The sequence below is a fragment of the Festucalex cinctus genome, chromosome 11 (assembly GCF_051991245.1).
Source record: "Festucalex cinctus isolate MCC-2025b chromosome 11, RoL_Fcin_1.0, whole genome shotgun sequence".
NCBI lineage: Eukaryota > Metazoa > Chordata > Actinopteri > Syngnathiformes > Syngnathidae > Festucalex > Festucalex cinctus.
Window position 1 is genome coordinate 5,762,369 of NC_135421.1, and position 72,089 is coordinate 5,834,457.

Here is a 72,089-nt window from a genome sequence, read left to right on the forward strand (position 1 = left end):
GTAGAAGTTCACCAAAAAAGGCAGAGAGTAAACTGCCTAGTGCTGAGCAAGTCTTCTCTCACGTAGGCATTGTAAAAGTTGCTAAAAGTGGGCAAAAATAAGAAACAAAAGTAATACTAGAGTGTAGTCTGCACCATCTTGGTATATTGTTATAACGTTATAAGTGCATGTCACAGCTGTTTTAGCTTAGTGGACATTCGTTGCTTAGCTCAGCTCCTTGTGCCATGTCTTGTCACTCAACAAGTCATTGGGTCAGACTCCTTCTCTCTTTCTCATTAATGAACCACCAGATAATGGCCTATGGGAGCTAGGGAAAGACATGTCACAAATTGCTATGTCCTCTGACTGGGATTAAAGGTAATTACTGTTCGCCGTGGCAAATCAATGGGATAGGAGTGCAAGACACAGAGGCCACACACTAGCTTCATACCAAGACTCAAAAGGAAGTATGATCTGATCTAATGGGGCAAAGTTCAAGCGTAACGCCAAATGTAATGGTGTTATGATGCTGGATGGACTTCCCTCATTTTAATGACTGGTGGTCAGCTATCAGTCAATCAGTTTATTTTGTGTGCAAAAACTTGAAACACTTGAAAATGAAATAAAATTCAAGGAAAAAAGAATAGAACACTTCATAATAATAATAATAATAATAATAATAATAATAATAATAATAATAATAATAATAATAATAATAATAATCTTCTCCGGGTACTCCAGTCTTCTCCCCCATTCCAAAGACATGCATGGCAGGTTAATTGGGTGCTGCGAATTGTCCCTAGGTGTGCTTGTGTGTGAGAGATTGGTTGTTTGTCTGTGTGCCCTGCGATTGGCTGGCAACCAGTCCGGGGTGTACCCCGCCTACTGCCCGAAGCTCCAACACCCCCGCAACCCTCGTGAGGAGCAAGCGGTTAAGAAAATCAATCGATAATAATAACAATAATAATAATAACTAGAGCTGCGAGCAACTATAAAGGGCCCTCGCAGCCCGGGCCACGTTGGGGTACTTGCACGTTGGGGTACTGGCACATTGGAAGCAGAATTTCTTTGAAAATGGCATGATAAACTTTTACATCTGGATATTTTTTATTTTTTTTGCCAAGTGTGATGAGTGTATAAAGCTCAACGGGTTTTATTGTAACGGTCTTCTGACTGGACTCTCTCAAAAGAACATGAGACAATTGCAGCTCATTCAGAACGCTGCAGCGCGAGTTCTGACCAAAACAAAGAGATCAGAACATATTACTCCAGTACTTAAGGATTTACACTGGCTCCCAGTCAGCTGTAGAATCGATTTTAAAGTTCTGCCACTCGTCTATAAATCACTAAATGGTTTGGGTCCTGAATATATCCAAGAAATGCTGATTGAGTACAAACCCAGCAGGGCTCTGAGATCTACAGACTTGGGCCAACTAGTGGAATCCAGAGTTCGAAGCAAACATGGTGAGACTGCATTTAGCTATTATGCTGTACGCAGATGGAATAGGCTGCCAACAGAAGTGAAGTCAGCCCCCAGTGTAAATGCTTTTAAATCCAGGTTAAAAACTTTGCTTTTTTCATACTTTTAATTAAGGACTTTTAAACAGCTTTAATTATTTTTTTTGTTTGTTTTGTTTCCTTTTTAATTATTATTTGTATTATTTTTTAAACTTCCTTATGCTAAATGTTTTAAAGTTTGTTGAATAATGTTTTAAGATTGTTATTGTATGTTCTTTTTAGTAAATTTTGTAACCTATTTTTATCTATTTTTCTTCCTCTGAATGTTAACTACTGTTTGTTGATGCTTATGTGTTGTCTTTCCTTGTGTAAAGCACATTGAGTTGCCTTGTGTATGAAATGTGCTATACAAATAAACTTACATTGCCTTGCCTTGCCTGACAACATTTCTTTGGGCAAATATGTGGTAGGTTTGCAATTATGCCCTGCTCTTTGCATTTTAATATCTTTAAGTCGAGTCATCTTTATGTTGAATTGAACAGTGAGTAAAGAGAACTGAATCATTTTGAGTTGCCTTGTGTATGAAATGTGCTATACAAATAAACTTGCCTTGCCTATCCTTTTTTCATTGCGAAACGTGTTTACAATTTTTGTTAAAAAAAAAACAAAAAACACACCATAAGTGGGGTATTTTTTTTTTTTTTTTTTTTTTTATGCCTCAAGGGCTAGGTGGCGCTGCATATATAATTGAATGTTGTCATTGAGATACCTTCAGGCCTTGATTATAAACATACGTGTCAAGTTTGGGATTTTTTGGAGCATGTACCAGGGAGTTATTAAGCATATCCTTTTTCATTGCGAAACACAAAATTTGATGCCCCGCCCTCATCATATAGTATTTCTAATAGTCAAGATTTTCCCCCCTGTCGTTGTCTCAGGTCTTGAGATGGTCCAGTAGTATAAATGTAAATGTGCAAAAATCGTCAAAAATGGGACATTCAAAAATTCGTATCTCACTTCCTGTTCATTTTAGCATATGGACCAAAGAGACTTTTTTGTATGTCTTGGGCTCCCTCATACACCTAAAATTCTCCGAAGATCTTGCCTAAACGTACAACCGGGGCTGCTTTGTTAAAAAAATTCTAGGGGGCGCTATTGAGTCATTTTTTTTGTAAAAATAGCACCATGCACGATAAAATATTGCTCATTTTACCAGGCTAGATGTGTGTGCCAAGTTTCATGAGTTTCTGTGCATGTTTAGACCCTCAAAATTGGCGATGTTTTCTTGGCGAACAGTGCTTAGCCACGCCAACAGCGATTCGCGAAAATTCACAAACTTCATGTTGTGACATCATGAAGGCCGAAACCCTCATCTGAGCAAATATGAGGTGGGTCAAGTTAACGTGGTTGGAGAAAAACTTTGAAGAAAAATCGTAAGAAAAAAAAATTGCCACTAGGTGACGCTACAGTGAGATGAAATATAAGTTCGTAGATGTCTTAAGGGCTGGACTCTCATTAAATTTGTGAACATTTGAGAAGATAGGATCATCTGGGTCAAATTAAAGCAGTTTTTATTGTCACGAAAAATCATCAGATTTTGCGGCACTGTAATGGCCGACCCCTTGGTGAAAAGTTACAATATTTGGTGTGGGGCATGATCAACATCTTAAGGCTTTTATGACCAATTTTCAACTGGATCCCTTCAACGAACTTGGCACCGTAGCTAAAAACGTAAAGTATGACATTTATTGTTCCCACTAGGTGGCGCTCTTTGTATAACCAAATTTTGTCATATAAATGTTTTCAGGCCGTGACTATTAAGTTGCATGAGAAGTTTGAGATTTTTTGGAGCTTGAACATGTGAGTTATTAAGCATTTGCTCTTTCTGGACAAATGAAATTTTAAAGGCAATATTTGAAGCCCCACCCCCATCATATAGTATTTCGAAACGTCAAGATTTTTTGCCCAGTTGTTATCTCAGGTCTTGAGATGATACATGCCAAGTTTGAAGTCAATTGGATGAAAAATTTTTGCAAAGGCGCAAAAAGCATGACCACAGTGAATGTGCCAAAATGGGCCAAAATTGGACATTCAAAAATTTATAGCTCACTTCCCGTACATTTTAGCACATGGTCCCAATAGACTTTTTTTGTGCGTCTCCGGGTGGTACACGTGCCTGCCATTTTTCGTAGCTCTAGCTCAAACGTGCCGGGATTGGGTTTTATTTTTCTACGCTAGGGGGCGCTATAGAGTCACGTTGTTATGACAACATTGGTTAGAGTTAATAATAATAATAATAATAATAATAATAATAATAACAATAATAATAATAATAAATAATAAATAAAAATAAAATAACATAAATAAATATCAATAAATAAAAAATAAAAATACAAATAAAAAATATATAATTCATAATATTCTAATAAAAATATAGTTAAATATAAATATAATATGAATATGTAATATATAAATATTTATAATATATATAAAGAATAAATAATAATGATGATGATAATATAAATAAATACAATAATGAAATAAATATGAATAAATAATGCAAAATAAAAAATGCTAATAAATATATATATATAATTCATGTTACAATAAAAATAATATTAAATATAAATATAATATAATACATAATATATAAATGTATATAATATATAAAAATAATAATATATATAAATAAATATGAATAAAGAATGCAAAATAAATAATAAAAATAAAAATAAAATAAAATTAATAGTTATAATAAAATAATGTAATTAAATATACATGTAATATAAATATATAATTTTTATGTATATACATAATAAATAAATAATAAAAATAATAATAAAACTAAGCTCATGAGTCTTCTTTGCCACTCTTATGAAGTGCTCCCCCTAGTGGCCCGCCAAGTAATTGCTCAATAAGTCATGAACAATCGAGCCGTTATAGTGGCTGTATAGTACTACAAATATTGCGATACTTGCGTAGACGTATCGATAATTATATCGGAAGACAAAGTATCACGATTTATCAGGATATCGATATATCGTCACACTCCTAATATAATCAGGATTGGATTGAACTGAAGTGAATCGGAAAAAATGGAACTGAACTCTTGTGAATCGAAATGGAATCGATTGAGAACATTTGTATCGATAACCCAGGCCTAAGAGGCATTCGTAATTATTGGTACATATCACGATAACTATGCCTGCACCAATAAATACAGCGGAAGAAAAATTGGACAAGAAAACAATTTTGCGTTTGAATCCCAAGCAAAAGCGGATGATGACATCATCACAACTGTGAGCCGATGACGACGCGCTGTGTGACAAACAAGTTGAAGGAGACGATGTCGTCACATCCTCCCCTCCAGGCGGCTTCATCGGCCAGCGCCTGCCGTGGCGAGCGAGTGAGTGACTGAAAAATGGAAGCGAGCGACACTTGCGTGGAGTCACTGAAGCCGCTGCTGACGCAGAGCTTGCGCCTGGACGAAGAGAAGTGGCGCGAGTTTGTCACGGCCAAGAAGCACCTGGCTTACCTGAACAGCTTCTTCAACACGCGCGACACACTAAACCTGTACGTGTGGCTCAACGCCGACGGCAGCGCCGGCAGCAGCCTGGACTTCCTGGACGCATGCCGCAAGGTGGTGTGCTTGGCCAAGACGCACCACGACGTGCTCAGTGCCGACAACATGGCATCCATGCTGCTCGTGGAGGAGGTTCACGCCGACGAGCTGTTCACCTTCATCTCGGCGCTCACGCAGGAGGTTGGCTAGCTAGCCGCTAACGCTATAATGCTTGCTAACGTCGTCATCGGTGTCAGATGTGATCGGGCTGGTCGCCTGCAGATGACGTCACGCTACAGGATTGTCTGTTTACAATTGTACAAGAGAACAAACAATATGTATGGACTAAAATTGTAAAAATGTAACTAAACCTAAAAATATAAAAGCATGATACTTTAAGAGCGGAAAAAAAATAGATTGAAGCGCCTTGGCGCTTGAAAAACAGTCTTAATGGTAATAAGAACATATTAACATCTTGGCGCTCACGCAGGAGGTCGGCTAGCTAGCCGCTAACGCTATAATGCTTGCTAATGCCGTTGTCGGCGACAGATGTGATCAGGCTGGTCGCCTGCAGATGACGTCACACTACAGGATTGTCCGGAAATTGTCCGTTTACAATAGTTCAAAATAAATTTATGGACTAAAATTGTAAAACAAAACAAAACAAAAAACCGTAACTAAATCTAAAATTATAATAGCATGATACTTGTATTACCTGTATACCTGTATTTATCATTTATTCAGTCTATTTTATTATTTATTTCATTTTATCTACGTTTTTACAATTTCAGTCCATACATTTTGTTATTTCAATGACATCTTGAATATTTTCGACGTCAACTGGATCATTTCCAGCCCATCCCTGTAGCGGGACGTGTTTGTTAGGCGACCCCGATGCCATGTGGCAGCCCGATCACATCTGACACCGTTCTCGTCCACACAGGTGATCTGCCCGTTGCTAAGCAACCCGGCCAACGAGGGCGGCTGGGCCCCGGGCGCCGCCGAGGAGACGCTCAACTTGATGGAGAGGCTGAAGAACCAAGCTCTCACCATGAAGGCCCTGAAGGAAGGCTGGACCTTTCTGCCGCTCCCCAAATGGCTCCACGACGACCAGGACAGGTTAGCGCGGCACTTTGAATCCTTGAAATATCAACTTTATAATGTAATATAACTTGAAAGGACAATGACAAAATAAAAAACAATAACAAAGTGAAATAAGATTCGAATAAACTAAAATAAGGTGGTTAGCACGCCCACCTCCAAGTTCTGCGGACTCGGGTTCGAGTCCATACATCGGCCTTCCTGGGTGGAGTTTGCATGTTCTCCCCGTGCTTGCGTGGGTCTTCTCCGGGTACTGCGGTCTCCTCCCACGTTCCAAAGACATGAATGGCAGATTAATTGGGCAATCCGAATTGTCCCTAGGTGTGCTTGTGAGTGTGGATGGTTGTTCTTCTCTGTGTGCCCTGCGATTGGCTGGCAACCAGTCCAGGGTGTACCCGGCCTACTGCCCAGAGCCAGCTGAGATAGGGTCCAGCACCCCCCGCGACCCTTGTGAGGAATAAGCGGTCAAGAAAATGGATGGAAGGGTGGATGGATGGATAAACTAAAATAATAGCAACTGAAGATAGGGTCAAGCACCTCCCGCGACCCTTGTGAGAAATAAGCGGTCAAGAAAATGGATGGAAGGATGGATGGATGGATAAACTAAAATAATAGCAACTGAAAAATAAGCAGTAAGAACAAATTCTGACTGTACCTGTGCGTTTTGGCCTCTTGGGGGCAGTGTGGTGCCGTGCATCCATGGCATTCACACTTAGTGAGTACAGAAGAAAGTTGCGATTGAATTATATTTAAAAAAAAAAGTCGTTTTTCACACATTGGGAAGAATTTGTACCTTTGTGTAGCGTTATCTCATCAGTGGGTATGTGTTCTCACAACATTTGTGTACGGATATTCGTTATTTGAAGGAAAAACACTCCCCAAGTCGATGCGAACTTCCTGTTAGCATTAGGCTAGTGATGTTTTAGAAAAGAAGCATGTTTTGTATTTAAATATACAATGGATGTCATTCTTAACGTTGTGTTTAGTGGGGATGTAACCATATCCAAACATCATGATATGCTATTATCACAATATGAAGCTCATAATACGATAATTATCACGATATTGTGGCGAGGTTGGCGATATAAAGCCCAATTCACACTGGCTGCGGAACGGACGCATTGCGTTTTTCATACGGCGGCCGTACGGAGCCGCAAGGATGTCTACGTGTCAATTGACACCAGCTGCGGTGTGGAACGACTGCAGCGATGCGGAAGGTTTCCGCAAGTGTTCTTTTATTTTTTTCTGAACGCGGCATGCGGAATTTCATGAAGCTGAAGAAATGACACGAGCCGGACAGGAAGTCGGGCGTCTCGCATCAAGGTAAACCCGGTTTGATTCAAAATAAAACCGTATGCGAGCTCATTTTTTGGGAGGGAAGCTAGCTAGCTACATAGCATGACATGAGTTGGACATTTAAGACAAAAAAAATGAGCTCAGAATAAATGAAACATGACAAAATAACACTATTTCAACACAAAACATACTTACCCATGGTAGAAGTCCCAGAAATAATGTCCAAAAAGCATATCCTAAGGTGAGGACCAAGACACACGGTGAAGCTGCCTTTAGCCACTATGGTCCTCACCTATGGAGTAGCCTGCCGGAGGGCATCAAGAGAATATTGATGTTTTTAGTCTGGCATTTGATTGATCTTTTTTTTTCCCTCTCTTTTTATCCCCTTTTATTTATTTAACTGTTTTAATCTATATTGTTTTGTAGCTTTGTTTTTATTTATTAATTTTTTCCATAGTGTTTAACTGTTTTCTTTTAGTGTTTAAATGTTTTTATTTGGTAGTTATTAAATTTTTTGCTCCAGTGTTTCCTCATGGGGGAGCCTCCACAGTGAGAAGGATGGCTCGTCTTCATCCATCTCACTGGGTGAACTCCTCCTGGGTGCCTTTCCTTACAGGGTACTTCTGTGCACCGCCATGTTGTGGTTGTGGTTTTCGTGTGTCTGTTGTGTTTTGGGTGTGTCTGTCGGGAGCAGATTTCCGGACACGTAACGTACGTGGTGTGAATTGCAGTCCTTGCGGACGCCGTGCGGATTCTGTACGGAAAACCACCTCGTCCTTTCCGCAACCAGTGTGAAGTGGGCTTAAATAAAGTTCACATTGTTGTAAAAAAAACAAAAATGAGCTCATACTAAAAACAAAACAAAAAACCACAATATTGTGCTTTTGTACATAAGCAATGCATATAAACCACCTACTTCTTCTTTGGGCTTTTCCCTTCAGGGGTGGCCACAGCGAATGAGTTGCCTCCCTCCAACCCTTTCCTCCGCATCCTCTACTCTCACACCAACTACCTTCATGTTCTCTTGAACTCCATCCATAAACCTCCTCTTTGGTCTTCCTCTCGATCTTCAGCCTGGCATTTGCAAACTCAGCATCCTTCTGCCAATATACTCACTATCTCTCTTGACATGTCGAAACCATCTCAGTCTGGCCTCTCTGACTTTATCTCTTAAACCTCTTCTAACATGGGCTGTCCCTCTGATGTACTCATTCCTGATCCTATCCATCCTGGTCACTCCCAAAGAGAACATCAGCATCTTCATCTCTGCCACTTCCAGCTCTGCCTCCTGTCTTTTCCTCAGTGGCACTGTCTCCAGACCAAACAACATCGATGGTCTCACCACAGTTTTACAAACCTTTCCTTTCATGTTAGCTGAAACTCTTCTATCACACATCACATCTGACACTTTTCTCCACCCGTTCCAGCCTGCCTGAACACGCTTCATCACTTCTTTTCCACACTCTCCATTGCGCTGGACTGTTGACCCTAAATACTTAAACTCCTCCCCCTTTCTTGGTCTCTTCTTCCTGTAACCTCACTCTTCCACTTGGGTCCCTCTCATTCACACACAGTACTCCGTCTTGCTACGGCTAACCTTCATTCCCCTCCTTTCCAGGGCAAACCTCCACGCCTCTAGCTTCCTCTCCACCTGTTCCCTGCTTTGTTACAGATCACCATGTCATCTGCAAACATCATAGTCCATGGGAATTCCTATCTAACCTCATCTGTCATCCTGTCCATTATCATAGCAAACAAGAAGGGGCTCAGCGCTGATCCCTGATGTAGTCCCACCTAGAGCACACCTCACCACTGTCTTACAGTCCTCATACCTGTCCTGCACCACTTGAACATACTTCTCTGCCACTCCAGACTTCCTCATACAAAACTACAGCTCCTCTCTGGGCATCCTGTCATAAGCTTTCTCCAGGTCTACAAAGGCACAATGCAGCTCCTTCTGACTTTCTCTGTACTTCACAATCAACATCCTCAAAGCAAAAAAGCAAATACTGCATCGGTCATACTTTTTTGTTGTTGTTGTTGTTGTCATTAAACCATACTGCTGCTCACAAATGTTCACCTCTGCCCTCAGTCTATCTTCCACTACTCTTTCCCATAGCTTCATTGTGTGGCTCATCAGCTTTATTCCTCTGTAGTTGCCAAAATTCCAAGGTCTCCTCCCTTGGCTGCCACCCAGCCCACTCTGCGCCCCGACCCCTTTGGCCCCTCCCACCGGTGGTGATCCATGGGAAGGGGCACCCACGTTGTCTCTTTGGGCTATGCCTGGCCGGGCCACATGGGTGCAGGCCCGGCCACCAGGTGCTCACCCACCAGGAGCCCCACCTCCAAGCCTGGCTCCAGAGGGGGGCCCCGGTGACCCGTGTCCGAGCAAGGGAAACATGTTTCCATTTTTGTTTTTCGTCATTAGGGTGTAGTGTGAGCCGTGCTTACTCTGGCCCCTTGCCTAGGACCTGTTTGACATGGGTGGCCCTGCCAGGGGCATAAAGCCACAGACAACATAGCTCCTAGGATCATTGGGACACACAAACCCCTCCACCACGGTAAGGTGCTGGCTCACGGAGGGGCTCCTCCGCGTTGAGAGGGTTCTCCCTTAGAGATAGGGTGAGAAGCTCGGTCATCCAGGAGGGACTCAGAGTCGAGCCACTGCTCCTCCGCGTTGAGAGGAGCCAGTTGAGGTGGCTCGGGCATCTGGTTCGGATGCCTCCTGGACGCCTCCCAGGAGAGGTGTTCCAGGCATGTCCCACCGGCAGGAGGCCCCGGGGACAACCCAGTACATGCTGGAGAGACTGTCTCTCGGCTGGCCTGGGAACGCCTTGGGATCCCGCCAGTGGAGCTGGTTGAAGTGGCTGGGGAGAGGGAAGTCTGGGCTTTCCTCCTAAAGCTGCTGCCCCCACGACCCGACCTCGGATAAGCGGCAGAAGATGGATGGATGGATGGATGGATGGATGGATGGATGGAGTTGCCACAATTCTGCACATCTCCCTTGTTCTTAAAAATGGGCACCAATGCACTTCTCCATTCCTCAGGCATTTTCTCACTATCTAAGATTCTGTTGAACAACCCAGTCAGAAATTCTACTGCTACCTCTCCGAGACACTTCCATACCGTCACAGGTATATCATCAGGACATGGTGCCTTTCCACTCTTCATCCTCTTCAATGCTGTTCTCACTTCGTCCTTACTAATCTACTTCCTGGTCCTCAACAGTCACCCCTTCTACTCTTCCTTCTGTCTCAAAGTCCTCATTCATCAACTCTTCAAAGTACCCTTTCCATCTTCCCTTCGCAAACGCTGGCATCTGTCAACACTCTTCCATCCCTATCCTTTATTACCCTAACCTGCTGCACATCCTTCCCATCTCTGTCTCTTTGCCTTGCCAACCTGTATAGATCAGTCTCTCCCTCCTTACTGTCCAATCTCGCATATAATTCTTCGTAGGCCACTTGTTTGGCCTTTGCCACTTCTACTTTCACCTTACGACGTATTTCCCTGTACTCCTGTCTACGTTCTTCAGTCCTCTCAGTATCCCACTTCTTCTTAGCGAACCTCTTTCTCAGCATCCACTTCTGCACCTCCTCATTGTCTCTACCTATTCCTGTCATACCTCCAACATTCAAAGTCCCTACTCTAAGTCCTAGACTCGTGGTGTTTCTCTTCTCTTTTCTTCCTACGAACACACCTTCCTCCTCTCCTTCTTCGACCAACAGTAGTCCAGTTTCCACCAGCACCCTGTAGTTCAACTGCACCGAAGGAGGGCATTGTGAAGCCGGGCCTCTACCAATTCGGTATGGAAGTCATATATTTGATTCGCATGTTTGGCCAAAGTTTTACGTCGGATACCCTTCCTGACACAACCCTCTGGGGTAGATTGACTAAGAATGCGCTGCGCGCCGCTAACAGCGTGAAATATTGCACCAAAATTGCACCAGCAGTCTGCTCCCAGTTAACCACCTATTCACTAAGGATATTGCTCTCATCATATACCGGCGCAAACATGCCCACAAATTCTGACAGCTGGGAGAAAATTTGTCCCTGATTTACCACACATGGCAATGGATTTGCGCGAGAACATTGGAGTATAGTAACAGTTGCGAGAAAGATGACATTATCAGAAAGTGAGGTTGGACCCAGAGGTGCAGAAGCGTTTTCCTCATCTAGCGCCATTAAGCTGTACAGAGCAAAGGACAACAACAACGTAATTAATTCATAAAGTACGAATTATTGGTGCAATAATAAAAAAAAAAAAAAGATTTTCAGAGGTTGAGGTAGGCGTACAGTATGCATCTGGCATGTAAAAATGACCGCCCCAACCCCACCGCCATTCCCAATCAGCCCGGCTTACATCATGTGTTGTAAACCAACATAGAAAAATGTCCTCTCTCTCTCTCTCTCTCTCTCTCTCTCTCTCTCTCTCTCTCTCTCTCTCTCTCTCTCTCTCTCTCTCTCTCGCTTTCTCTCTCTCTCCCCCCTCTCTGCGTGATCAGCCAGATAGGGATGTGCACCATGCATCTCCATGACACCATGCACTGCCGTCATGATGCCGGGATTAAGGAAGCGCCAAGTTTACACCAGCCTTCCATAAACGTTATTTGCGTCACACAAACTCCGTGTGGCTATTTGTCTGGCGTTAGTAAATTAGACCCTGTATATCAATGAGTCTCATTTGCATTGGGGTGGACATATTTTGCGCCAAATGTATACAAATGACCTAATTCACATACGCGCAAATACCGCCAGAGCACCGGGGCGCAATCTGGTTGGCAGCGCATTTAGTGATGGATTTCCCCATCTGCGCGTGTTTAGTGAATTAGGCACTCCCGGTTTGCTCCATTTTTACCGGTTAGCACCGTGCAAAGGCTATGCAAACCTTTAGTCAATCTACCCCTCTGTATTTATCCGGACTTGGGACCAGCACAAGAAGACACTGGCTTTACATTAAAACAATTCATGAAGTATACAAGGTTATTGGATAGATTTATGTGTCAATAATAAAATCATTCTTACTTGTTTACAACTGCTGTAAAGCATGAACCTTTTCTTTTATATTTATAAATGAAGTTGAGTTGAGTTGAAAACCTGATGCAGAACCCCCTCCCCTTCTCTGCTCTGAGCAATCAAACAAACAAACCCGAAACGTGCGCGATATTTCACGTTCAGGCTAAGCTAGCGTTAGCGCCGGTCATCAACGAAACGTGTCTTCACCCGGGTCGTGACAGTGACAAACGAAAGCCCGTTTCGCTTGGCGCTTAGTCCGTCAGTTTTTTCCAAGTTCCCCGTCATTCGCCGTTCGCCGGCAAGACGCGGGTCCGTCAGCGACGGACTGGGAACCTCCGCCTCTGACAGAATGTCCAAACGAGGACCATGTTTTGCCCTAAAAAGCCGACTCGACTCGAACCGATTCGTTTGTTGTTTGCGGGACAGGAAGACGTACGACGTGAAGCTGCTGCACGCCTGCGAGGCGGTCATCATCGAGTGGGCGGAGCTGGTGTCGGAATTCCTGCAGCAAAACCCGGCCCAGCCACTCCTAGAAGGACTCAAGCCACCGCCTTCTGAAGAGTTTGACTTCTGGAGCAACAGACTGCGCAACCTGCAGCTCGTCCTGGAGCAGGTAAGACCCTCCCACTGCTGACACCCGCGTGACACATCGCACCGCTAACGCCATCTAATGTACACATATATATATATATATATATATATGTATATATATATATATATATATACACACATATGATTGGCTATCCGATAGCCCATACACACCAGTGCAAGGCATTAAAGTCACAGGGCGGCCATCTTGCACCTCGTCAGCACACTTGGGGTACATTCCACGGAAGAGGACTGGTTTTTGCACAACAGTATGTTTCCGGTTCGGTTTGCAACGTGTGGGCTGCGTCAAAAATACTTGTGCTTCCGACTTTGTGCCACTGGGTTGCGCGTTCGCAACCCGGAACGGAAATAAACTGTGCAAAATCACGTCCCGCTTCTTCCGTGGCATATACTGTACCCCATTGCATCAACTATATGCTATACGTACATATGAGACAAATACAGCTTGTAGGCAGTTAGCATCAGGATGGGTGGTCAATAATAATAATAATAATAACAATTATGCTTTGAAGAGCCCCTTCACCATAAGTAAAGTCATCTTTATTTACGCTTTCAAACAGCCTTAGCTGTCACAAAGCGCTTTGCAGAAAGACAACAAACAAATATAACAAAACATTAACAGCTACACAACCACAACAAATCAACATTCTTCCATTCCTACATAGCAAGAAAGAAGGTTGAAATGTGAAAAACAGAGTGCGGATGTGGCGCTAACATGACGCTTCAAATTACGCTAACGTGATGCTAACGTGACTCTAACATGATGCTTCAGATGACGCTAACGTGATGCTAACGTGCCGCTTTCAGATGACGAGCGACAGCACCCAACAAGTGTCCTCGCTGCTGGAGTCGGCCCAGGGGGCGTACCGCGCCACCTTGATAGACATCCACGCCCACGCCCAAAAAGGTAAGAAAGCTGCACCGCGGCCGGCCCAGGAGAAGGCGTTGAGCCAGCTAACCTTTGACCTCTCAGGACTGGCGGAGGCCCAGGACGCCAACGACAACCTGGCGCCTCTGCAGCGCGAAGTGGAGGAACTGGAGCGGCTGGATTACCCGCAGGTAAGGCGGTCCACGATGATGATGACGATGAAGACGATGATGATGATGTTGCTGGACAGCTGCGGGACAACATGGCCGCTGTGATGGAGAAGGTGCATCAGGTGTGGATCGGCTCGCACTTTCACTGCAAGCCGTGCTGGATCGTCGTCCTCCTGCAGGAGATCTGCAACCTCTTCATCGAACGGGTACGCACGCACACACTCACACATGCAAATCAAGATCCAAAACAGATCTCAGCAGCTCCCATCATGCATTGCGCTGACAGAATTAAAAAAAAAAAAAAAAAAAAAAAAAAAAACGTTACTTTTCCCACGCAAGGAATCAGACCACTGACCTGTATATTTGATTGGATCGCCGATAGCCCATTCACCCATTCCCGTTGAAGTCACAGGGCGGCCATCTTGCTACTCCCATCTCACGAGCACACTACTGTATAAATGATACGGTATATGTACAGATGAGACATATACCGTGTAAGCTCTACTTACGAACGTCCCTTCATACGAAGGTTTCAAGTTACGAAACTCCTCAACAGGAAAATATTGCCTCTAGTTACGAAATAAGTTTCAGGATACGAAGGTAAAACTACAGTATGGGCCGCTACTCGCAGCTCCCAGAGTTTCCTGAACGCAACATACTTACAGCTGCTCTGCCACTGGCTATTACTGGCATATTCCTGGCATCCCATTGGCTAAGAGGAAGCATACATAATAGAATGTGTCTACCTGGCATCCCATTGGCTAAGAGTATTTGGCCATAGATATAAAATAGAATGTGTCTATGTAGAGAATTTGGCTGATTCTCAATAGCATTCTTGTCCTTACTTACGTCCTCGTGATGTCTTGAAACGTCATCAGTACTCAAGTATTCAGTACCCAAGTACTGTTCCAATTGCAAGTACGCAAAAAGCAAAAGTATTGAATGGACAGATACTCGGATGTTGTTCTTACTGCGAGCTTCCTGCTTGTGACGCATTGCCGTAACTGTACCACGTGACTAGATGTTATATACTTATGAGTAATATTTTTAAATATTATTTGGAATTAAATTATACATGGGATTTATCCAACGTATGATAATTTTGAGGTGGGGGTCTGGAAAAATACCGGTGAGAGTTGCAGGTTTTGTTCTGAATTAGGGCAGCACAATATATCGAAAAAATATCGATATCGCGATATTGGCACTTGCAATATGCATATCGCAAAGGCATGCAATAAGTTTTATATGGAATTTTATGCTTTTTATATGAATTTGACCAGTCAGATGCTAACTAAAATGTGCATCGCCATTCAATAGTTGAAATCTATCAAGACATAATTACAATTAATTAACTAAGATTACATTAAGGTTGCTTATTTTGCCACATGAAAAATGTTTTTCTTTTATTAGGTTATAAAAATGTAATTTCTTTAGGTACATGTTAAATATCGCAATAATATCGCATATCGCATGTTTTTCCAATATCGTGCAGCCCTATTCTGAATCTTCTGAAATTGTGATGATACATTTTGTTCAAGTGTCCACATCCCAAAAACATGGGAAAGAAATCAAGTTTGACGAAATTTATTCCAAAACACAGCTGCAAAATCACAAGGATGTAAGTAAAGTTTTTAACCCATGTATGTTGTACAAACACATTTTGAAACATCCAAATAGTAGTACAAATCCATTGAAAGCAAGTCACATGATCTAACTGCGATGAGTTACGGAAATACGCCAGCGAGATATGCGTGCTTGGGAAGTACGTTCTTGAGACCGGGCTTACCAAGACGCTGCTCGTTGCGTCACAAGAACGTACTCCGTGTTATAAGCGAAGTGCGCATCTCGAATTCAAGGTGCATTATGGGTAGCGGTGTGGTGCATTGTGGGTAGGAGAAACTACCAAACGGTCATTGAAAATGAATTGGATCCTAGGGAATCGGCTCTGATAGAAGCGTTTCAACCGCTGGGAAGTTGCTGTTTTTATTAACATGCATAGCATGTGGTTTATTGACACCAGGGAAGTTGACTTGCAAGCTGGACAGTTATGCAAAGATTGTCACCACTCTAATCTCTGCCATTCAAATTGATAGGGTAGTTGGTAACCTCGTTTTTTCCCTCGCGCATGCGTAAACTTAATGCGCACTTTGCTTATTGAGAAACGGCCTGTGTTTATGTAGCGTCCTCGTCATAGTTTTACGTAAATATTAACAGCCGCCCAATTTGTGCAAAAATTCAAACATTTGGTGATTGATGAAGGCTACGTTGCACAGTAAGTTTTTAATTGCGACAAGACGTGCCTTTTTTGGAAGCAGATGACTCGCCATCGTATCTGAAGTTTCCATCAAGCTTCAGAATTTATTGAAAAAGTATCACCCAGAAGAAGTGTTCACCATTCGGACGATCGCTGACTATGATGATGTTTGCATTGGACATTTTCGAAGGATTGTAAAAAACAAAAAAAAACAAAAAAAAAAACAAGGGCTCCAGGTGGTGGAGTGGAACCGTCACTTGCCTTCGGTGCCGGATGGCGTGGGTTCACTTATCCGCCTGGGAGATCATGTGCGGCTTACATGATGTAAGCATGAGTGAGAGAGTGAGAGATAAAAAAAATATAAAATGAATAAAAAAAATAAGATTGTAAAAAAAACAAAAAAAAAAACATCCTTGGATCAGTTCTTTACAAATCACCAGGCAAAAACACTTTTGAGAGAGAACATGAACCAAAAAGAGGGCAAAAAACGATAAGGACAGCAGTTAAAAAGGTAAATGACCATCATTTTTATTCTTTACTCTATTCTTTGTTTTTTTTTACATTATGCACAACTCCCATTTATTGTGCAATAATCTAATTATAACACGTATTTGTTACATGTTTTGATGTATTTTTATGCTTTATAAAACATTTATGTCTGAATTTTGGGAGGCTTGGAATGGGTTAGGGCATTTACATGGAAAATTCGTCTTCCAGTACCAATTAATTTCGTAAGTAGAGGCGGATCCGTCACCATGGGCGGGCCTTGGGGGTCTGTGCCCGCCCTGTCAGTCAGCCGTGCCCGCCCTAGCAAGATGACTCACCAACTATTCGTCCTATCAGTCACGTAAACTTGCGCCTTCTGTTTTAAGTAAAGCATGGCGTGCCAGCCAACCACATACCTCCTTTCAAGTTTGGCTGTGATTGACAACTAAGCGAGCCAATGACAATCAGGATCAGGAGGGATGGGGTGGGGTGGGGGGAGACGCGCGCTCTGCAGACGTGCCTTAGCCAAATGTACTTCCGGGTAGATAGTGCGCATTTGCCGGTGTCGGTACCATATGTGTTCGGCCTGCCAGATCCATTCGGGGGCCTTCGCGTCTGGTCGGCGCTTGCTGATGACGTCAGTACAGCAAGCGAGCAGTGTCAAATGTGTTCACGTTGGTTTGGTTTCCGAATTTTGCGGTTCACGTATCACAATACATCACAAAAACAGTCGTAATGATTATAGGAACACATTAGCACGTCAACTGACAATATTTCGTCCCATCGCAGTTTTACTTTTTTGCATTTATGTGCTATTTTACCTCCATTTTTTATATTTATTTTATCTAATGTATTTTTTCAATCTATTTCATTATTTAGTCAATCTTAAAGTATCCTGCTTTTATACTTACGTTTATTTACGTTTTGCAATCTCAGCCCATACATTTTGTTATTTAAATGAGTTGCGGAGGGTCGTGCGTATTGCAGAAAATAATTACCATGATGATGATAATAAAATGATGGAATTATTGCCTGAGATGTGACATTTCCTCACCAATATGTTCTGTACTCAGCCTCAGGTTATTAGGTAACTACGAATTTATTTGTAACCTTCATGTGTGTGCATGTGTGTCTCATGGACTATTGATATAAATATTAATCAAAGGTCATGGCCTACTACCGTAAAGTCAAAACTCATAAGTTAACTTCATCAACTACAGTAGCACATTTTACTTTTTCTTTAAAGATGTCAAATGCATTAACAAATCAATGAATGACACATGAATGAATGAATGAATGAATGCACAACTTTTCTTTATATGTTCAGTATTTTTTTCCTTCCACAAAACAACAACAACAAACAAGTCTGAAAGGGTTTCACGGCAAACCTTTAATCCTAGACAAGGGAAGAGGAGAGATCAATACATTAGAATAGCCACGGTGAGATGTAATTGATTGATGATGATTGATGAATGATTTTGACGCGTTACGAATCCTTGCCTTTTGGATCGCCGAACAGTTTGATCCAGTAGTGCGGCTGTGATAAGTCCCATTAGATAAATAATAATAAATTTCTTCGTAAAAAGCGTCAATGTTTTCCCTCCAACGACTGGAAAGTTGCCTCACCAATCACAATCGTCGACATCTCAGCCAATCCTGTAGCGTAAAACGTCTCAGCCAATCCTGTAGCGTAACGTCATCTGTAGGCGAAGGACCCCGAATGGATCTGGCAGGCCGAACACATATGGTACCGACACCGGCTGGCGCTGGGACAAAGACTGAGCAGTGCGCACGTCGTGCCGCTTTAATGGAAGCCACCAAATGCCAAACCTCGATCCAGGATGACACAGTTGACATAAATGGGAATTCTGAGTCCACTGGTTACGTTTACAAGTGAGTGTCAAACTTTTATTTAAATTAGTCAAGCCACACAGCACGGATGAATTGTAGCAATACACAGTATGCTGTTAACAGACCCAAGCAGTCACACATACACAACAACAACTAAGGAGCATAAAATTATTTATCACTAAAGCAGTTGCAGTACAATGTGAGTTGAATTCTCTTTTTTTATTGCCAAGTTTGTTCATGTTGATGACTGTCACTAAGTTCTAATAAAAAAAAACAGCACTTTACACATCCTTTTGGATTGATATTCTGCTTAGTTTTTCACTGAACCCATATGTTGTTTCTGTATATCATCGACATAACTCAACCTTATTTCTAAATCACTTTAAAACATCCATTGCTGCATACAAAGTGCTGTGCATGGAATAGAAATTAGTCTTTTAGTAGACATAAGTGAAATAAAATTACACAAAATAAAATTAATTCGAGTAAATATAAGTAGATAAGTATACACGCAAATAAAATACTAAAAAAAAAAAAATCGGTATAAGTATAGAAATAAAATAACACAAAATACAGAAGGCACCATAAAAAAAGTAAAATGATGTGAAGTCTCATGCTGAGTCAAAGATCAAAGAATAGAGATGTCTGGCAAAAATGAAAGGAAATTTTGTCCATATCGTACAGCCCTAATCCAACACGCAAATGAAGGCAACTGCTAGCCAATTCCAGATAGAAGGGGCTGGGTCACAGTCATTCATTCGGACATAGTTGTTTACAGAAGTGAAGAGTGGATTTGTTTCAAATGAACTTGTGGGTTGAATAAATGCAAAATGAACTACACATTTTTTTTTTCAGTTTGTCTTTTAGATTTCAGAACGAACTGCCGCTTTTAAGTGACAGAAAATATTTCTGAACACTTTTGCAGTTGTCACAATGCCGCTGTTCAACCTGATGAACATTAGATTTAGGTTGATAAAGTGTGCCCCCCCCCAAAAAATGTAATGCCCCCCCTACAATTTCTTTCTGGTGACGGGTCTGAGTAGAGGTACCACTGTACAGCTGATAGGCAGTTAGTATAAGGCTGGGTGGTCACTTATTATCCATCCATTCATCCATCAATTTTCTTGACCGCTTATTCCTCACAAGGGTCGCGGGGGGAGCTGGCGCCTATCCCAGCTGGCTCTGGGCAGTAGGCGGGGTACATTCTGGACTAGTTGCCAGCCCAATCGCAGGGCACACAGAGACGAACAACCATCCACACTCACACGCACACCTAGGGACAATTAAATTAACTTGCCATGCATGTCTTTGGAATGTGGGAGGAGACCGGAGTACCCGGAGAAGACCCACGCGGGCACGGGGAGAACATCCGAACTCCACCCAGGAAGGCCGGAGTCTGGTCTGGACGCTTTTTTTTTTTTTTTTTTTTTTTTTTTTAATTCGTCTTCTTCTTCTTCTTCTTCTTCTTCTTCTTCTTCTTCTTCTTCTTATTATTATTATTATTATTATTATTATTATTATTATTATTATTATTATTATTATTATTATTATTATTATTATCATCATTGTTATTATTATTATTATTTTGATTTTTTTTTCTTTTTACTTAAACAAGGAAACGTATCGGATGGTATTGCAAAAAATCTTTCTTGGGAGGAGCAATATGGCCGCCTCGCGACCTTAAAAGGCTTGGCCTATTGGCTATCCAGTTGTATATTCAGATCAGGGTTACTCTTCAAAAAGTGATTTTGAGAGAGCGACCTTTGACACGGTTACAAGCACTTTTGGTTGGTTGAGCATCTGGATTGACCAGATGGACGATTCGGCTCGAAATATGGACGACTTGATAATGACGGAGACTCAAAATTCAATGACACGCCCAATGGGGCTCAGCAATTAATTCAAAATAACAATTTCAATTATTACACTGACTCCACAATTACAAAAATCGGCATAAATGTAAACAAATAAAAGATTATTAATTGTACTTTTGAGTTGTTTAAAATTATGTATTTGCTCCCTTATTATTTTTAAAATGACTCATTTCACGAATCTTGTTTTGGTCCAAAAGCAACTGATAGTGTTTCAAAGAAATTAATTTGTCTTCATATATTTTTTTTTTTACAAAATTTTCTTGTTTAGCAAAAAACAACAACAAATTGTACTCATTGTGATTGCAATTATTACCATATTAATTTTGATGAATATTTTTCTTCATAATCTAATGTGACGCTTCAGATGACGCTACCATGACGTTAATGTGATACTAACATGACAGATGATGCTAACGTGACGCTTCAGATGACGCTAACGTGACGCTTCAGATGACGCTAACGTGACGCTTCAGATGACGCTAACGTGATGCCTCAGATGACGCTAGCGCGACAATAACGTTACGCTAGCGTGACGCTTCAGATGACGCTAATGTGACGCTTCAGATGACGCAAACGTGACGCTTCAGATGACACTAACGTGACGCTAACGTGATGCTTCAGATGACGCTAACGTACGCTTCAGATGATGCTAAAGTGACGCTTCAGATGACACTAACATGATGCTAACGTGACGCTTCAGATGATGCTAATGTGACGCTTCAGATGACGCTAACGTGACGCTTCAGATGACGCTAGCGCGACAATAACGTTACGCTAATGTGACGCTTCAGATGACGCTAATGTGACGCTTCAGATGATGCCAACGTGACGCTTCAGATGACACTAACATGACGCTAACGTGATGCTTCAGATGACGCTAACGTACGCTTCAGATGATGCTAAAGTGACGCTTCAGATGACACTAACATGATGCTAACGTTACGCTAACGTGACGTTTCAGATGACGCTAACGTTACGCTAATGTGACGCTTCAGATGACGCTAACGTTACGCTTCAGATGACGCTAATGTGATGCTTCAGATGACGCTAACATGACACTAATATGATGCTAAGGTGACGCTTCAGATGACGCTAACATGATACTAATGTGAAGCTAACATAACACTAACATGACGCTTCAGATGACGCTTGCGTGACGATAACGTTATGCTAAGGTGACGCTTCAGATAATGCTAACGTACGCTTCAGATGATGCTAAAGTGACGCTTCAGATGACACTAACATGATGCTAACGTTACGCTAACGTGACGTTTCAGATGACACTAACGTTACGCTAATGTGACGCTTCAGATGACGCTAACGTTACGCTTCAGATGACGCTAATGTGATGCTTCAGATGACGCTAACATGACACTAATATGATGCTAAGGTGACGCTTCAGATGACGCTAACATGATACTAATGTGAAGCTAACATAACACTAACATGACGCTTCAGATGACGCTTGCGTGACGATAACGTTATGCTAAGGTGACGCTTCAGATAATACTAATGTGATGCTTCAGATGACGCTAACATGACGCTTCAGATGACGCTTGCGTGACGATAACGTTACGCTAAGGCAGTGCTTCTCAATTATTTTCTGTCATGCCCATTCTAGGAAGAAGAAAACATCTCGCCCCCCATATGCTTCGTCATATTTCCTCGACTTTCGTTTCTCTCTTTATCTCCGTCTCTCTCCGCCTGTCTTCCCATCCCTGTTCAATATTTTTTCACGGTGTCACTTGAGGGTCTGCTACACTTCGTGCCTACACTTCATACTCATACTCTGTGCTGTGTGCAAAGCGCGCATGCTCAGTGCAAACAAAACCCCTACATCCCCGAGCGAATGCTCCCTGCGCACACTCTGCCAATGAGAGCGCCACTGCCTCCTAATGTAGTGAAGGTGCAATGGCACTTTATTCTAAGACAGTAACAAAAAAATAAAATAAAAATAAAAAAGCATGTTCCCCGAGGTCAAACGTGCCCCCCTTGACGAAGGCTCGCACCCCCCTGGGGGGGCCCTCCCCACTATTTGAGAAGCACTGCGCTAAGGTGACGTTTCAGATGATGCTAATGTGACGCTTCAGATGACGCTAACATGACGCTAATGTGACTCTAACATGACACTAACGTGATGCTTCAAATGACACTAATGTGACGCTAACGTGATAAGGGAGTGACGTCATTGTTTTCAACGTGTCCGTCAAGAGCGAGCGCAAGTGAAGAAGATTTTGTTGCGTTGACCGGCATTGTTGTTGTTGTGTTGGTCGGCCTTGCAGAGCCGGACCTTCCTGCACGGACAAGAAGTGATGCGGGGCCTGCTTTCGGATCCCGCTCAGGTCCTGGATGACGTTCGAGTGGTGACCTTGACCTTGCAAACGCTCAAGGACAAATACATCCATCACAGGATGCTGCTGGAACAGGAGGTGCGCATGCATTATTTATATTTCCGTTTATATTTTTTGGGGGATATAATTTTCAAATTATTTATTATATTGTTATATTATTATTACAATGTTGTTCATATCTGTAAATTGAAGCAGAAATCATTTGTCAATCAAATAATTTTTCATTTGAATCGAAAATCGATTATGAATCGGATCGTAGACCCAAAAATTGTAATCGAATCGAATCGTGAGACATTCAAAGATTCCCAGCCCTAATATATATATATATATATATATATATATATATATATATATATATATATATATATATATATATATATATATGCAAATCGAGCTTTTTATTTTTTTATTTTTTTTATTTTTTTTGCTTCTTTTGTTGTTTGTTGTGACTTTTGTCCCCAAACGGAATTTTCTCGGTGACGCGAGCCCTGACGCGTGCTTCTTTTTTTTGTGTGTGCGTGCAGGATGGAGGCGTGCACAGGTGGGAGTTCCCGTCTCACCTGGTCTTCTCTCGCTTGGACGACTTCCTCGTTCGCCTGCAAAGCATCCAGGTAAGCGTCCAGGTGACGTCCACTTTTTCATCCTGCACAACTCAATGAAAACATTCGATGATATGATAATGATCACAATATTGTGGGGGAGGTTGGCAATACAAAAATAAAAGGTCAGAATATTGTCAAAAAAGGAGCACATACTAAAAAAAATAAAAAAAAATTAAAAATCACACATTATTCTTTTGTACATTCCAGCAATGCAAATAAACAACCAGCAAGCATATTTATGTTATATTTATATTTATTTATATTATTTTTATTATGTTATGAATTATTTTTTTATTTCTATTATTAATTATTTATTTCTATTTATTTATGTTATTTTTATTATGTTCTAAATTATTTCTTTATCTTTATGATTTATTTATTATTATTTTTATTATTTATTGAATTCTTATTTTATTTTTATTATTGATTTATCCCGCCTACTGCCAAAAGCCAGCTGAGATAGGCTCCAGCACCCCCCGTGACCCTTGTGAGGAATAAGCGGTCAAGAACATGGATGGATGGATATTTAATGATATTATTATGATTATTATTAGTTTATGGGTTAGTTTTATCGTAGATCATTGTGGATTTATTACCTGAGCGATATATCGATAATCGAGGTATCGTCATATCGTGAGATCATCGTTATGGTGAGCCTTGTATCGCATATCGATCGGATGGTATCGTGAGGTACCCACCCCTATTTGTTTGTAGTATTTGACAATCTGAAAAATGTCGAGAATTTCACAATGAAGTGACTTAAAGATGATATCGCTCTTCACTCATTCAAACCCAAAAATGTATAAATGTTTTTTAATACTTTGTCCCTCACTCCCCAAAAACATATTTACCGTATTTTCCGCACTATAAGGCGCACCGCATTTTAAGGCGCACCTTCAATGAATGACACATTTCAAAACTTTTTCCATATATACGGCGCACCGCATTATAAGGCGCACCGCACCGCATTATAAGGCAACACCTTCAATTCAATGAATAACATATTTTAAAAATTTTTCCATATATAAGGCACTACAGTAGAGGCTGGGGTTAGGTTATGCATCCATTAGATGGTGCTGCGCTAAAGGGAATATCAACAAAACAGTCAGATAGGTCAGTCAAACTTTATTAATAGATTACAAACCCGCTTTCTGACAACTCCATTCACTCCCAAAATGAATAAACAGCTGTTTTATTATTTTCTCTGAGGTAAAGTATTAGTATTAGCCAGCGATCCAAGATGCGTGATCTTCTGCCGATCGTGCAGGGTCACCGATAGCTTATTGACAGCGAGACCTGTTGCGGCTCAATATTAATCCATATATAAGGCGCACTGGATTATAAAGTGCATGGTCAGCTTTTGAAAAAATTGAAGGCTTTTTGGTGCGCCTTATAGTGCGGAAAATACGGTATATGTTTTGTTTTTCTTGTTGTTGTTTTTTATGCTAGAGTATACAGAAGGCTTTGATACACCTTCTGACATGAAGAGGTGGCTTTAATCAATGGTAGTTATGACAAAAAACTGCCATCAGTTGGCAGCAGAGTATGAGATCAGCCGTGTTGCAACAAGCTCTTGTTGCCAGTCTTTTCAACAGGTTTGTCAACAATGATGAAACTTGAGCTATATGAAGCTCTAAAAGTCAAATTTCTGCGAAACGGAAACAGATACAAATCCACTCTAATCTTTCAAAACTTTCTTTTGGTAAGTTCCATGTTTTGATAGCAGTAGAACAGAATATTGTGTGGACCTTGCAAAATCAGTCCAAATCCAGTCAAAAAGTGAAGGGGGTCGCGTCATTGCTGGGACTTGAATGAGTTCATATGAACAGAAAAATGCACCAACGTCTTACAAATGCAATGATCCCATCTAGTGGCAGAAAAAAAAATCACCTTCAATAATTTTTTTTACAATTCAATACATTTATTTTTTAAATTTTAACTCCATTTTATGCATTATTATGAAATGACTGAAACAATGACTAAATGACGCAGCCATATTAGTTTCATTTTTTTTTCACTTTTATGTTCACAAGAGTATGGAAAAAAATGATTGTAAATTTAAGAACAGATACAAAATTTGAAAGTCATGTGATTAATTCGGATGTTCATCGCCTGCCAAGTGTCCTGCAAAGGAATGTTGACGGTAAACTTATAATATAATATATAATATATAATAAAATAAATATAAATGAATAAACTATTATATAAAATAAAAAAAGGAATGTTAACGCTAAACTTATACAAAAAATAAATAATGTATATCAGTAAAATATAAATAAAAATAAAAGAATAAAGAAATGATAAATATATATAATTAAATAAATATAAATAAATAAAAAAAATATATAAAATAATAAAAAAAATATATAAAATAAAATAAATAAGGGAATGTTGATGGTAAATTATAAAAACAATTAAAAAAAATAAATAATATATATAAATAAAAATAAAAGAATAAATTAATAATAAATATATAATGTATATATAATAAAATAAATATAAATAAATAAAATAATATATACAATTAAAAGAGGAACGTTGACGGTAAACTTATAAAAAAATAAAAATAATAATAAAGAATATATATATAAATACAAAATAAATAAAAATAAAAAAATAAATAAATAACGAATATATAATATATAATAAAATAAATATGAATAAATAAAATATATTAAATAATAAAAAAAGGAATGTTGAAGGTAATATATATAAATATAAATAAAAGAATAAATGAATAATAATATAAACTATAATAAAATAAATATAAATCAATCAAATAATACATCAAAAGATTTTTTAAAAATGAAAAAAAATAAACGAATGTTTATGGTAAACTTGTCCCCAAACCAGGAAGTGTACCGCGTGCGCCTTCAGTTCCAGCTGGAGCAGGTGGTGGTGGCAGGCGGTCGCGGTCGGATGTGGACGGGCGCCGTGCAGGGCGTGTGCCAGGACTTCCTGCGCCAGCTGCAAATCCTCGCTGACTGCCAGAGCGACGCCAGCGAGCCGGCCGACCAGGTGAGCGTCGGGTGAGCGCAGTCGGCCACTGAGTCCTCCCCCAAACCCCGTTTTTGTTGTTGTCAGACGTTCGCGCAGCAGGCGTCCGTCTTCCAGGAGCACGTGTCGCACCTGGAGGCCCGCCTGGTGTCCATCCTGCGCGGGACGCTGGATGAGTGCCACCTGCCGTCGGCCGCCGTCAAGTTGGTGAGCATGTTCTCGCCCGTGCTGCAGCGGGCCGCCGTGCGTGAGCGCCTGCGCCCGCAGCTGTCCAAGCTGGTGGTCATGGTGCTGCGCGAGCTGGACCAGGTGCGGGCGCTGCTCGTGGCCAAGGGCAAGAAGGACGTGGCGTCCAAGTTCACCGCCGCACCCGCCGACACCCTCAGGTGGACCAAGCAGCTCGTCCTCAGGGCCAACAACGTCCTGCACAACTTCCAAGCCGTCCAGCATCTGTAAGCGCATCACAAAAGGCCGTTTGAATGGGAGCCTGAACCACTCACCTGTGTACATATATATGACTGGAAGACTTTTGAGCTCACGAGGCGGCCATATTGCTCCTCCCAAAAACGTTTCTCACCATACCATCTGATACATTTACAGGATCAAACATTTGAGACAGTAATTAGTAGAAACAGCATCATTTATCATGTTTAAAATTTATATTTATGAAACATAAACAAAATGCCCTTCCGTGAGCCGGCACCTTATCGTGGTGGAGGGGTTTGCATGTCCCAATGATCTAGGAGCTATGTTGTCTGGGGCTTTATGCCGCTGGCAGGGTCACCCATGGCAAACAGGTCTTAGGTGAGGGGCCAGACGAAGCACAGCTCACAAGACTCCTTGTGATGTACAAAATTATTGGAAACACGTTTCCCTTGCCTGGACGTGGGTCACCCCCCTCTGGAGCCAGGCCTGGAGGTGGGGCTTGTTGGCAAGCGCCTGGTGGCCGGGCCTGCACCCATGGGGCCCGGCCGGGCACAGCCCAAAGAGGCAACGTGGGTCCCCCTTCCCACGGGCTCACCACCGGTAGGAGGGGCCAAAGGGGTCGGGTGCAGAGTAGGCTGCGTAGCAGCCAAGACCGGAGACCGGACTGATCCCCAGCTACAGAAGCTGGCTCTTGGGACATGGAATGTCACCTCTCTAGCAGGGAAGGAGCCCCAGCTGGTGTGTGAGGCAGAGAAGTTCCGACTAGACATAGTCGGACTCACCACCACGCACCGCTTGGGCTCTGGTACCAGTCCTCTCGAGAGGTGTTGGACTCTCTTCCACTCTGGAGTTGCCTATAGTGAGAGGCGCAGAGCAGATGTGGGCATACTTATTGACCCCCGCCTCGGCGCCTGTACGTTGGGGTTTACCCCGGTAGACGAGAGGGTAGCCTCCCTCCGCCTTCCGGTGAGGGGACGGGTCCTGACTTGTTTGTGCATATGCACCAAACAGCAGATCAGAGTACCCACCCTTTTTGGAGTCCTTGGAGGGTGTGCTGGAGAGCGCTCCCTCTGGGGACTCCTTCGTCTTGCTGGGTGACGCTCACGTGGGCAATGACAGTGAGACCTGGAGGGGCGTGATTGGGAGGAACGGCCCCCCCGATCAAAAACTGAGCGGTGTTCTGTTATTGGACTTCTGTGCTCGTCACGGACTGTCCATAACGAACACCATGTTCAAACATAAGGGTGTCCATATGTGCACTTGGCACCAGGACACCCTAGGCCGCAGTTTGATGATTGACTTTGTAGTTGTGTCATCGGATTTGCGGCCGAATGTTTTGGACACTTGGGTGAAGAGAGGGGCAGAGCTGTCAACTGATCACTACCTGGTCATGTGTTGGCTCCGATGGCGGGGGACGATGCCGGTCTGACTTGGCAGACCCAAACGTATTGTGAGGGTCAGCTGGGAACGTCTGGCGGAATCCCCTCTCAAGTGTTTCAATGCCCACCTCCGGCAGAGCTTCTTCCTTGTACCGGGGCAGGCGGGGGACATTGAGTCCAAATGGGCCATGTTCCGCGCCTCCATTGTCGAACTGTTCAACTTCCGGACGGCTTCAAGGAAATTTTGGTCCACCATCCGGCGTCTAAGGAGAGGAAAGCAGTGCACCTGTGACACTGTAACACTGTGAGTGTGTATAGTGGAGATGGAGTGCTGCTGACCTCAACTCAGAACGTCGTGAATCAGTGGGGAGAATACTTCGAAGACCTCCTCAAATCCACCGACACGTCTTCCTTTGAGGAAGCAGAGTCTGGGGACTCTGAGGTGGGCTCTCCTATCTAGGGTCGAAGTCACTGAGGTGGTTGGAAAGCTCCTCGTGGCAGGACCCCGGGGGTGGATGAGATCTTCCCGGAGTTCCTAAAGACTCTGGAACAGTGGACCAGCTCTACACCCTCAGCAGGATCCTCGAGGGTGCGTGGGAGTTTGCTCAACCAGTCCACTTGTGTTTTGTGGATTTGGAGAAGGCGTTCGACCGTGGCCCTCAGGGAGTCTTGTGGGGGTTGCTTCGGGAGTACGGGGTACCGAGCCCCCTGATACAGGCTGTTCGGTCCCTGTAGGACCGTTGCCAGAGTTTGGTCCGCATTGCCGGCAGTAAGTCGGATTCGTTCCCAGTGAGGGTTGGACTCCGCCAAGGTTGCCCTTTGTCACCGATTCTGTTCATAACTTATGGACAGAATTTCTAGGCGCAGCCGAGGTGTTGAGGGGTTCCGGTTTGGTGGCCTCAGCATTGCATCTCTCCTTTTTGCAGATGATGTGGTGTTGTTGGCTTCATCAAGCCGAGATCTCCAACTCTCACTGGAGTGGTTCGCGGGAAAGTGTGAAACGGTTGGGATGAAGATCAGCACTTCCAAATCCGAGACCATGGTCCTCAGTCGGAAAAGGGTGGCGTGTCCTCTCTGGGTCGGGGATGAGATCCTGCCCCAATTGGAGGAGTTCAAGTATCTTGGGGTCTTGTTCACGAATGAGGGCAGGATGGAGCGAGAGATCAACAGGCGGATTGGTGCAGCGTCTGCATTTCCCAACCTCACCTCACCTATGGTCACGAGCTGTGGGTCGTGACCGAAAGAACAAGATCCCGGATACAAGCGGTCGAAGTGAGTTTCCTCCGCAGGTTGTCCGGTTCTCCCCTGAGCCTTATTTGTGCCTCTACGTTTGCTCTCGTGTTAATGACCTGCGTAGATCACATGATCTACGCGAGCCATGAATTTTAAGTGCCGCGTAGCTTGTCGCCGTCTGCGGTGCACACGTCGCCAATCCTTGCACGGCGTCGATGGCGAGGCGTAGCTCGCTCATGATTGGTCCATTCGATGGCGTACTCTGCTTTATTTTCTTTTCTTTTCTCTCTCCCCGCCCCCCACCCAGATAGTTTCCGTGAAGGCAACTGGCGGCACAAATCGACTTACTGCTCGGAGACCACGGCTGTGCATGTGGATATGTGCCTGGAATGAGAGGCGGAAAACAACAACAAAATAAACTGTGTTCGCTAAGCGCGTGGCTGTTGTGTTTTGGCGAGTTTACGGCAGACAACGGTACAAATTGGCAATAAATAATTGCCACGGTCTTGAGCCGACTCTCCCCCCGGCTTTATTTCGTGTTTCTGAATTAAATTTAACTTCCTGAATTCGTCATAAAGTGCAGAGGAATCTACACTCTGTGGCGTCCCAGCCGTAGCAAGAGCCCGACTTGGAGTGAAACCAAAGCAGACACCGATGTGTATTGTGATGTGTATTGCACACAAGTTGGAAGGCAAACGCACGAGTGGAGCTCCGCCGTAACGCCGCCGCGTGAGCCTCAAGCAGAAGTATACTGACGCCTTTAGAGATAGGGTGAGAAGCTCGGTCATCCGGGAGGGACTCAGAGTCGAGCCGCTGCTCCTCCGCGTTGAGAGGAGCCAGTTGAGGTGGCTCGGGCATCTGGTTCGGATGCCTCCTGGACGCCTCCCCGGAGAGGTGTTCCGGGCATGTCCCACCGTCGGGAGTCCCCGGGGACGACCCAGGACACGCTGGAGAGACTATGTCTCTTGGCTGGCCCGGGAACGCCTTGGGATCCCACCGGCGGAGCTGGTTGAAGTGGCTGGGGAGAGGGAAGTCTCCTCCAAAAGCTGCTGTCCCCGCGACCCGACCTCGGATAAGCGGTAGAAGAGGGATGGATGGATGGATGGATGGATGGATGGATAGATGGATGGATAAACAAAATGACCATTTTTTAATTACATTAAATGTAAAAATGTTATTAATTTATTATTTATTACATTTTAATTGTTTTAAAATGAAAAAAGAAAAAGGTGGTCTTCAAAGCAACACATATCGTCCCCTTGTAATTAGTAGAAACTGCAGGTTTTATGATGCTTTAAATTTATTCAACATAAACAAGAGGATTCCAGACATTTTTTTCTTAAATTAAAATTTTATTAATTTATTATTTGTTAATTTGCTTAAATTTTAATTACCAGAAACATTTCAACCCAGACAAAATATTTTTTCAGCGTTCTTAAACAAAGTGCACAAAGTGATCATTTGAAACGAAATGTAAACAAATACTTTATCACATACGCTTCAGAAACTACAAATAAAAAAAACAACAACCGTGATGTCACATGATGGAAACACTACGGTGTTTCAGTTTGACCAAACCACAGCAATGCATAAATAAAAGAACCAAACTGAAACTCAACTACTTGATCAATATTTTACTGCCGGTATCGATCCGATATCGATACTGACTTGGTATCAACAATAGCGATATTTGGATCGATCCATCCACCTACGAAACTACTGGATCGATATTTTAGTGCCAGTATCGATCCGATATCGATAGTGACTTGGTATCCACAATATTGATATTTGGATCGATCCACCCGCCTCAAACGAGAATGTGATGGAGAGCCTGGTCCAAGAAGAATTTCTGTCACGAATTGTGTCAGCCAATAAAGTATGATTTTTTAACTTGATTGCAAGTAAGGCTCACGCTTTATTTGACGTGCGTGTGCACGTGAAGGTGCTTGGAGTCGTGCGAGACGGTGCGTCAGAAGTTCCAGCGGATCGCCGACACGCTGCTGGACATCCGAAGCACCGTCCGCCAGGAGTGGAGCCAGCAACTTGACTGTGACGCCGCCGCCGTCCTCCAGATGGCGCTCATCCAGCAGCAGGAGCAAGGCATGCTGGGAATTCCCTGCGGACAGAAGGTCTGTTGTGCACATCTCCTACACCGGTGCAACATAATTTTCAAAATTGATAAGGACAGACAAGTCCAGACAAGACAGACAAGTTTGCGTGTGTCCAGTTGGAGGCGCTGCTGAGTGACATCAAGCAAGCCAGCTGGGAGAAGGATCTGGAGCTCCGCCCCCAGACTGCCGAAATTATGCGCTGCGGGCGTGACATCGCCAATAGTTACCTGAGCCTCACCAACGTCGTGTCCTCTTTCAACCAGGTACGCGCATGCGCACCGCTGACCTGTATATATGACTGGATAGCCCATACGCGCCTGTGCAAGCCGTTGGAAGTCACTGGACGGCCATCTTGCTCGCCAGCAGAATACTGTATAAACGATACGCTATACGAACACGAGACATATACAGTTCGGAGGCAGTTAGTATAACTAGTATTTTTTTTTTAACTTTAATAGTATTTTTACTTTAAAAAAAAAAAAAAGTTAAAAAAAAATTAAAAAGTGGACGGTATGTGCTGCTTTTTTCTTTTATCACTCAATTCCTTAGACCCCAATATTAGGTGTGGCATCTTTTGTTGAATTGCAGTTATAATTCTTTAATTAAAAAAAAAAATAGACAAGTTTCTTCCCATACTAAACATCACTGTATGTTTAATAAATTGAAAAGATCATAACTCATGCTGTCTACTAAGTGCTGTCTCGAATGTTCTCCAATTTCAATCCTGTAAATGTATGGTATGGTATGGCGAGAAACGTTTCTTGGGAGGACCAATATGGCCGCCTGGCCACCTCAAAAGTCTTGGCCGATTGGCTAGCCAGTCATATATATGTATATATAGATCAGTGGTACCCACGCACACACCCAAGCGTTTGTGTGACCCGGGCTGGCGGCCTTCCAGGTGGTGGGCGGAGCTCTGCCGGTGGAGCTTCCTCTGATCCAAGATGGGCTGGAGGAGCAGAGGCGGAGCCTGCTAGAGCTGCAGAACAAAACCTGGACCAGTCCAGGTGACGACTGTGGTCACGTGACGCTTGCAAAATCATTCGTCAGGATGACAGACAAAAAATAATAATTAAAGTTTTTACGAAGGAACGACGATGTAATGAGCTTGTGCAACGTTAGAGTGTATGATCAATTAATTCAAGACGGAAAATTTAATAATTAGTAACAAATTTTTTAGCGTTTGACATTTCCTGTTCAAACAAAAAAAAACTTTGATTCAAGTCGTTGACAAGATTATTTTAGTGAACTAAAACTAATTTAAAAAAAAAAAAAAAAAAACTAAACTCAAAAAACAATTTCTTTGACAAAATAAAATCGATATGAAAATGCTTTTTAAAAAAATGAAAACTAAGTGAAACTATATTTTATGTTTACAAAAACTGACAAACTAATTATAATTATAGCAAAAATGTCCTTTGTTTTAGTCTTTGGTCATTAATTTAATGCATGAGATTGAGGATGAATTGAAATGTTATTTTAAGTCGATTTATTTTGATATGAACAGGAAGAAGGAGGTTTGAAAGTGTGTCACACAGAAGTGACGTCATCTAGCAGTAGCCAATAGAAAAGCACCTTCAGATGATGTCGCTACCATTGCTGTTTTTGAAATATTGAGCACAAGTAATACACATAAAAAAAGCTATTAAATAACTTTATTAACGTTTATAACGTTATTAAATAAGCTAATAAAAACTAACAGAACCACCCTGAAAACTAATTAAAACTAACTCAATTTAAAAAACAAAATTCAAATTGAAAAATAAAAAAAAACTAAAATAAAAAATTCCTAAACTATAACAACCCTGGTCAGATGAGGGAAACCTCGAATACATCCCTCAAATGCATCCCTCGGGAACCAGTGTTTGAGACCCTATGCTTTAGATCAGGGGTGTCAAACTCGGGTGTTTGCCAATTTACGCATATAATTGAAATAACAAGAAGTGGCCTCACTCGGGGCACCAGTGGAAATAAAGCTTGGAACGCGTGATTGCGGCTGCCAACGCACACGTCAATCATCATGCAAAGGGACTTTGAGTGGTGCGTTTCGGGAGCTCTTCAAGTCCACTATCATGAAAAATGTGCGTTCAGATGTCCACGAGCTGATGGAGCAGAAGAGGCAGAGCTTGACAGTTTTCTTCGCCTCAGTGAACGAAGCCCGGGCCAACATGGCCAACATGTGCGCCATCACGCAGGTGGGTGGGCGTGGCCGAACGCACTCGCCCGTCAACGCTTTCCCCACTAACACTGGCCCCGCCCCCAGGGCTGGGCGGCGCTTCCTCTTCCCCTGATTCCTTCCTCGGGTAAATTCCCGGAGAAGGGCGCAACTACGGAGAGCTACACGTGCGTGCGGGAGGACGCCGAGCAGGTCGTACAGCTGACGAAGGTAAAGGAACGTGTGCGGACATGCCCGACGCTCAAAATCGCCAACCCGCTTCAAGAGACTGCTGAATTGTTGTCGTTGTTTGTGTGCACCGTTTGCGGCGCCGTCCTCAGGAGAACCGGCTCCTGTACAGCGTGAAGGACGAGTCGTCGCCTGAGTGGTTGGCCTACCTGGACCACGTAGACCAGTTGGTGGAGGACGGCATCCTCCAAATGCTGCTGCACTTGCTCAACTTACTGTCACAGAACATGTCGCCGACGGTGAGTACACGCAAGCGTCGTTTGTCGTCAGAACAGCAAATTTGGACTTATTTGGACACTTTCTGTACAGAAATTACGAAATTATAAATAACAATATAATAATTATTACATAATGATAAATAATAATTCATATTAACAAACCCATATGTATATACATATTATAAATAGGGCTGTCAAAGTTAAAGCTTTAATAGATTAATTAATCACAGTAAAATGTCGCATTAATCACGTATTAACGCATATTAATCGCACTATTTTTTTTTTTTTAACCGCACTTGAGCCTTGAACGTAACCGCGGATGGTTACATTGAAGGCTGCGCAGGTCAGTGATTAGGTCAATGCACGGCATTTCCTACGCCTGTTGTTCCAAAATGAGCGGGGTGACTCCAGTTGGTGTGCTCGGTGGTAAATTTCGCTTTAAAAACACCCCAGCGGGACTTTTGATAAAGATAAAACAAAAGTAATTTGCATTTAATTAATTAATAATTGCTGAATTGTACCCAGTTGATATGATGCTGTTACGTTTTGAGCAATACACACATGCATGCAATTGCGTACATGCATTTAATCAATGTTTGAAAATTGCATTCAGACAATAAAATGTGTTAATGTCAAAATATTACGGTATTCTGTATTTATTTTATATTACGCAAATATATAAAATTCAGCTGATTAATCATGATTAGGGGTGTTAAAAAAAATCGATTCGGCGATATATCGCGATACTACATCGCGCGATTCTCGAATCGATTCAATAATCGGCAGAATCGATTTTTTTTTTTTTTTTTTTTTTTTTTTTAGGATTCACACCTTGAGCATGGAAGAATGTTATATGAACGGAACATTAAGCCTTAATATTTTATTTTAATGCTGTTCAAACATGAAACAGATTACAACCTCTATAAGACTGAAATTTCAGATAAATAAATAATACATTTTCTTATAAATCTTACACTCTACAAGCTTACTGATTAGTATTTTCTAAATTTGAATGAAAATAAATCGCAACAATCGACTTATAAATTCGTATCGGGATTAATCGGTATCGAATCGAATCGTGACCTGTGAATCGTGATACGAATCGAATCGTCAGGTACTAGGCAATTCACACCCCTAATCATGATTAATCAAAATTAAAAAGTGTGATTAATCAGATTAAAAATTTTAATCGTTTGACAGCACTAATTATAAATTACATTTTCTTGGCGGGAAAAAAAAATACGATTGTACAGTGGTACCTCTACTTATGAAATTAATTGGTTCTGGAAGAAAGTTCTTTAGTAGAAAATTTTGTAAGGAGAGACGCATTTTCCATGTAAATGCCCTAATCCGTTCCAAGCCTCCCAAAATTCAGACATAAATGTTTTATAAAGCATAAAAATGCATCAAAACATGTAACAAATCCATGTTTCAATTAGATTATTGCACAATAAATGAGAGTAGTGCGAAATGTAAAAAACAAAGAAAAGAGAAAAGAATAAAAATGATGGTCATTTACCTTTTTAACTGCTGTCCTCATTGTTTTTTGCCCTCTTTGGTTCATGTTCTCTCTCAGAAGTGCTTTTTGCCTGGTGTTTTGTAAAGAACTGATCCAAGGATGTTTTCTTTTTTTTTTTTTTTTTTTAAACCTTCGAAAATGTCCAAGGCAAACATAATCTTAGTGAGCAAACGCCCGACTGGTGAACACTTTTTCTGGGTGATTCTTTTAAACAAATTCTGAAACTTCATGGAAACTTCAGGTATGGCGAGGCAACTTTTTCCAAAAAAGGCCCGTCTCGTCGCAATTAAAAACTTACTGTGCAATGTAGCCTTCATCAATCACCAATTGTTTGAATTTTTGCACAAATTCGTCAGCCGTTAGTTCATACATTTACGAAAAACTATCGGAACCCTCATGGCCTGAGGGATGAATGACGAGGACGCTGCATGGACACCGATCTATTATCTATGCTCATAGATACCTGTGGTAGAGGTTACTCTTAGCCAATGGGATGCCAGAAAGATGCTAGGTAATAGCCATAGCTGAAAGTATGTTGCGTTTGGTATTGTATCTTTACCCTTCGTATCTTGAAATTTCTTTCATAACAAGTGGCAATATTTTACCATTTAGATTTTTTTAGATTTTTGTGAATCATACACAGTTATTGTGCATCATTTAATATTACACTGGCCAACATTTTTTATTCCCGAGTGCCAAAGATAACGTTGGGGAAGGCAAATTTTGTGAAACTGTTGCATAAAAATAAAATAAAATAAAATAAAAAAAAATTTAATTGAATTAAAAATTTTAAAAATCAAGCTTTTTTCCAACCTCAGGTTAATGGATTCCAAAATATGTCATTTTGGAATCGGCATAAAAAAATAAACAAATTAATAATAATAACAATAATAATAATAATAATAATAATAATAATAATAATAATAATAATAATAATAATAATAATAATAACAACAACTTAATTTAAAATTTAAAAATCTAACCTTTTTCCACTTTTTTTCTATTTAAAAAAAAAATAAAAAAAAATAAAAATAACATTTAAATGTAATTACGTTAAAATTTTAACAATCAAACTTTTTTTTATCCAACAAGAGGTTAATGGATTCCAAAATATTTCATTTTGGAATCAGCATTAAATTTTTTTTTAAAAATAATAAATAAATAATTTAAGATATATATATATATATATCAGTAACGTGCAGTGAGCTCTAGGCTTGGGTAGGCAGGCAGTCGTAAATTGAAACATACACACCAATTACAAATGTGTGTGTCGGCAGGCGAGTGTACAACATATCCTAGGGTGACCCTATTTTAATGACACAAAAAATGACACTTTGGCCTAACTAATATACTTAAAAATTATACCGTTTACTCCAAGATGCTATACATTCAAACTATATTAATGCATGCCCCCTCTGTATTGTTAGAAACAAAAATTACTTGACAAAAATGATTATGACAGACACAATGTTTAAAGCGCATTTTTTGCTCCGCAAACAAATTGGGATGAGCGAGGTTCGTACCCTTCGCCTCCCATGAGGCAGCTCATCACTTCGCCACTCAGCTAAAGCTCTGGGCCACCGTTGTAGCCGAGGACAATATTCGAACGCTAACTGATGTACGCAAATGTGGGTCTGCCCGTCGCGATAAACACGGTGCAGTGCACTTCGCCTCCCATTTGCCACACAACGAAACCCGGACAATTTCATTCATTAATAAAAACCCATCCGAACGCCCGGAAAGGATGTAATAAAGTGGACATCTCCCAGTAAAAGTCTAATTCCTTGCAAAATCAAGCTAGCAATAGCAATGTCAAACATTATGTAAAGTGAAACCATCCACAAAGCCAATCTTTCCTTTTGTAGCATTCTTTGTGAAAAGTACAAATAATTCTCTCTCCCTTACTTTGCTGAAGATCCGGTAGCTAAGGTGTTGGTCTCCCATCCTTCAAAAGATGACATCTTTCCTCAAAAGAAAGGCGTGAAAGTAGTTTTATATTTTCCAGAGTGGTGTCATCTTACCGGTGTACTGTGCACTAAGTGTGTTTTGAATTCATGAATGCACTGTACAAACGTATGTTCGCATAGGAATAATACAGCTACGTAAAAAGGCTGCGTAGCAATCTGCCTATTTGCGTAAAGGACTTTTGCTGGAGGCATCGGAGGCGTGTGCCTTTAGCAGGAGAATTTTGCAGCATTTTTGCCTGCAGGCCAGAAAAAATCGTGAGTCCTTTGAGCTATGAATATCGCCAGATGTTGTCACTTTCAAATCTAAATAGGTCGTGTAGGCTAAATGCAAAAATAATTGAAATCAATAGAAGAAGCCAATTGATTTTCGTTTCATTTCAACCTTGGTAAGGCAGTGCCTACCTTGCCTGCCCTGACCGCACGTCACTGAATATATATATATACCTTCCAGGAAACTGAGCTTGTGCGTGTGTGTGCGTGTGTGTGCGTGCGTGCGCAGAGTTCCGGGGAAGCGTTGCTGCACGTGTCGCTGCAGCTACAGCCGACGGGAAGCGTCTTCGACCCGCCCCTGACCACCGACGACCTAAAGTCGTTCATCGCTGACATCTACGCTGCCGCCAGTCTGCCGCCCAGGATCTCTGCCACCCAGCAAGGCAACTACCAGGTTAGCCGCCGTCGCCGCCGGCAAACAACGGGCGCGTCGATTTGAGCCGCACAGATGTGTCATTTGTTGCATGGCCACAGGAGGCGCTGCGGAACAACGCCAAGCTGGTGGCGCTGGAGGAGGAAGTGATGCAGCACATGCATGAGGTCATCGAAGAGGCGGAGAGCCTGAAGGCCGACCTGGACCGCTTCTCTCCGCTGTGGCAGAGTCCCAAACGCAGCATCATGAATGAATTCCTCACGTACGGCCGAAGGCTGGAGGAGGGCGAGGAGGATGTGGACGAGGCCCCGCCCACACTTGCCGACTTTCAACGAGAGGTGAGCCGACGCGTGCCCTCGCACTTCCTGGTTTGGATGCGCCTCACTTCCTGTTTTGATGTGCCTCACTTCCTGTTTTGGGTGCGCCTCACTTCCTGTTTACCTCCGATTCTGTTGTTAAAAAATGAGCAGGACGTGGAATGCCGCCTCCTAACTGTTGTGAGCCACGAGGCTGACGGCGGCCATCTTGCGTTGCCAGTCAAGTTTATTTTAGATCACGAAAACAAATGAAATAACTACAATGAAAATTCATAAAACATTTTCCTTCGCAAAATAAACTAAAAACGGAAATGCTCTTTGACACGCTATTTTAGATCAAAATCTAACGAAATAACTACAACGAAAATTCACAAAACATTTTCTTTAATGAAATATGATAAAAACAGAAATGCTCTTTGACATGTACCTCACTTCCTCTTTTGGATGCGCCTCACTTCCTGTTTACTTCCCAATCTAATGTTCAAAAATGAGCAGGACTTGGAATGCCGGCTCCTAACTTGTGAGCCATGAGGCCGGTGGCGGCCATTTTGCGTTGCCAATCAAATTTATTTTAGATCACGAAAACTAACGAAATAACAACAACAACAACAACAAAAAACACTTTCCTTCACGAAATAAAATAAAAAGGGAAATGCTTGCTGTTTAAAAAATAAAAATTTACTTAAAAACTATTTTATTTACATTTCTATTTTATTTACATTTCTAGACTTAGACTTGACTTTATATAACTACAACGAACAATAATTTTAGTGAAAATGTCCTTTGTTTTCGTCTTTGATAATTAATTGAATACATGAGCCCTTTGGGGTTGATTTTAAATGTGATTTATTGATTTGGATATTAACCGGAATAAGGACGTTTGAAAGTGTATTACACGGAAGTGACGTCCACTAGCAGCAGCCAATAGAAAAACACCTTCAGAATAGATGATGTCGATCCCATGCTGTTTTTTAAATATTGTGCATAAGTCAGACACATTTTTTTTTTAAACTGAAACTAAAACTGAAACTAACTAAAACTAAACTGTATCTAAGCGTTTATTAAATAACTAAAACAAAAACAGAACAACCCTGAAAACATATTCAAACTAACTCAATAAAAAAAAAAAAAAAAAAAACACAAAACGACATAAAAACTAACTAAGATGAAAATTTCCCAAACTATAATAACCCTGCTTTTCAGTGAGGAAGTAAGCCAATAAGAGTGGCAACACAAGATGGCTGCCGTCCGTCTTCAGCCACTGTATCGTGAGTGCATCCACTCACGGACTTCCTGTTTTTAAGACACCTCACTTCCTCTTTTCCCATGCGCACATCTTTTTCGTTTTTTGTTTTAGATCAACGCCCTCCAAAAGCAGCTGTTGGAGGTGAACGAGCTGGAGGACTACGACCTGGTCAACGGCTGGGTGCAGGTTGACCTCCAACCTTTCAAAGACGGGCTCCGCCTCTTCATCAACAACTGGATCACCTTGTACACGCTGCACTTGCTCAACCTGGTGCGGCACAGGTAAACATGCTCATCCCCGGTTTTGTTTTTGGGGTTTGGGTTTTTCAAAAAAAAAAGTGGCGATTTTAAGCGACAGCCTTCATGCAAATATGTGTAAACATGAAAACAAAAAAAAAGGACAGCCCCATGTTTGTCTAACGTCGGACATCGTCATTGATCCACACCTACGACTCGTAAAATGGATTGTTGGCTACAATCTGAAGATCAAGATAGATTATCGATATGCCTGCGCACGTATCGCGATATTTGTAGTGAATAACCAGCCACTATAACGGTTCCATTGTTCATGACTTATTGAGCAATAACTTGGCGGTCCACTAGGGGGAGCACCTAAGAGGGGCACTGAAATGGACGCAAGTCTTCAGGTGAAGAAGACTCAGCAGCTTACTTTGACCTGTGGAAGACATTTATTGGACTCACTTTTGCATATGTTTCTATGAAAAATGTGTATTTTATCTTCAATTTTAACATTATAAAACATTTTATGGTTCGACTTTTTGAAGCACACAATCTCTGAGGAATATTATTAATTTAATTGGATTTAACTCATTCAAACCCAAAGACGTGTAAATACGTTCTTAATACTTCACCCTTCAATCCCAAAAACGTATTTATATGTTTTATTTTTGTTTTTTTTGCTTTTTCACTTTTTTAATGCAAGAGCATACTGAAGGCTTTGATGCAGCTTCTGACATGAAGAGGTGGCTTAAAGTAATGGTAGTTAACGGCCAGCAGGTGGCAGCAGAGTATAGGAGATCAGCCAGGCCAAGTTGCTTGTCACTAGGAGTGACTTTTTGTGCAAAGGAGTCACAATTTAGCAGTAATGGAAATAATGCCGCATTCGAGGATGGTCGGAAGTCGGACTTTTCCAAATTCAAACCAGGAAGTGTGTACAGGAAATGGCCCCCTTGAACTCGGATATTTCACTTGTGAAGTCGGAAGAAAAAAAGGACCCCAACTTCACCGGCGGACTACAACGTGACGTCACTCTGAATGGCAAAACACAATTTACTCGAACATAAAACTAGCCAGCTTTCTTCATTCATAAATATTGGACATAACTCCACGTAACGCAACGTACGTGACAGTATTGCCGCCATCTCCCTGCATGAAATTATATGGTCAACTACTTAACTGTATGGAATGCTTATGAAATAAAATTAAAACTATAAATGAAGCAAAATTGCAAAAAGGTAAGTTTTCTGGAGGTCAAAATTCGTTTTGAGGACCAAAATAAAGAGCCATTGATCACTATCCACCATTTTGGTTGTTTACGTTCGCCTCGAATGCTTTCAGGTCAGAACTGGGAAAAAACAACTAGGATATTTCCGACTTCCGACCAATGCAGCATAAGAGCTGGGGCCAAATTGGTTCGACAATTAAAAAAAAAATGTACATATGTTGCTTTATGTTCAAAATGAAGCAGCTCTTAACTCACTGACTGACGGGCATTTTGACTGAAGCAACCCCCTTTTTACTGGATTTGGACTGATTTTGCAAGACCCACACAATATTGTGTTCTATCGCTATCAAAACATAGAACCTACCAAAAAGAAAGATTAGTGTCTTCTTTCATCAGGAAAAACAAACAAACAAAAAAAACATATTTTTATCTGCTTACGTTATGCAGCAATTAGCATTAGAATATAGCTAAGTTTCATCATGACATTCCTGGTGAAAACACTGGCAAAAAGAGCTTGTTGAAACATGGTCCTGGTTGATCTCTTATACTCCGCTGCCACCTGCTGGCCGTGTTTGTAATGACTACCATTTCTTTTTTCACCCTTTCTCTGCACTTCCACGTCACACGCGGGAAGATTGTGACCAATATTCTTTTGGGGGTGGGCGGGGTCAACATGATGAGGTCACACAAATAATGTCCTTCTGTGACAAAGGGAATTCTTTGGACCTTTTCTTTCTCATGTGAAAATATGCAAATGAGCAATGACTCACCGTGCGTGCGTGCGTGTCCAGTATGTCTCGGCGCAGCTTTGACGACGAGGAGGAGGAAGCCGAGAAGAGTTCTGGGCGGAGCTTCCCGCTGACGGAAACCATCATGCTGCTGGAAACGGTCAACGTGGAAGTGCCGGAAATCACCACGCTGCTGCAGGTGGGATGACCGCGTCGACTGGCTGGTGGGAATGTTGCACACCTGCACTCCTCAAATTGACTCCATCCCAGGCCTTAGTGAAAGTCTACACCACCCCCCCACCCCCCGCTTTCAAGTGCCGGGCGGGTTTTTATGATATAAAAAAAAAAACAGAATTATTTGAGTTGACTCGTCACGCTGAAGAGTTTTGGAGGACCAAAACTGACAAAATTCAAAATAATTAAATGACTAAATGAATAAATAAATAAATAAATGACTAAAAGTCAAAAATAAAAAATGTATATGTTCGTCTCTGTGTGCCCTGCGATTGGCTGGCAACCAGTCCAGGGTGTACCCTGCCTACTGCCCAGAGCCAACTGAGATAGGCGCCAGCACCCCCCGCGACCCCTGTGAGGAATAAGCGGTCAAGAAAATGGATGGATGAAAAAATGATATAAAACGTGATATAAAAAAAATATAATTCAAAATTTAAATAAAAAAAAATATAAATTGAAATAAAAACACAACAAAATATATGTATACACATATATATGTTTTTATTTTCACTTTTAGTCATTTATTTATTTACTCATTTATTTTTATTTTTAATTTTGGCAGTTTTGGTCCGTATTGCCATGTTGAAATGTTATTCAAATGAGGGGGGCGGTCCTAAACGTGTCTTGGGTTGGACTCCGCCCCTTTGCAAACTGCCTGTCATTGTTTGTCACAGTTTCATTAATTTTTTTATTTTTTGAAAAAATGGATGGATTTTTTTTTTTAGATCAGTTTTTATTTTTAGGTTTAGACATTTATTTCTTTTGAATTTTGGCAGTTTTGGTCCTCCACTGACGACTCATGATAATAATTTCATCAACGAAAACCAGTGTTGGGAACATTACTTTAAAAAAGTAATTAATTATTAGTTATTCATTACTTGCTTAAAAAAAAGTAACAGTTAGTAATTGAATTACTTCATAATAAAAGTAACCAGGCAAAGTAACTATTTTCACTACTTTAAAAAAAGTTTTAGGCCAAATTTGGATTTTTATTTTATTTTTTATATAATTATTATTATTATTATGATTATTATGATTATTATTATTATTGTTATTATTATTATAGAAGGAATTAAAATAATGATCAGGCTATATAGGGTGTTTTCATTTATTTTTGTGAATATTTATGTCACACAAATGCCTCACTCCATAATGACATATCATATAATAATAACAATAATAATAATAATAATCATAATAATAATAACTCATTACATTTGGAGTGGTGATGTATGTTCTGCCAACTACTATCAGGATGATAATAAAAGTAAAATAAATGGTGCTTTGTGGCACTTATGTCATCTCAAGGTAATTTGTAGACAGTCCTAGCCAGTCCCTCCAGGAGTCCCAAGGCCATTTATTTATTTATTTATTTATTTATTTATTTATTTATTTATTTATTTACTTATTTTTTGCGGCCTAAAATACCTGTGCTGGTAAAAAAAAAAAAAAAAAAAAAAAAAAAAAGAATCCAGTTGCACGACACGAGTGCACGTTTTAATGAGCGATGCAGTGCATCCATTTGGGCTACACACTTAAAGTTGAGTGCAGAAGAAAGTTGCCAATGAATTCTGTGAAAACAAGTCGCTTTTCACACATTGGGAATAATTTGTGCCTTTGTGTGGTGTTATCTCATCTGCGGGTATGCATCCCCACAACATTTGTGTGTGAATATTCGTTATTTGAAGGAAAAACACTCCCCAAGTCGATGCTAACTTCCTGTTAGCGCTAGGCTAGCAATGTGTTAAAAATGAAGCATGTTTTGTATTTAAATATACAGTGGAGTCATTCTTAACGTTGTGTATTTAGTTTGGCAGTTAACTCCAACTGTGGTGTCATTCAACAGCTTCAAGGGCGCTTACAAGGGACAATAGAATAAGCAGAATAACATACACGACACACTTGTAGTTGTAGTTACTAGCAAGTATATATATCGTCTGATTCCACATTACTTAGAGTACTCGCACTATTTTATGTTAAAATTTTACGTTAATCAACTTTTCCTCATCAATTTTCAATGGGACGGACATGGAACTTTTTCAAAGTTCCACGCCCACTTCCAAACATACAACTGATCATCATTACCAGCTCTCCGATACTGCTCAGTGGCGCAGTTGGGAGAGTGCATTGTTCAGTAACCAGGAGGTCGCGGGTTCGATTTCCACCTCCAACTGTACATTACAAATATATCCAGGGTGATTATGCTAAGGGATATATTAATGCTAATGTTAAGTTAGTATGCTAAGCCAATTTTAATGCTAACTTAGCAAGCTAATCTAATGCTAATACGAATGCTAATGCTAAGTTAGCATGCTATGTTAATGCTGAGTTGGCATGCTAAGTTAACATGCAAAGTTAATGTTAATACTAATGCAAATCATGCTAAGTTAGCATGCTAAGCTAATGTTAAGTTAGCTAATGCTAAGTTTATGCTAAGCCAATTTTAATGCTGTTAGCATGCTAAGATAATGCTAATATGAATGTTCATGCTAAGTTAGCATGTTAAGTTAGCATGCAATGTTAATGCTAAGTTAGCATGCGACGTTCACATGCTAAGTTACTGCTAATACTACTGCTAATAATGCTAAGTTAGCATGCTATGCTTATATTAAGTTAGTGCTAAGTTAGCATGCTAAGTTAATGCTGATGCTAAGCTAATGCTAAGTTAGTATGCTAAGCTAATGTTAAGCTAATGCTAAGTTAACATGCTAAACTAATGCTAAGTTAGCATGCTAGCTAATGCTTAGCTAATGCTAATAGAATATGCTAAGTTAGTATGCTAAGCTAATTCTTAGCTATGCTAATTTAGTATGCTAGGTTAGCATGCTAAGCTAATGCTGATGCTAAGCTAATGCTAAGTTCGCATACTAAGCTAAGGCTAAGCAAAGGCTAATGCTAAGCTCTAAACAAAATTATCGGCTTATTGACATCGGCACTTTCTAAATTGTTGGTTTATCGCTATTGGTTGAAAATAGCATTACTGTGCATCCTTAATAAAAACATTTCTAAATGCACAACTTATATAATATTACTACTACTGCTACTACTACTACTAATACTCGTAATTACTAGTTATGTAATTACTTTGTAATTTTAACAATTTATCCTTCAATTTCCTTCATAGGCAATCAGCTTAGCATTCAGCTATTACCATTCGGCTTTCAGCATTCCCACGCAATTTCTCTTTCACAGAGTCGGAAACTTGGGTTTTCTACGATAATGTTTTAAGGGGGAAATAATTGGCCATTTGGCCCAATTGGCCAATTGTTTTGGCCGATGTTTGAAGGCCCAATAAACGACCGGATATAATCAGCGGTCAATTAATTGTTTAGTTACTTTGTATTGAGTGTTTGTTGACGTGCATCCGTGTTGTGATTGTGTTTCAGAGCTGATGGCGACGCCGTGAGATGACTTAAAGAGCGGGTCACATGATCGCCCCCGCTGCTTTTAAAGTCACATGACTCTAGCGGCATTACTCTTCCAAGGACTTGCCTATTACCCACAATGCACCTCACGGTCATCATCGGCGACGTCATCAGCTTCTTTAAAACAAAAACAAAAAAGAAAGAAAAGAAAGAACGAAACAAAACGCAAGCAAGAGAATTGAAATGAATGATTTAATGGGCTTTTTTTCGTCAACATCCAGACCGGCGGCCATCTGGTGGCGGAAGCGCGAGCCCAAGAAGCACAAAGGAGATGAGGAGGAGGAGGAAGGCCGGCGAGCGACAGAGTCTAGTGGCGGTAGACGCCGAAGGCCAGCAGGCCGAGGAAGACGGTGATGCCCAGCAGCGAGGCCGACGCCGGCGCTGTGAACAGGTGGCGGTACTGGATCTAGCAGTACCACAGCGCCGCCAGCAGCAGCGCCAGCAGCGGCAACAGCCCGCGCGTGCTCGGGCGGCGTCGTGCCGCTGGTGTCGGCGCACTGCCGTTGCGACACGTGGCAGGACGCCGTTGTACTGCAGGCGCAGCGCCTCCAACATGGCGCCGTCGTCCTGCAGCAGCTGACCCTGGTAGATGAGACGCACGCCGTGCTCCTGGCCCGGAAAGTACGTCCTGAGGAGGGCACAGGAGGAGGGCGGCAAGCGTCAGTCGACAGACGCCGAGCAACGCTCGCCCGCTCGCTCGCCTGCTTCAATTCTGTTGCCAATGGAGACTCAATCGAAAGACGCTCACGCTCGCCAGAAGTGCCGGTTTTGGAACTGTTTTGGATTTCGCACATTTTTTCTGGATTAAAATAAATAAATAAATAAACTAGAGCTGCGAGCAGCTATAAAGGGCCCTCGCAGCCCGGGCCACGTTGGGATACTTGCACGTTGGGGTACTTGCACATTGGAAGCAGAATTTCTTTGAAAATGGCATAATAAACCTTTACATGTGGAATATTTTTTGCCAGGTGTGATGAGTGTGTCAAGCTCAACGTTTTGGTTTTGGTGAATGTTAATTTTTTTATTTTTTTTTATTATCGCTCGTAGAACTCATTGCACAATGTTGCTTTTATTGTCAAAAGAGGCTATCAAAAATACAAAGTAAAAGTACATATGTTTGTATCGGTCTGATGCCAGTGAACATTTTGAGTGGTGGAAAGAAAGAATATTTATAAATTACTTAGTTATCACACTTACAATGACTTTACAAATTTTGTACAAAATACCGTCTGTGGGATGTATATATATTTTTTATGCCTCAAGGGCTAGGTGGTGCTATATTTAAAACTGAATGTTGTCATAGGGATACCTTCAGGCCTTGGCTATAAATATACATGTCAAGTTTGGGATTTTTTGGAGCATGTACCGGGGAGTTATTAAACATATCCTTCATTCACGATATTGTTACTACAGTGGTACCTCTACTTATGAAATTAATTGGTTCTGGAAGAAAGTTCTTAAGTAGAAAATTTTGTAAGTAGAGACGCATTTTCCATGTAAATGCCCTAATCCGTTCCAAGCCTCCCAAAATTCAGACATAAATGTTTTATAAAGCATAAAAATGCATCAAAACATGTAACAAATACATGTTACAATTAGATTATTGCACAATAAATGAGAGTTGTGCATAATGTAAAAAAACAAAGAATAAAGTAAAGAAAAAAAATGATGGTCATTTACCTTTTTAACTGCTGTCCTCATCGTTTTTTGCCCTCTTTGGTTCATGTTCGTCTCTCTCAGAAGTTTATTTTTTAATTTTTTATTTTTTTTTAAAGAAAAAAAACAATCCATCGGAAATGTCCAAGGCAAACATCATCTTCGTAAGCAAACGCCCGACTGGTGAACACTTTTTCTCTTTTAAACAAATTCTGAAACTTCATGGAAACTTCCGGTATGGCGAGGCATCTTTTTCAAAAAAAAAAAAAAAAAAAAGGCCCGTCTCATCACAATTAAAAACTTACTGTGCCTTCATCAATCACCAATTGTTTGAATTTTTGCACAAATTCGTTGGCCGTTAGTTCATACATTTACGAAAAACTATCGGAACACCTCATGGGCCGCGGGATGAATGATGAGGACGCTGTATAGACACCGATCTAGTATACGCTCATACCTATGGTAGAAGGTTCCTCTTAGCCAATGGGATGCCAGAACGATGCACAAACACCGATCTAGTATTTACGCTCACAGGTACCTAAGGTAGGAAATAGCCATAGCCTAAAGTATGTTGCGTTCGGTAATGCATTTTTACCTTTCGTATCTAGAAATTTCTTTCGTAACAAGAGGCAATATTTTCCCGTTGAGGCGTTTCGTAACTCGAAAATTTCGTATGAAGAGACGTTCGTAAGTAGAGGTTCCACTGTATTGTCTATAGAGGCTATCAAAAATAAATAAAACAAAATAAAAAGTACCTATGTTTGGATAGGTCTGATGCCAGTGAACATTTTGAGTGGTGGAAAGTAAAAGAATATTCATAAATGACTTAGTTATCACACTTAGAATGAGTTTACAATTTTTGTAAAAATACCGTGTTTTTTTTTTTTTTTTTTTTTTTTAATGCCTCAAGGGCTAGGTGGCGCTGCATATATAACTGAATGCATACATTGAGTTCCTCCACATATTGACTCGAGTCAGTTCACAGACATATTATGTTCCCCTTCATCTGACAGTTAGTGTGGATTTTAAACATAGAAGGGCCAAAACTTCCCTAAAGAAAATTTAAATGCACTAAAGAAATAGCCACCAGAGGGTGCTAGTACTGCACAAATGGAAATCAACCTGACTTTTTGAACAGATGTGTTGGTTTTAACTCATTCAAACCCAAAGACATGTAAATACGTTTTTTAATACTTTGGCCTTCATTCCCAAAAACGTATTTTTACGTTGTTGTGTTTTTTTTGTTTTTTTGTTTTTTTTATGCAACAGCATACAGAAGGCTTTGATGCAGTTTCTGAAATTAAGAGGTAGCTTAAAGCAATGGTATTTAACGGCCAGCAGGTGGCAGCAGAGTATAGGAGATCAGCCTGGGCCATGTTGCAACAAGCTCTTTGTGAAAATGTTTTCACCAGGATTGTAAATTTCGATGAAATTCAGCTATATTCTAATGCTAATTGCTGCAAAACAGAAACAGATACAAATACACTTTTTTTTTTTTTTTTTTTTTTAAGAGCTCAGAATTGTTCATTCGGTAGTCTTACCGATTTAACGTCTTATCATCATTGCTTTTTTGTGTGTGTGTGTATGTGTGCGTGCGTTGGGGTGCGTTTGTGTGCGTGTGTTTGCGTGCGTGCGTGCGTTTGCGTGCGTGCATGCGTGTGCGTGCAAATACGTATAAATTTATACTCATTAATTCACCTAAAACCTTATAAAAATCCCATTACCCTTCACCTTAACCAGGTACTTCACAGTCTCGCCAGAGTCGTGAGGTTCAAATGGTCAGGAGACCAGAAAAAAGGTCAGAAAAAAATAAAGAGAAAAGAAAGATAAATCAAAGTGAAATCCAGCACCAACCAAACACTTCCTGCCTTCCCCATGGTTACAAAGTCAAAAGTCTTACGCCAACCCCGGAAGCCTCTAAATTCCAACAAATTAGCGAGATCTCAAGAGACCAGAGGAAAAACTAAAGAGAGGAAGGAGGGAAGGATCGATGAGGCAGAGTGAGATCCATAGAAGCCAGTACATCCAATCCATCAAAGTGAAATCCAGCACCAACCAAACACCTCCTGCGTGGTTACAAAACCAGAGTCTTATGCCAGCCCCAGAAACCTCAAACTTCCAATAAATTGAGATCTCAAGTGACCAGAGGAAAAACTAAAGAGAGGAAGGAGGGAAGGATAGATAAAGCAAAGTGAGATCCACAGACACAGCACCCACTGATTCAAGGGGCTGTGGGAGGGAGTTCAGTAGATGCTGGTGCGATGGATCTGGCATGCATAAGGACCACCACCAAAGAAAGAGGCCGTCAACCGCGGCCCAGCAAAGCGAGCACCGCCACCCCCCCCGAATCCCCAGGCCGCGGCAGCACCAAGGCCACCCCCACGCCACCCGACCCAGACGCCCGGAACACCCCCGCCCCAGCCCCGGCCCACACCCCCGAGCCCAAGGCCGCAGAACGAGGCCCGGCGGGTCCCCACAGCGCCCCACCGGTCAACCCCTCCCCCCCACACCCCCCACGACCCCCCCGCACCCCACCCAAACCCGCCACACTTTTTTTTCTAATGAAAGGAGAGACTGTAATTTTTCTTTTGGTAGGTTTCATGTTTTTATAGCAACAGAACACAATATTATGTGGGCCTTGCAAAATCAGTCAAAATCCAGTAAAACAGTCGGGAGCAATCAGTGAAAATGGCTGGGAATTAATTAGTTAAATATTGTGAACATGACGATGACGATATTGTGGCAGTTTTAATATCACAATATCACGATATTGCCCTTATCATTACATCCCTAGTAGTCTGTGATCTTAGTGGGGATTCCAGCTTAACCTCATCTGTCAGTCAATATTGCAAAGGGTAAGATTCTCAGAGCTGACCCTAAACTCCACTGTTACACCTACGGGCACGCCTCACTACTCTCGTAGAGGTCTCATACATGTCCTGCCCTATTCTAACATAATTCTCTGCCACTCCAGACTTCCTCATGCACTGTAGTAGTTCCTCTCTGGATAGCCTACTCTAGTATATGTTTTCACTAGGTCTACAAACACAATGCATCTCCTTCTGGCCTTCTCAGAATGTGTTCGTCAACACACTAAAGGTAAATAATGCATCTGTGGTGCTTTTGGTGGGGCTTGATACCATACTGCTGCTCACAAATACTCATTTCTTATGCTGAGTCTCACCTCTAAACTGATACGCCTATGACAGGTGGAATGTCCCTTGAAGTATTTGATCTCTGGAGAAAGCCTCAGAGAGAGGATCCCATACATAATGGACAGCTTTGAGTACCTTGTCCAGAGTATGGCAGGGTCCTATCTAAAGTTTCTAATAATAATGGCAATGTAGTGATTTTGAGCAGATGGTGAGGTGACGGGAAATCTAAAAGAAAGCTCAGCAAAAATATGGCAGAAGTAGATGATGTATGGCTGCCTCAGTGCCCTTCTGACATTCCCCATCAACCTATAAGGATTAAATGGTGGATATTGTCACACCTGAAATAAAAGGAGAGAGCTAGATTGCAGAGGAAGGCAAAACTGTCACTGTGAAATCGAAAACTGAGACTAAATGGGGGGGGGGGAAGCCGGCATATTCGAGAGACAAGTGTCCTTTCATGTGGAAATCTCAAGCGCATGAAACCCATGGGTTATTTTTTTTTTTTGTCAGGAAAATATTTATACCCCAACAGATTTGCATACTTGCATTACTTACAAATACAGTCTGTGTGCTGTCAGGGCCTTCTCTGCTGGCCCAAACACTGAAGCACAGAACTACATGTGAAATTGAATTGAAATGACTATCATTTATTTCCAAGAGTCTTTTGTCTTCATTTCATAACGTATGTCTTTGCCGCGCTGCTTCCAGTTATTTATTGGTTGAGTTTTGTGCAATGAGTGTTCACCTTTGACGTGTTGCCGTGCAAATGTTATTTCGCCTTCAGAATCTCCATTGCAGACATCGACCACACACGCACACACGCACGCAGACATACATGTTGGGTCTACATTTCTCGTGGGAACATCTTATTGACATAATGCATTTCCTAGCCCTTTACCCTAACCCAGTGCTTCTCAATTATTTTCTGTCATGCCCCCCCCCCCCCAGGAAGAAGAACCCCCCCCCCCCCCCCGACTATAAATATAAATAAATAAATATCTCCGTCTCTCTCCGCCTGTCTTCTCATCCCTGTTAAATATTTTTTATGGTGTCACTTGAGGGTCTGCTACACTTCGTGCCTACACTTCATACTCTTCTGTGTTGTGTGCAAAAACCCCTACACCACCGAGCGAATCCTCCTTGCGTACACTCTGACAATGAGAGCGCCACTGCCCCCTAATGTAGTGGAGGTGCAATTGCACTTTATTCTAAGAGTAAAAAAAATAAAAATAAATAAAAATAAAAAAAGCATGTTCCCCCGAGGTCAAAAGCACCCCCCTTGATGAAGCCTCGCGCCCCCCATCTGCAGAGTCATTCTGTTAAGCACATTTTATGAGGTTTTGTAATGATCCCTGAATAACAAATGACAGAGACATTGGACTTATATATTACTGTTTAGCGATGAGGACCTCTTAAGTGTGAACGTGTCGTGTTTGGTCTGTGAAACAACATGACACATTTTGTCTCGAGTTCTACTGTTTCAGGTTAACCAATTTTGAGCAGTAAACTTTTGTGATGGCACTACTACAGTTCTCATTTAAAAAATACTGACCACCACTTAGTTTTACCTTCTCTGCATCCTCGTAAAAACAAAAAACTTTTCATCCCGATTGATTAAGTGTGCTTCATTTTTGTTGTGTTGGAAATGTCATTTCAAACAATCATGTGAGTCAGAAAGTTCTCTAACAGGCAAAGTGGCTTTGCAATGACTGATTACAGCAGGGGTGTTAAACATAAGGCCCATGGGCCGGATCAGGCCCGCAAAGGTGTTTGATCCAGCCCGCGAGATGATCTTGTAAAGTAAAAAATAATGTGTAATGTTGGACCAATTAATCAGCTGGCCATAATCAAAACAAATTTATAATTTCACATGCAGTCCTCAGATGAGCAGTGCAACTTGTACGGGGAATCATCCTGGATGTCATTATTTTACACACAAATTAAAGTTATGGTTTGTTTATTTATTATTACTATTATTATTTTTAAATCATAGACCGACAAACGTTTTAAATACGATACAAATTCAATTACTGGTAACACAAATGGATATGACAAAGATTAACATCCTTAACTCATTTGTTCCCAAAAACGTATAAATATGTTCTATTTTAAATATTAAAACTGTCCCAAAGACCCCTCCGTGAGCCGGCACCTTATCGTGGTGGAGGGGTTTGCGTGTCCCAATGATCCTAGGAGCTATGTTGTCTGGGGCTTTATGCCCCTGGCAGGGTCACCCATGGCAAACAGGTCCTAGGTGAGGGGCCAGACTAAGCACGTCTCAAATGACCCCAATAATGATGAATATAAATGGTCTTGCGTTTTTCTCGCCCGGACGCGGGTCACCGGGGCCCCCCTCTGGAGCCAGGCCTGGAGGCGGGGCTCGTTGGCAAGCGCCTGGTGGCCGGGCCTGCACCCATGGGGCACAGCCCGAAGAGGCAACGTGGGTCCCCCTTCCCATGGGCTCACCATCGGTGGGAGGGGCCAAAGGGGTCGGGTGCAGTGCAGGCTGGGTGGCAGCCAAGGGAGGAGACCTTGGCGGACCGACCCCCGGCTACAGAAGCTGGCTCTTGGGACATGGAATGTCACCTCTCTGGCAGGGAAGGAGCCCGAGCTGGTGTGTGAGGCCGAGAAGTTCCGACTAGATATAGTCGGACTTGCCTCCACACACGGCTTGGGCTCTGGTACCAGTCCTCTCGAGAGGGGTTGGACTCTCTTCCACTCTGGAGTTGCCCACGGTGAGAGGCGCAGAGCAGGTGTGGGCATACTTATTGCCCCCCGGCTTGGTGCCTGTACGTTGGGGTTTACCCCGGTAGACGAGAGGGTAGCATCCCTCCGCCTTTGGGTGGGGGGACGAGTCCTGACCGTTGTTTGTGCATATGCACCAAACAGCAGTTCAGAGTACCCACCCTTTTTGGAGTCCTTTGAGGGTGTGCTGGAGAGCGCTCCCCCTGGGGACTCCCTCGTCTTGCTGAGGGATTTCAACGCTCACGTGGGCAATGACAGTGAGATCTGGAGGGGCGTGATTGGGAGGAACGGCCCCCCCGATCAAAAACTGAGCGGTGTTCTGTTATTGGACTTCTGTGCTCGTCACGGACTGTCCATAACGAACACCATGTTCAAACATAAGGGTATCCATATGTGCACTTGGCACCAGGACACCCTAGGCCGCAGTTCGATGATCGACTTTGTAGTTGTGTCATCGGATTTGCGGCCGCATGTTTTGGACACTAGGGTGAAGAGAGGGGCGGAGCTGTCAACTGATCACCACCTGGTGGTGTGTTGGTGGGGGAAGATGCCGGTCCGACCTGGCAGACCCAAACGTATTGTGAGGGTCTGCTGGGAACGTCTGGCGGAATCCCCTGTCAGAAAGAGTTTCAACGCCCACCTCCGGCAGAGCTTCTCCCTTGTCCCGGGGGAGGCGGGGGACATGGAGTCCGAATGGGCCATGATCCGCGCCTCCATTGTTGAGGCGGCCGATCGGAGCTGTGGCCGTAAGGTGGTCGGTGCCTGTCGCGGCGGCAATCCTCGAACCCGCTGATGGACACCAGCTGTACGGGATGCCGTCAAACTGAAGAAGGAGTCCTATCGGGCCTTTTTGGCCTGCGGGACTCCGGAGACATCTGATGGGTACCGGCTGGCCAAGCGGAACGCGGCTTTGGCGGTTGCTGAGACAAAAACTCGGACATGGGAGGAGTTCGGCGAGGCCATGGAAAACGACTTCCGGACGGCTTCGAGGAAGTTCTGGTCCACCATCCGGCGTCTCAGGAGAGGAAAGCAGTGCACCATTAACACTGTGTATAGTGGCGATGGTGTGCTGCTGACCTCGACTCGGAACGTCGTGAATCGGTGGGCGGAATACTTCGAAGACCTCCTCAATTCCACCGACACGTCTTCCTCTGAGGAAGCAGAGTCTGGGGACTCTGAGGTGGGCTCTCCTATCTCTGGGGTCGAAGTCACTGAGGTGGTTGGAAAGCTCCTCGGTGGCAGGGGCCCGGGGGTGGATGAGATCCGCCCGGAGTTCCTAAAGACTCTGGATGTTGTGGGGCTGTCATTGTTGACACGCCTCTACAACATCGCGTGGACATCGGGGACAGTGCCTCTGGATTGGTAGACCGGGGTGGTGGTCCCCCTTTTTTAAGAAGGGGGACCGGAGGGTGTGTTCCAACTATAGAGGGATCACACTCCTCAGCCTCCCTGGTAAGGTCTATTCAGGGGTGTTGGAGAGGAGGGTCCGTCGGGAGGTCGAATCTCGGATTCAGGAGGAGCAGTGTGGTTTTCGTCCTGGCCGTGCAACAGTGGACCAGCTCTACACCCTCAGCATGGTCCTCGAGGGTGCGTGGGAGTTCGTCAACCAGTCCAAATGTGTTTTGTGGATTTGGAGAAGGCGTTCGACCGCGTCCCTCGGGGAGTCCTGTGGGGGGTGCTTCGGGATTATGGGGTAACGGGCCCCCTGATACAGGCTGTTCGGTCCCTGTACGACCATTGCCAGAGTCTGGTCCGCATTGCCAGTAAGTCGGATTTGTTTCCAGTGAGGGTTGGACTCCGCCAAGGTTGCCCTTTGTCACCGATTCTGTTCATAATTTTTATGGACAGAATTTCTAGGCGCAGCCGAGGCGTTGAGGGGTTCTGGTTTGGTGGCCTCAGCATCACGTCTCTGCTCTTTGCAGATGATGTGGTCCTGTTGGCTTCTTCAGGCCGGGATCTCCAACTCTCACTGGAGCGGTTCGCAGGCGAGTGTGAAGCGGTTGGGATGAAGATCAGCACCTCCAAATCCGAGACCATGGTCCTCAGTCGGAAAAGGGTGGCGTGTCCTCTCCGGGTCGGGGATGAGATCCTGCCCCAAGTGGAGGAGTTCAAGTATCTTGGGGTCTTGTTCACGAGTGAGGGTAGGATGAGCGGGAGATCGACAGGCGGATCGGTGCAGCGTCTGCAGAGATGCGGACTCTGTATCGGTCCGTCGTTGACACGACGTGGAGAGGTAGGACTCAGACGCAGGATAAAGGTAGGCCACCCAGGCAGCAGGTTTATTCCCGGCCAACAGGGGTCTCCTCTCAAACTGAGAGGAGAACAGGGAGGGAAAAAAGTGGAGAACAAAAAACGCTCCACTAGGGAGGAAAAAACAGGCAAAGGGTACTGGGGACAACGAAAAGCGCTCCGCTAGGTAGGAAAAAGGGCACAAGGCAAAAGGGGTAACTAAAGGCGCTTTAAAAGGGAGGAAAAGGCACAAAAACAAGGCAAAAACGCTAGGCAACATGAACAAGGACATAAGGACTGTGGGACGCTTCCATGCACTGACGGTGACACTTCGGCACTGAGGGGAAAGTGCAGGTGGCTTTTATTGTCTTGGTTGATTGGTGGCAGGTGGAGATGATCATGGGCGGGGACCGGTAATTAGTGAACTGCAGGAAGGGCAAGTGACCTGGGGTGAGAAGGGAATCAGAACTTCAAAATAAAACAGGAAACATGACTATGAAAATAAAAGCATGGCCTGTCACGCAGGTGGCGGCGTGACAGTACCCCCCCCTCAATGGCCGGCTCCTGACGGCCATCCGACCCAAAGAGTCCAAAAACAAGGGCGGGCGGAAGGGGGCACGGAGGTGGGAACACGGCCCACCCCTCCGTCCCAGACAAAAGGGCAGTCCAGGAGGGCGACCATGAAGCCAGACAAGGGGCCGTTCAGGATGTTCCCGATAGAAGAGTCCGCGGGCGGACTTGACGTGACTTGGCGAGGCGTAGCAGACGTGGCGTGGCAAGCTTGGCAGACTTGACGAGGCGTGGCAGGCTTGGCAAACGTGGCAGAATTGGCGTGACAGGCTTGGCAGACTTGGCGAAACGTGGCAGAATTGGCGTGACAGGCTTGGCAGACTTGGCGAAACGTGGCAGAATTGGCGTGACAGGCTTGGCAGACTTGGCGAAACGTGGCAGAATTGGCGTGACAGGCTTGGCAGACTTGGCGAAACGTGGCAGAATTGGCGTGACAGGCTTGGCAGACTTGGCGAAACGTGGCAGAATTGGCGTGACAGGCTTGGCAGACTTGGCGAAACGTGGCAGAATTGGCGTGACAGGCTTGGCAGACTTGGCGAAACGTGGCAGAATTGGCGTGACAGGCTTGGCAGACTTGGCGAAACGTGGCAGAATTGGCGTGACAGGCTTGGCAGACTTGGCGAAACGTGGCAGAATTGGCGTGACAGGCTTGGCAGACTTGGCGAAACGTGGCAGAATTGGCGTGACAGGCTTTGGCGTGGACGGCTTTGGCGTGGACGGCTTTGGCGTGGACGGCTTCGGCGTGGACGGCTTCGGCGTGGACGGCTTCGGCGTGGACGGCTTTGGCTTGGTCGGCGTGATGCAGAGACTTGGCGTGACCTGATGCAGAGACTTGGCGTGACATGATGCAGAGACTTGGTGTGGCTCAGGGTCTTGGAGATGCGCCCGGCGAGACTCGGGGGCTTGAGGCGGTGACTGGCGAGGTTCAGGAGCGAGAGACTCAAAGGTGACCAGGTTGACTGCGGCTGAGGATGCACTGGTCGCTGATTGGTCCAAAACGTGATCCCTACAATCTTTTCCCCAATCCAGTATATTCCCGGAGTTCCAGTCAATTCGGGGGTTGTGTTGACGTAGCCAAGGGTGTCCCAGAACCAAAGTGGGTGACGAAGCTTGGATTACATGGAAACGGAGACTTTCGATGTGTTGTCCAATTCGTACTTCCAGGGGTTCGGTGATGTGGGTGATGCTGAAGAGTTCCTTGCCATTCAGGGCTCTGGCCTGGATGGTCCGGGGAAGGGGTTCGGTGGTGGCTCGTACTTGCTTAACGAGGCCCCAGTCCATGAGGCTCTCGTCGGAACCGGAGTCGATGAGTGCTGGCATGTCAATGGTCATAGCATGGTGGCGTATCTGGGCTTGCGTGATTCTTTGTGTCTTAGCAGGTCGGGGTGACGAGAAACTCACCGGTGAACCTCTTTTCACGGTGCAAGTTCCTACCAGATGACCAAGTTCACCACAGTAGAAGCAGCGGCCTTCTTGGCGGCGACGCTGTCGCTCCTCGGTGGTTAACTGGGCCCGACCAAGCTGCATGGGTTCCTCCTCGACGTTAGGCACTTCCCTTGGCCCTGGTCGGGGAGGCATGATGAGCTGTGGCATTTCTGTTTCCATTGGCGGTGAAAAGGGGGTTGGTTCCACCCTTCTATGGTGCCCGCTGGACTTGGTCAACTCTCGTCGGCGATGATCAGCACGAATCGCTAGGGAGATCAGAGCATCCAAGTTGGTTGGAAGGTCCACGGGAATCAGGAGTTCTTGTATGGCGGGTGAGAGTCCTTTCAGAAAGTGGTCCTGTAATGCTGTGGAATTCCAGCCACTGTTTGTGGCCAAGGTGCGAAAGCGGATTGCGTAATCGCTGACGGGTTCTTTGCCTTGTTGGAGCCGGCTCAATGCTCGTGCCTTCTCTCGGTCATTGTTGTCGGGATCAAAGACCTGGCGCAAGGCGGCTTGAAAATCCTGTACATTTTGGCAGACCGGGGAGCCCCTGGCCCATTCCGCGGTTGCCCAGGTCTTGGCTCGTCCAGTCAGGTGGGACACCATGAAGGCTACCCGGGACCGAGCTGTGGAAAATGCCTGTGGTGAGTGTTCAAAATGGATGTCACACTCCGTGAGAAAGGTCTGACATTGTCCAGGTTCACCGGAGTATCGTTCTGGGGAGGCCAGTCTCAATCCTACCCCGGTGAATGACGTGGTCGGGACAGAGAGTTCGGGGAGGGGTAGCTGTCCGGTGGAGGCTGGAGCTCGACGCCGCGATTGGCTCACCAGTCCTTGGACCTGGCTCGACAGCTCCTTCAGCTCCGAAACCACGGCTTGCTGAACCTTTTCCTGGTTGGCAAGCCGGAGCTCAAGGCTCTGCAGCGCAGCCTCGACCTTTCCTGCTGGGTCCATGCTGGCCGAAGTGTACTGACACGACGTGGAGAGGTAGGACTCAGACGCAGGATAAAGGTAGGCCACCCAGGCAGCAGGTTTATTCCCGGCCAACAGGGGTCTCCTCTCAAACTGAGAGGAGAACAGGGAGGGAAAAAAGTGGAGAACAAAAAACGCTCCACTAGGGAGGAAAAAACAGGCAAAGGGTACTGGGGACAACGAAAAGCGCTCCGCTAGGGAGGAAAAAGGGCACAAGGCAAAAGGGGTAACTAAAGGCGCTCCAAAAGGGAGGAAAAGGCACAAAAACAAGGCAAAAACGCTAGGCAACATGAACAAGGACATAAGGACTGTGGGACGCTTCCATGCACTGACGGTGACACTTCGGCACTGAGGGGAAAGTGCAGGTGGCTTTTATTGTCTTGGTTGATTGGTGGCAGGTGGAGATGATCATGGGCGGGGACCGGTAATTAGTGAACTGCAGGAAGGGCAAGTGACCTGGGGTGAGAAGGGAATCAGAACTTCAAAATAAAACAGGAAACATGACTATGAAAATAAAAGCATGGCCTGTCACGCAGGTGGCGGCGTGACAGTCGTGGTGAAGAAGGAGCTGAGCCAAAAGGCAAAGCTCTCAATTTACCGGTCGATCTATGTTCCGACCCTCACCTATGGTCACGAGCTGTGGGTCGTGACCGAAAGAACGAGATCCCGGATACAAGCGGCCGAAATGGGTTTCCTCCGCAGGGTGTCCGGGCTCTCCCTTAGAGATAGGGTGAGAAGCTCGGTCATCCGGGAGGGACTCAGAGTCGAGCCGTTGCTCCTCCGCGTTGAGAGGAGCCAGCTGAGGTGGCTCGGGCATCTGGTTCGGATTGAAAAATTGAACCAGATAGAAATCTTTTTTTTTTTTTATATTTTTTTAGACTCTAATCTTTCTTTTGGTAGGTTCCAAGTTTTTATAACAATAGAACACAATATTCTGTGGGTCTTACAAAAATCAGTCAAAATCCAGTAAAACAGCCGGGAGCGAAGGAGGTTGCTTCAGTGATATATATATATATATATATATATGCAAAACAGGTAGATTTAACACATGCAGGTAAAGTGTTGCCGTGTTCCATTTGCATTTATGTTATTTTTTTATTAAAGTTGAGCTCGGTAATTTAGGACTGGCCCACAAATAGCTAAAATCTGCGTACAATTTGACGGCAATTGTTTTTAATTTATGTACCATTATTTTACCGATTCGGCCCACCATCCGATAATATATTTTCCTCCATGCAGCCCCTGAGCTAATGTGAGTTTGACACCCCTGGGTTAGAGTCATTGATATCGACCAATATCAGCCCTCCGTCAGAGGTACTGCAATGTACTGCGGGTATTGCTGAGCCAGACTTTGTTGCTGTTTTAAAACAGTGGGGTCTTTTTGTCAGCTGTCCCATAGGGGCCCCCTTCAGCTCGGGGCCCTAGGCAATTTCTAGCCTTGCCTACCGTGTTGCAACACCTTTGCGCAAAGCTCACATTGTGTATAGCATGTTATTCTGTAAATTTTTCATTTGTGAACTGTCTGCTGTCATGTTTTGTGTTTGGATAGGGACGTGTGCAGACACCTCTCTGCCGAGTGCACTGCCTTGGTAGCATGGTGTGATAATGACAGCGATGACACTCAGGAATAAAGATGTTGATGCAAAATATAAGAGCCATGGGATATTCACGACTTTGTAATCATAAAATAGCACTGTGAAAGCAATCATAGACGCCCTCTGAAAGTCACCATAAGCATAAATCTAGCCTATGGCATTTGTTCACCTGAAAAAAAAAATGCAATGTCAAAGGATTGTTATTGGATGAGACCGCTTCTATATATATATATATATATATATATATATATATATATATATATATATATATATATATATATATATATATACTGCGATTGCCTGGCAACCAGTTCAGGGTGTACCCCGCCTACTGCCCGAAGCCAGCTGACATAGGCTCCAGCACCCCCGTGACCTTTGTGAGGAGCAAGTGATTAAGAAAATGGATGGATGGATGGATGGATGGATGGATGGATGGATGGAGATAGATAGATAGATAGATAGATAGATAGATAGATAGATAGATAGATAGATAGATAGATAGATAGATAGATAGATAGATAGATAGATAGATAGAGCAGATTGTCCTGTCGACTAAAGTAAATCATTTATGCACCTTCATTAAGGTGGAGCAACCTTGAAAGAGGCTGTTTCCTTACAAAATTTGTCAGTGCGCGCATTCTCATATAGGCTTAAGAATCTTCTCTCTTCGACACTCCAGAGGCTCTTCTATGGTCTAGCGACTCTCAAAGGTGAACCATAATAGTGCACGATTTGAGTCATTTCACAGTCACTGATGGTGGGTGAAGACTGTCACCACTCGATACGGATGAGTCACTCTGAAACAGGAGGTGGCCGGGGGTTTGGCTTGGGGTTGCTGGGTCATCCTGACTGACTGGCCTATATGTATCCCTACTACACTATACTATACTTAGAGATTTTGGTATCGATCAATACCAAGTCAATAGTCAATTCTGATGCCAGTATCAACGATACTAGTACTAGAAGTACTTTTAGTCTCAGAAAATATTACAATATTGTAAATCATTTGTACAATTAAATAACATGTTTATAACAAGTTAAACATTTTTATTGGGTTCTTAACATGTTATAATAAAATATCCTCATTGGAAACATACCTTTTTAAAGTTGCAATGTAGTAATCTTCATATTCTACATGTGCTACACTAATACCTAGCTTCTGTGACAAGCGCTTTGTGACAGCTACGGCTGTTTGAAAGCGCTATATAAATAAATATGACTTGTCTTGACACTGGAAACAAATAAAAATAAAAAGTTACCGCCAGTGCCGCCTACTGCTGTCATCAATGGGCCGGCGCATGCACTACAAAGGGAATGTGTGAGGGACCCATGAGAAACCAAAATAAATGTAAAGGATCAATTCTATGGGCGGCACGGTGGCTGACTAGTTAGCACGTCTGCTTCCCAGTACAGAGAACGCAAGATCTAGTCCAGGTTTCGGCCTTCCTGGGTGGAGTGGAGAGGCAAATGAAGTACCATTTTCCAAGCACATGCTGATTTTTCTACTATTTTGTACTGTAAAATTTACATGCAGATTGTGTATTATAGAATCCCAGTAAAATTCAGCAGCAGTTACTGTTTATTGTATATTCAATACCAATAGAATAAACTAGTTATTCTGTAAAGTTGTTTACATTTCCCCACTGTATTTTTTACATAATTTCCCTGGGAACCAAAGCTCCCGGTTTTTCCCCGTAAAAATTATTATTATTATTATTATTTTTTTTTTTTTTTTTTACAGTGTACTGTATTTGCGCTCACTTGGTTTGTTTTGCTCTGCCTGGCGTTCTTGCGCTTCTTTTATAGTGCGTCCCTTCGTGACCTGGTTGATAAGCTGCACCGTTGTATTAACCGCAGGGTCGAATGCAAGTGAAAAAAGTTGTGGCTTATAGTCCGGAATGGATCACACCTCAATATGCGCTTCAGAAATTTCTTCCTGGATTACTCAACACATTCTGAAGTCTCGGCACATTCCGTTTCATCACGAACTGCCTCTGCTTTTTTTGTGCTCACTATCCACCGCTCGTGCTTGTGCTAATCACATTGTATACAAGTATTTGTTATACTTTAGTTTTGGGTGTGTGTTTAATCTCTTGGGGTTTGTGTGTGTGTTGTACACTTGTTACAAACTGTTAACTAGACATGATTCTGTACTGTCAATTATGGAATCTAAATCGAAATTAATCGAAACTTCAATTTAAAAAAAAACAAACAAAAAAACATTTGAAAGAAATAAGCAAAAAAAGGGGTGATTACTAGTGACTAGCCCCTATGTCCTGTCCAGCTGGGCATTCTTTAATGTAGACAATATTCAATAATCAATTGTACAGTATCCCCATATGACAACAACAGCAATGACTTAAATCAATTGTCTATTTCTCATATTTATTGCCAAGGCAATATTTCTTTATCCAGTACAAAAATGCAGAACCCTCATTCCTCCCCTCCCCCTATTCAAACAAAACAATTGTTCTGATCATTTTACAAGGATTAAGATTATTTTTGTGGGAGAGTATAATAGCCTCTGTATATTTTAAACTCCTTTTAATCAGCGAGGAAACAATCCAATCAGATACTTTATTGAGTCAGAGAGCATTGGTTTCTGCCCAAGCCAAAGTGTACTGATTATTTATTCATCATCTGAGGCTCCCTTGGTTTATTTTATCTGAGTGAAATTCCAGTATCAGTTTTACTTTCTAAGGGGAAGCAGGCCTTGTCTGGCTATTTTCAGTCGTAGCAGATGTGTGGATGGGAGGAGGAATTGGTGGAGACAGCTTGTCGTGTGAAAAGGTGAAAATGAAATGCTTTAAAATTGAAATGACTGGCTAATCAAAAAGGCACAGCGCCACACATGTCAATTTTCATTTATTTAGTTAACAAAAATTATAATTCTGAAACTGTTAAAGGAGACATATGGGAAAATGACTTCTTAATGCCTTGTGTACAGATTGTTGCGTCTTTGGAGTGCCTGCCTACGAGTGCGAAATTACACATCAAAGTGAATCTTTAGAAGCATATTTCATAACGTGTCTCTTAGCAAGCTGTTGTGCACTCAGCCCCACTGTTTCTTAACAGTTGGGCTAATTAACATAACAACCATCCGCACACCAAGTTTTTCAACCTATGACATGTTCAATTAGGCCAGCCAAAGTTCCTGAGTGAAAGTACACTGACACAGGTGTTGGAGCACTATTACGCTATGTGGAAACTTACATTCGAGCTTATCCACAGTGTTAGCACAGAGTTAGCTTACTTTCAGTAAGGTTATAACAATGTTCACGTACGTTTTCCATGTGTGGGTGGCGATTATATGCGGCAGCCCATTGAAAAGAGATACAATGCTGGCATCTGCTGGCCATAGTTAGTGGGTGTCTTTGATTCCACAACTCCATTGACTAGCAGCATTGCACCACTGCACTTAGATGTTGCACTTCCCATTGATTGAAAAAAAAGAAAAAGAAAAAAAACATAGTAGACATCATTTAACGTTTATGTGGGTATACATCGTGATTTTACTGATCGTTATTAAACGTTTTTGGTGGTCAAAGAGTTAATAAAAACCCTTATAAAAAAACAAAATTCCTTGTGCAGATTAGTGATAAAACCCTTGAAACATAAAAGGGTTCTCTGTATAACTTACTGTGTTAGTTCTAGATCAGTGGTGTCCAAACTCGGACCTCGAGGGCCGGATTCCTGCAGGTTTTGGATGTTTCTCTTTTCCATCTGTTCATTGGAACAGGTGCATTGTGGAGCAGGGGAACATCGAAAACCTGTAGGACTCTGGCCCATTAGGACCGAGTTTGCACACCACTGCTCTATGAAACCCTTGCAATGTAAAAGGGTTCTCAGTGGAACTTTCTGTGAAGGTTCGAGATGAACCCTTGCAATATGAAAGAGTTTTTATTGGAATGTTCTGTGAAGGTTCCAGATGAAACCCTTGAAATATAAAATGGTTATCAGTGGAACTCGCTGTGAACGTTCTGGATGAAACTCTTGGAACATAACAGGGTTCTCAGTGGAACTCCCTGTGTGAGATCTAGATGAAACCTTTAAATGGTTCTTTGTTGAACCTCCCATACAGGTTCTGGAACCTTTTACAGATGGTTCTGGGTATGACCTGTTATGTTCTCGGTAGAGCCCTTTGGAAGGGTTCCAGATGGAACCTTAATAAACGGTTCAAACAGAAACCAAAAAAGGGTTCTCCTATGAGGACAAGCCAGGGAACCCAAAAAGATTCTAACAAGCACTTTTACTTCTCAGAGTGTAGTATAGCAAACATATGTTCTACAAACCCTCGCAAAAAGTATGGAATCACCAGTCTTGGATAAGCTTTTAGACGTTTTATTATGTAGCTCAAACTCCCATAAAAAGCATGAAACAGTCATAAGGTCATTCCAAAGTGCAACATCTTGGCTTTCAGAAACACTAAAAGAAATGAAGAAAATCCATTGTGCTGGTCAGTAAATGTTACTTTTATAGAGCAAGTGCAGGGAAATAAATATGGAATCATGAAAAACAGACAAAGAAAAAACAAAACAAACACACACATCCCGAAGGGATAAATAAAGTCAAGTCTAAGTCTAGTATTTAGTTGCACCACCTCTGGCTTTTATGACAGCTTGCAGTCGTTGAGGCATGGCCTTGATGAGTGTCAAACAGTATTCTTCATCAATCTGGTGCCATCCATTTCCTCCTCAAAATCATCAGCTTCCACTTGATCTCTCTGGAAAAACATTTGTACACTTTCAATTGAGAATTTGGTGATACATCTTCAGTTTCTAATTCTACACATTTGAAGACATGTTAATTGATTTATTTACGTCATAAAACAGTCCAAACCTAGGCTTGCACGATATAACTGCGACTGTTTCTCACTTTAATTAGTTTGGTGCTCCCGACATACCTCGACTCCATGGCCTCTGTCAGTGTGATTTGCCGATATTTGTTTTCAACACTTTTCACGTGTTTAGCACTCATGAAATATAAGAGAAATACAATTTTTGGCGCTATTAATTACACTTGGCGAGCGTGTCGCTATGACTTACCAAACACCGGTATCTTGTTCTTTCTTGTTGTCATGGTGCTTGCTTGTAGAGTCGCAATGACAAAATTGTCAACAAATCGCTCCTCACAGCGGCCGTTTTCCACCAAATCTCTACTGTTATTTTGATTGTCACTCACGAATGACTTCCAGGTGAGTGAGGTGGACTCTTTGCTAAAATGCTAAGCTAAGGTCCAAAAGGAATACACATCCGTCACGCTTCCTGCGACGCCCCCAAAATAAAAAATCACCATACATTGCTTGTGCTTGTAACTGTGCGCGAATGAAATTTCAGAGCAAGATTTCCGCAAAAGAGCAGCACATGACTGCTCAACGTCTTGTAGCTTACTTCGACTCTTGAAACTAATACATGAATTGTAACGCAACACATTTCGCATACAATAACGATAACGGTGTTTCAAATATGGGGAGAATAATTAGATTAGTCCGTTTAGAAAAAAAAAAAAATGAAGTTACCTAATGCTGTTAGTTTAAACGCTGTTATTCCCAACATTGCTCCTGGGTGACATTTTCAACAATCATTAAAGCCTTACACAGTATGCCAGATCTGAGCAAAGTACACTCAATGTCTCTGACTGGCCCTCAAAATAAAACATGAAAAATTCTGTGCTTTTATTTTAAAAGTGGTGCTTTTATTTTATGTGCACACATGTAGATTGGTGCAAGTGAGGTGAAAAACAATATATTTTCATTTATTTTAGGGATGCACGATAACTGTTTTTTTTTTTCTCACCGACGCAAAAATGAGTTACCTTGGCAACCAGCATGTCGATGTTTTGAGGATCTGATTGGCTTTTCAAAATGTCCATCGCTGAGAGGCTTCGCTGTTACTGTCTCAAGTGACGACGGACCATTGGAAGGGAGGACCTTTTGACGCACAAAGACTGCCATTGGGTTGCGTGGATCTTGTGTCCGATTAAACATCTTTCTATTGGACCAAACAAGATTTCATTTGGAAGCCAAGCCGCAAATGTAACGTTCACGATGTTCCGATGTTAATTCGCTAATCTAGAGCTACCAGTCAAACTGGGGTGATGTTGCTAGGCGCTGGGCTCCGTTCGAACGGCATCCAGACTGCAGAGTCGCCGGCGCAGTCACTGCAGCTGGATTCTTGGGGAGGAACCGAAACGCTAACTTATTACCATCTACTTCCAAATACCTTGGCGCAGTTTCCTTGTTTAGTCCCCCCGCTCGTTGCATGAATAGTGTCACTGTGGTAAAGTGGCACCATGCCGCACGCTAAGCTGTGTGTAAAAATAAAGTGTCACTTTGTGCCACCGCCCAACTCCAGATTTAATGAAAAGTTATAAAATAAATAAATAAATAAATGGCCTCATATTTTTTCTGAGTCCTCATCGGGAGACAACTTTTGATTCCGATCGAGTCAGCATCCAGGTGATCGGGCTTGATTTCGGATCACATGATCGGATCGGGACATCCCTAGTAAATACTGTGAACTGTCTCATTATTAGGGATGAGCCGGATATCCAGTATCCGATTCGGATAATTCATTTTTTCCAGATACGAACATAACCCGGATATAATTCCTTATTATCCGTATTCGATGCTCCAGCGCTCCTCTATCATTGCTGCAAGCCGCTTCTCTTTGTCTCTCTCTCTCTTTTCTCAGTGACGTGATGGCCAGTAAAAGTCACACACAGCCCCCGTTCCGCCCATTTCCCCCTCCCCTACACCACGGCGCAAGGTTGTCGCTGCTTAATTTTCTTCCGCTAACTCGTATACTCCTGACTAACAGCAATTAAATTTGTCCTCTGTAGTGGACATTTTTAAACCTGAATATCTCCCACCCAGTGCATAAGATTGAATTAACTCATTTTGTGCTCTATAGAGGACATTCAGCGCTTTCCAATGATACCAAATGTGTAGGGGTGGGGCTTTGCCACCTTTGATTGCATCATAAAAGAAAATGGAAGCACTTTTTAAGGAAGAGGAAAAGTAAGTGTATAACACTTTTTATTGAACAAATTTCGGCTTTAAATATTGTTAGCATGGCGGCACGGTGGGTGAGTGGTTAGCACATTGCCTCCCAGTTCTGAGGACTCCGGTTCGAGTCCAGGCTTCGGCCATTCCTGCGTGGAGTTTGCATGTTCTCCCCGTGCCTGTGTGGGTCTTCTCCGGGTACTCCGGTCTCCTCCCACATTCCAAAGACATGCATGGCAGGTTGATTGGGAGCTCCGAATTGTCCCTAGGTGTGCTTGTGTGTGTGGATGGTTGTTCGTCTCTGTGTGCCCTGGGATTGGCTGGAAACCAGTCCAGGGTGTCCCCCGCCTACTGCCCAGAGCCAGCTGAGATCGGCGCCAGCACCCCCCGTGACCCTTGTGAGGAATAAGCGGTCAAGAAAATGGATGGATGGATGGATGGATGGATGTTGTTAGCATATTTTCTATAAGACTCTTAAGAACACATTAAAGTATGGTTTGAATTATTTTAACTGTATTTGAGCCTAGCATTTAAGTTTTAAAAAATGTCCTCTGTAGTGGACACATCATAGCTTAAAAATAAAAACTTTTTTTTTTTTCTTTTCAAAAATGTCTTTTCCAGTTACTTCACAAAGATTGGGGAATGTCAAAATAAACATCATTGGACAATATTTTTTTTCCCCGGTAGTCAGGAGGATATTTCGGTTCATGTTTGTCAAAATTACTTAGTGAATTTGTTTTGTTACATAATGTAGATGTACGTAGGCTGTGCTTTTCACAAGCTAAATGAGCTAATTAAACGCACGCAGTCTCTCTCTGTCTCTGTCTCTGTCTCTCTCTCTGTCTCTCTCTCTCTCTCTCTCTCTCTCTCTCTCTCTCTGCAGAAATGAGCCATCCAAAGCCATGTATTTGGATGTTCCTTTTGAATAGTTCCTTGATTATTGTGATAAAAACAACAACAACAAAAAACCCCACTGACTTTTAATTCTCAGACTGTTCAGTAAATATTTATTCATACACATATATCTATAGTTATATATATATATATATATATATATATATATATATATATATATATATATATATATATATATATATATATATTAAAGAAAAACTTGTTTGAAAAATTGTTCTTGCATTTGTGATCAAAAGCACTGATTTGAATCTCAATTAGGCTGTTTTGGCAATAAATAATCAAATAAACAAATGTTATAGCAACTTTTGCTCAATCCATATCAATTTCACACTTTATTTAACCATTTATTTTAAGTGTGTAATTGAAAAAATAAAAATAAATAATAAAATACTACCGATGTAAGCCCCACATATTTACAATCAAACAATGCCCACTTCCGGTTTAAGCCATGCCCCATACAAATATAAATACAAATAATTTAGATGGTTGAACAGATACAGATAGTGGTGTACTCGCTCATCCCTACTCATTATCACTGATCTGTGCTGAGAGTTTCTCTGAATTACACTGAAGTCAATTCCACTTCCTGTAATTAAAATTCAATTCAACATCCTGTGGGGTGTAGTTGATTCAAGTGAATCCATTACAGTGAATTCACTTCTGAAATTCCGAATTTTACACAGCCCTGGTCGGTCACTGTGGTAATTGGAATCTTCCATGCCATTAACAAAATCCACAAAAAGCAAAAACGCAATACATACAAAAAGATGTTCTTGTAAAAAGAAGACAGAGTCATATCATAGTTGTTCAGATCAAAACAGAGAGAGGCGCTGCCATGTTTAGTCTCATGAATCTCGCTTTCTTTCGTGCTGTCACAAGTTCCCTCCTTCCGAGCGGTCAGTATACACACTGTTCAGTTAGGTTAATAATAACAAAGTACTGTTACGACAGTAGTCAGACACTGATATTCCAGTGATAGGAAGAAGCATGATTATGTAAAGATTTTAGAACTTTTTCTTTATTTCCTTTAACGATCCTTTTAATGAACTGATGCAGCTTTGATGTAGAATTGCTACATTTCTCTGGTGGCTAGCGTAGTAAAGCTTCATTTAATACAGAATAACTTGAAGCTTAGCTCCCTACATTTCAATATACTTTGCTCAACACTGCTTATACAGCAGTTGCCCACAGAGAAATCGCATGAGTAAAAATGTGACAGAGAGAGAGAGAGAGAGAGAGAGAGAGAGAGAGAGAGAGAGAGAGAGAGAGAGAGAGAGAGAGAGAGAGAGAGAGAGAGAGAGAGAAAGCAAGAAAATAGCAATAACCTCTTAAATCTCAGTGGCGAATGTTGCATGTGGTGTTTTGCCATTTGAAAGCGGTTGCCATGTCACAGTAGGATGGCTTTCCTGTATTCTCTTTCTTTCAGTTTCGGCTTAAAGCACACAGGAGCAGATAAATTCAGCCCAAGATGTCAAGTAGCAGAGGTGCTCCAGCAGAATATTTCATGACTTGCAGAAAGAGCAGCAGCAGGTTCCCACCGCCATAGTAACAACTGTGGAAAAAAAAAAATCAATCCCTCCTGGCTTTCCCACCCTATGTTGCACGCATAAAGGATCAAGAGGCTACCCGCTGGTCTAGTGTGGTGTTCTCACATGCCCCATCTTGCAGGAGACTTTCAGAAGCTGGTCATTCTTCAGCTTGACTTATGCTCATGCTGCCATTTAGTGACATCTCCACAGCCATCAACAATCCGCTTAAAATTGCCTTCACCTTCAATGTTGTTTACTCTCTTTCTTTTATTAAATGCCGTCAGGATGACAAAACTCACCTTTTTCATGCCCTGTCAGCTCGGGGAGCAAAATGGGGACAACCTGTGTGTTTACATTAGTGTGGCGCTTCTTCCCCACTGTGGTATTGATGTGGCATTATGGGGCTCGGGGTTGAGGAGGCGCTGAGAGGTAGACAGAGAAGACGAAAAATATGAGTTTCTCGAGAGCTTAATAGATCTAAGGATCTGTGGGAGTGCAGTTTGCCCCCCCTCTGTGTTATTTTTCTATCTCACAGCTAATAAGATTTAACTTGATGAGATGAATAGCAGAGGAATGATGAGAAGAAAAGGGAAAGAGACAGAGGATGAGTTTCTGTTGTTTTCATATTTTTGCAGTCAGCAGCATCCCTAGTGGCCATTACCAGAGTTGAGGGCTGATAAGTTCAACAAAGCTGCCATTCTTATGAATGTGAATCTTACGTTTCGGCCAATGATATGCTCCAATTACTCCAAATTGACTGTCTTGATGTTTATTCATAGATGAAGACACATGTTACTGGAAAATGTATTATTTTATTTATTTATTTTATTTTTTTTTTAAAGTAGCACTGTAGGTCCTAACCTGAAAAACCTATAGAAGATTTAGGGGCACACACTATAAATTGACCTGAAAAGTAAATGATCACTTTATTACTGATCAATGGGCTGAAGTGTGGAGCAGAAGTTTGACAAATAAAAACGAAATCCAACAACAATAATTATATATTTTAAAAAATCATCTAAAAAAAAATCTGCCTATTTACTGGTTTCACTGGCGCGAGTGGATGAAAGTTATGGCTTGATTCATTCGAGACTCGTAATGAAAGCTCGGATCAACTTCCCAGGTTGTATCAAGCCTTAAAACAGCAACAGTTAATGAATCACACTGCGCCACAGCTCAACAAAAGTAAAAGAGTTCAAGTGTATACTGTACATTTAAAAATAAGAGCCTGTTTCGCTGACTGATACAATAAAACATAAAGCATTGACGAAACATAACATGCCACGACAAATGCACAACAGAGTTGTCAGTTGTCAGTTGCAGGCAGTGGCATAAAGATCATCCGTTGAGACCAAGATGATTATCAAGTTTAATGTTGCCTGCAGTATAACAAACGAAGATTCCCTTCACTAAATTCAAGTCCGAAATAATTTTTCACAAAAAGATTGGCTAGAATGTGAACAAACTCTATATGCAGCAATGATGCTGTGTTGCCAAGAATGTTGTTTATCAGTCAATACATCCTAAAATACAGAAATGCGGTCAAAATCTTTTTTGCTGGCGCACCCAAGAAAAAACATTGGTTGCACCAGTGCAAAATGTTAGTCTAGAGTTCTGATGTGTCATCAGTAGTAAATGTCATGAAGACATCAAGAAGTGATCAAAATATTACACCAGAGGTGTCCAAACTACGGCCCGTGGGCCATTTGCGGCCCAACGTCCAATTTTTTTGTGGCCCGCGACATATGCTAAAAATGGCATTTGACTCAGTTCAAATAAAATAAAACCAAAAATATTTGGAGATGGTCAAAGTAAGAAGGGAGGGTGCTATTAAAGGTTATTTTAGTTCACTAAAAATAACAAAATAACTAAAACTAAAATTAAAAAAAAAAAAAAAAATTTCGTTAACAAAATAAAATAAAAACGAAAACTAACTGAAATTACATTTTATGTTTACAAAACTAACTAAAACTATAATTATAGCAAAAATGTACTTCGTTTTAGTCTTTGGTGATTTTTATTAGATTTATTTTTATATCAACCTGAATAATGACATTTGAAAGTATGTCACACAGAAGTGACGTCATCTAGCAGCAGCCAATAGAAAAGCTTCTTCAGATGACATCGCTCCCATGGTGTTTTTTAAATATTGCGCACAAGTAATACGTATTAAAAACAATAATAATAATAATACTGAAACTAACTAAAACTAAACTAAAACTAAGCATTTATTAAAGAACTAAAAGTAATAAAAACTAACAATCACCCTGACAACTAATAAAAACTAACTAAAATTTAAAATTCCAAAACTATAATAACCCTACTGCCGTATTACAAATAAATTGGTTTATATACTGTACCATTTTTCTAAATATACAAAAGCACAAATAAATTATTTGTACAATTTTTAGGACGAAACACAACTTCTTTTCATAACATTATGTTGTCCTTGCATCCTTCTGAGTTCCTGTATGTGGCCCTCAATTGAAAAAGTTTGGACATCCCTA

The 72,089-nt window shown here is 42.4% G+C and overlaps 1 protein-coding gene across 2 annotated transcripts; it reads left to right on the top strand.

The window, feature by feature from the left end:
* Positions 1-4,827: 4,827 nt before the first annotated feature.
* Positions 4,828-46,956, top strand: LOC144030122 (dynein axonemal heavy chain 17-like). 2 transcript variants are annotated; one of them, XM_077536106.1, is made up of 21 exons: positions 4,828-5,200; positions 5,943-6,118; positions 12,839-13,025; positions 13,829-13,928; positions 13,995-14,080; positions 14,140-14,265; positions 22,807-22,953; positions 23,400-23,486; positions 26,331-26,495; positions 26,562-26,926; positions 31,455-31,641; positions 31,740-31,886; positions 32,525-32,630; positions 33,715-33,818; positions 33,887-34,009; positions 34,120-34,266; positions 38,231-38,395; positions 38,476-38,712; positions 40,049-40,218; positions 42,193-42,328; positions 46,010-46,956. In XM_077536106.1, exons 1-21 carry the CDS (start codon positions 4,859-4,861, stop codon positions 46,061-46,063), a joined length of 3,357 nt encoding a protein of 1,118 aa, XP_077392232.1. In that variant the 5' UTR covers positions 4,828-4,858; the 3' UTR covers positions 46,064-46,956. The 2 variants fall into 2 exon arrangements, with proteins under 2 accessions (XP_077392232.1, XP_077392233.1); XM_077536107.1 differs by lacking the exons at positions 4,828-5,200; positions 5,943-6,118 and adding an exon at positions 6,868-6,920.
* Positions 46,957-72,089: the final 25,133 nt, after the last annotated feature.

Bases quoted from the DNA above. Each gene is read 5' to 3' on its own strand.
- LOC144030122 (XM_077536106.1), top strand. From the start codon at position 4,859: ATGGAAGCGAGCGACACTTGCGTGGAGTCACTGAAGCCGCTGCTGACG. The intron at 22,954-23,399 runs GTGCGCATGCAT...GTGTGCGTGCAG, and splicing joins GGATGCTGCTGGAACAGGAG to GATGGAGGCGTGCACAGGTG. The intron at 38,396-38,475 runs GTTAGCCGCCGT...GCATGGCCACAG, and splicing joins CCCAGCAAGGCAACTACCAG to GAGGCGCTGCGGAACAACGC.